This window comes from Mandrillus leucophaeus, unplaced genomic scaffold (genome assembly GCF_000951045.1).
Source record: "Mandrillus leucophaeus isolate KB7577 unplaced genomic scaffold, Mleu.le_1.0 Scaffold233, whole genome shotgun sequence".
Taxonomy (NCBI): domain Eukaryota; kingdom Metazoa; phylum Chordata; class Mammalia; order Primates; family Cercopithecidae; genus Mandrillus; species Mandrillus leucophaeus.
The window spans coordinates 2,991,723-3,063,811 of NW_012102399.1; the positions used below are offsets into that span (position 1 = coordinate 2,991,723).

Consider the following 72,089-nt stretch of genomic DNA (forward strand, 5'->3'; position numbering starts at 1 on the left):
ATTAAACCACTCAACGTCCCAGAGATAATAGAGGTCAACTAGGATAGTACAGAACTGAAGAAGAATTTCAAGAAAAATCAAATGAAAACTGCCTTAAATTCAACAGAAACAATGAAGAAAGACAATAAAAGTTCTACTTATTTTCAGTGAAATCACACGATTCTTTCAAGGCACAGTTGCATTTGAGGAAGAGTCGACATCACTCAGGTGTTGGCTCAAATTTTACCTCTTCAGCGAGGCCGTTCTTGACCAGCTTAGGTACTCATGGGCCCGTCATCTTCTCTGTCCTCCCGTTTCATTTTTCCTCCTAGCAATGATCTCCACTGGACATTTTATTATACACTTAGTGATTTCTATATTTCTGCCACCTACCACAACATAAGTTTCTGGCAGGTATACACATGCCTGATTTTTATTTTAAACAGTACCTAACATGTGAAACATGCTAAAAAATGTTTGTAGAATGAATGAATTGCAAGAGGCCAGGGATTAAGCAGGCAATTGGGATAACCTGAAGAATGAGAGAAAATATTTTTGAACTACCCATTCGACAAGGGATCAATAACTAGAATATATAAGGAGCTCAAACAACTCTATAGGAAAAATCTAATAATCGGATCAAAAAATGAAGTCAATGACTATGTGAGGCACATTCATGAGTCTGAGTGGTCAGGGACCAAACAGTGGATAAGACAGTGGCTGTTTTGTGTATGCTCTTCTGGGCTTGGAAGAAGAGTAAAACTACCAGAGAAAGAAAAGATGATTGACAGAGCAAGATCCTAATGAAGGTGACCTCTCTGCCTCTTTACAGTCTATTTTAAGCATGGTGAAAATAGTGATCCTTCTGAAATGTGTCAAATCATGGCACTTTTCTGCTTAAAACTCTCAATGACTTTCTGTTTCACTCAGAGTAAAAGTCAAAGTCCTTACAATAATCTAGTCCACACAGTATTTTGTGACCTCCCTGTCCTCATTTTCTTCTTTTTTTTTTTAATTGACACATAAGTGTACGTTTTATGGGGCACACAGTGAGGTTTTTTGATACATGTAATATATTGTGATCAGATCAGGGTAATCTCAAACATCAGTTTTTGTGTTGGTAATATTCGATATCTTCCTTGTAGTTATTTGAAACTCTATGTTATTGTTAACCATGGTAATCCTACGGTGATACAGAACATAAAACTTATTCCTATTACCTAGCCATAATTCTACATCCTTTAAGAAATCTCTGGCCCCTTTTCTTTTTTCTCCTTTTTTAATTTTTTAATTTTTTATTTTTTACGTTTTTGTTTGTTTTTGTTTTTGAGACGGAGTTTGACTCTGTCGCCCGGGCTGGCGTGCAATGGCACAATCTTGGCTCACTGCAACCTCTGCCTCCAGAGTTCAAGCAATTCTCCTGCCTTAGTCTCCCAAGTAGCCGAGATTACAGGCACCCGCCACCACATCTGGCTAATTTCTTGTATTTTTAGTAGAGACAGGTTTCACCATGTTGACCAGAGTGGTCTCGAACTCTCGACCTCAGGTGATCCAACCAACTTGGCCTCCCAAAGTGCTGGAATTACAGGTGTGAGTCACTGCACCTGGCTCCCCTTTTTAATACTATTTTATTCTCCCCTTCTGCTGCATACCTGCGGACCAGATAGGCAAGGTCCTGCCACAAGGCCTTTGCCCTCCACCTTCCACTGCCTGGAAACTTCTTCCCCAGAAATCCACATGGTAGATGCCCAGGTGTAATTGCCACATGGCTATCTATCTCCAGCAAATCTTTCATATCTTTGCTGAAGTGTTACTTTCCTTAGGGCTTTCCTTAGGTAAAATTAAGCATCCTCCTTCCCTGTTCTTCCTCTGCTTCATCCTGCCTTATTTTTTCTCCATAGTGTTGATTACCCTCTGACATATTCCATGTCTTACTTTGTGTCTCTTGTCAACCTCTCCCTGTCTAGAATAGATGTTTGACTAACACTATTACAAATAGTTACAAATCATGCTATAATGATTCACATTGCACACATACCATTTCATATTTTGCCAGTGTATCTCTGGAATGGATGTGTAGAAGAGGAATTGCTGAGTTAAAGCATAAATGCATACACAATTTTTCAGGATACTGATGGGTTCTAGAGTCGTAGAATTCTCACATACCTTTTCGCTTTTAGAATAAAGTATAGTTATACCATTTTCATGTGCATATTGTCAGTAAAAAATCATTTTTGAAATAATTAACTACATTGTTCAATGTGTTATGTAGAAAGTCACAGAATCAATTTCTGTCCGCCCTTAAGTTTGGTAAAGTCCATGTGTTCCTTCATAAGCTGGCATGTTCCCTTCAATTATTAGGCTATCAATGAAGGAAACATGCCAGGACTTCACTTGTCCTTCATCAAAGGAGAAAGTTGGGGTCACACATATTCAACTGAGGATGTGTGCCACCTCTCTATTTTGCTAAGACAGGATCAGGTGGGACCAATCACTCCTGCAAAAGGTAAGCACGGCCCAGGAGAGAGTCAGTGCTCCGTGGGACCACAGTGCCAAGGTTGCTGTCTCAGAAGGACCTAGGGCAGAGTCAAATGACAGCAGGAATAGGTGTTACTCATAAGAGCACAGTAATGGTGTATCTGGGAAAGCCAGTGTCTGCCTCGTCAGGGGGCATTGCCTCTCATGAGAACGTAGGCTAATTAGTGATCACCAGTGGGTAAGACTGAATGCGGTCATCACCCCCCGCCCCATTTCTTCACCTTCAGAGATGTCCAAGAATAGAAGGATGAGATTTTGTTAGCATCAGTCAGGCCTCTGCGGGGCTAGAAATTGCAGCACACACACCTCACACACCTGCACATGCATGCATGCACATACACACGCACCGATCAGTGAATGGAACCCCACCTCCTCTGGAGATGACAGAACTTCGCAAAATTGTGAGTGGAAAACCAGAGGCTTCAAATAGGAGGAAGTGAAGTGAGCAAGGACAACTAGCAAGAGAAAGAGAAGCTGAGAGAGAGCTGCAGGGTTGGGGGGAGATGCTCTTTGAAAAGGCTTCAGTTTGTGAGACTCTCTCAATGGTAAGGAAAAATTTAAATGAAGTCCTAGATTCTGGTCTTTCTCAGCTGGCCTGTGAGATCAACCATCTCATTAGAGATGAAGGAGTTACCCCTCTACAAGAAAGAGCCACCCTGAGAGTCTCCAGCCTTGGGCAGATTGGTGGCCTGAGATGGTGCCTCTCCCTTAGAAAGGCTTAGACGCCCTCTCTAGGAAGGAACAAAAAAATATTCATGGTTAACTGCTGCAGTTTTCCTGAGTCAGGACTTCCTGATGTTCTTTTCTTCTCCCTCCATGGAAATATCTTTTATAATGATACCTCAAAATATTTTGGGGGATTTAGTGGCAAAAGAAAGAAAGAAGGAGGGAAGAAAATAGGAAAGGGAAGGAAGAAAGAAAAGTAGAAAAGTTGGTGTTCAGTGATGCATTAAAGATACAATCATTGTTGCTTTAGAAAAGTGAATTATCTCTCATCAAAACTGGTAGATGGTCCATCCAACAGGCCAGTTCATCTAGTGTCTAATTTACTTTAAAATTATGAAAATAAAGAAAACAATTAGATATACTTCAAAAACAACACAATTAATTATACTCTTTTATTGAAAGAAAAGTAATACGATGGAGTTTAAAAAGCTACATTTGTTATGGTTCATAAGGACAGAGGTTTACACAGGTTTTATATATGTACACACTCACAACACTATATCACAACATCAGAAGCACCGTTTTTGCCACAGCATTAGGTAATGAATACAACTCCAAATTAATCTGTTTAAAAAAATATCTAAAATGATACAGTATATTTGAGGATTATATAAATATATGAGACATATTTAGATATTTTTAAAAAATAGTGTTTATATATATGCATCACAATCATCTCTAATTCTCAAAATATTGTGGTACCAAAATTCTGTTTGTCAAATAAAACATCAGATGCTGCAGTATGTATCCAAGCACCAGTTTAGCACAGTATTTAATTCTCCTCCAAACTAAAAGACTGCTAACACGTACAAACTGAACTGAGTATTTCAAACAACCGTTGGAATCATTTAGGCCCTCAAATTTTTTTTTTTTCATTAGCTGATTGTTCTTAGAGAAAAAAGAGGGAGCTAAACCATTTAGATTAATGTTGCTCTGTGTAGTAGAATCAATCCTGGGGCTCAGAGAAGAATATTCCTAGGCACTGGAGAAGGTGCGGGGAACAAGTAAGTCCATTTTATGTATGCTACAAATTGGAGTTTTGCATGGGATTTAGTTCATAGAAAAGGTTCTACTGCTTTAAAATAAGTTTGGAAATATCAATTTGGAAAGTGTTTCAAGGTAAATCTTACTTGATCATGCTAACATAATTTCAGAAATCTGTCAAAACAGATTACAAAAGAGATTACACCCAGATCACAAAAGATATACACCCAATTATATACCTAAACTGAAGGTTTACAGGAGAGTATTATCTATATTAGTTACAGATGATATAATCCTAAACTTTTACATACATTTTTCAATCTAGAAGGACTTTGAATGGAATAATACATTAGTTCAATAATATGACCAAATAACATTGTCAAATTATAGGCCAATAATTAAAAGTGGGGAAATAATCCTTTTATATATGAAATTGATTATTTTTCTATATGTTTTTTATCTTATGAACTGTGCTAAATAAAAATAAATGATCACTTCTGAAAGTGAGACAGTTATAATTCTGTTACTTAAATGTAATTCTAATTGTATTTATAAAGCTAACTAAATTTATAAATATATTTTAGCAATACCTAATTCAGAAAAAAAAAAAAAAAAAGGAGCATTTTAATAAGTGCTTCAGACCTGGAAAATCATGGAAAGCATTATTAGGAAAGTGGGTGCCAGAATATATTAACTCTCCTTTCCTCTTAGATCATGTTAATATTATCAAACATTTTTAGGTGTTGTCAGATTTAGGAAATATATGAGAATTCTAATATCGCGCAACAAATTTTTATGGAACAGAAATGGCTTTTGCTGTAAGTCAAGCAGCCATTAAGAATTTGTCCTCATAACCACCAGAGGGCGCCAGTGCCTGCAACATTATTAGTTGTAGACAATCTAACCAGTTTAGGTGATATGTGACTTTGGACATTGCCAAGCTATAAAAAAATTTTAAAAAGAAAATCAATAACTCCCAAAGAAATATATTTACATTCTGTAACACCTAAATAATTTTCGACTGTTGAATTAAAACAAGAGTTAATTTGCCTATTTTTGGTAAAGATTAATTTAACACAGGATTTTATTAATATTTCTGAATCAGGAATTGAATGGATAACACTTTTAACAATGCATAAAAGGAGCATTACTAAAGCCATCAACACTAACAATTCATTTAGCACCATATATTTAGCACCAGAACAGATACTGACAGTTCACACTGAATAAAAAACTTTAATTGCTAAGAAACTTCAAAACTGATAGCAAGGATATGTGGTAATTGTAATGTTTTCAGCACCATTAATCAATGAAGTGTTAAACCTTCTAAGTTTTTTACTGATCTCCCATAAGTCAAATTTAAACAATAACATCATTTTAAAAATTGTTTTGCATGTGTTCAAATGATTGGACATGATTATATGTTTCACCAACACAAATAATGACAAATTTTTATGAAACATAAAAGCAAAGATAATATTAGACATTAAGACAAATGTAACTTTATTCTCCCTAATCACTTTGGTAGGTAAGGGCTTCCATCTATGTCATGATTGGCATCCTTTGATACTGCAGAGCCTGGGTATATGGCTACACAGGAAGAACCTACACCAAAGTCTAAGCATTATTTTTCCTTCATAGTCCCATTCAAATTATGTGTTTAGTTTGTGCATATATTTCACAAGCACGGCATCAACACAGAACAAGTAAACTGGCTTAAATATGTATTCGATTTCATTATGTAGATCAGTTGGTTTCACACAAGTGCACATTATGAGAAAAATATCTATTGTTTCAATTCAAATATTCTGTGTAAACTGAACTTGCCCTAGTGTTTGGTCAACTCTGTGCTAAAGCTGCATGGAACTTTCAAATGAACGTTTCCATGAACTTTTCAAATGAATGTTATAGCGCTGCCAAATGAAATTTGTAGGGCAACTCTGTTGGGTGATGGGCCACAGAAGGGATGATGCTTAGACAACTGAACAGAAGCAAAAACAATAAGAACAATAATGACTTCATCCACATTTTTTGAGCAAACTTATCTATCATAACCAGAAACATTAAGACTGTGCCTACACAACTCACAGATAATTCTATAATGAAATCCATCAGTTTAATTCTAAAATTATAATTTTTCAGCCTCTTGATGATATGGAAGCCCCAAAACCTGTATTGTGAGAATATTAAAATTTTTCTACTGGTCATATAAAAAAATCAACACCATAGAGAGGACTGATGCTATGAAATACGTATGCCAATTACTTTTTTTTTTTTTTAGTGATACCTTTCCACATGAAAACCTTAATACTGACAATTTAAAGCTGCTCTTATGAAATAGCTTATACCCAGACCCTTTCTGCCTTTGGCAATTACAGTGAGAAATAGTTATCTTAGCACCATTGTTGCATGCTGTGAAAAATATGGCAGGCTGTGTTGATACTAGCAAACTTTCATTTGCTTTAGCCTGGAAAATAAAATATTTTACATGGCCACTTTATATTATTAACTTTAAAAAACAGAGTTAGAATAACAAATATACCCGTTATATTTTCAGCTGAGTTGTTAAATTATAAATAAACTTGTAGTTCTTGTCATGGTTTAGAAAGGACTGTTGCCTAAGTGTGTAGACCCTAGTCTTAATCTGATATATTTGATGATTTATCTGGATTTTTGATACAATCAAAACTTTGTATTTAAGATATTTTTGTCTTAAGCATGGAAAGATGGGATTTCTGTAAATTGTTGCCATTCTTGGCTTTATAGTTAATTCTAAAAATCCATTCATATAAGCATTTATTAAACATTTATTATGTTACACCATTTAAGAAGCTGGGATAAATACAAAGAATTAAACAGAGTTCCTGCCAAAGAGGGGCTCGTGAAAAATTTAATTTAATCTCAAATAAATGTTTCATAATATTAATGAAAATTTTAATATTCATGAATTTTTATTAATCTTGTAAATTTACCTTCATAAGAACTCCTGTGAAATATGTAGCAAATATTATTCTTCCTTAGAACTGAAAAGTGAACTCACAGAAGCAATTCAGCAACAAAACTGGAACTTAGTGTAGCCATCTTCTGTTTAATAGTACTTATTGCTGTTTCTGTAGAATGAATATAGCGAAATCGAAGAAGGAAAAACTTTCTAGATAAAATCAAGCAAATATCCAATGAATGAGCTTGCCCTACAATTGTCTAGATATATTAGAAAAAAGTTGGATTAAGACCTAAATAATGTAATTACTTCTATTCTCCATTTTAATCTCAAAATTATTTATCTTTAGTAGCATCTGCATATGTGCCCACAGAGGCAGAGTGGTATGATATCAAAGCATTTGGTCACCATATTCAATTTATAAGACTAATTGGGCCAGTCATTCGTCAAGAAGTAGACTCAATCTCCAGATGGTGTATTTCTTCACCACTGAATGGATTTAACGATCTGTCATCTTTCAAAGTATCCAACCTAAGAAACTGCAAATGTGTATGGAATTTTAAACAAGTAGCTTCCTTCTGTTATTTGCACTCTGGAACTAACCATATTTAATTGTTCTGTAATTCTATGGAAGCATTACACAACCTGAATAAAACACACACACACGTACTTGAAGTGCAATATGTTAAATGTCTGGACCAATATGTTGTATTCTCCTCCCTGAAAGAGATTTCATGATAGGAAAATGTTGCATTTCCAAATTACATGAGGAAAATTTTCATAGTGACTTTGAATGGATTTCCATGATCAGACTCAACGAAGAACTGAAAACGTTTCTTCTACAGAAACACAAAAGTAAAGTTGGTAACTAGCCCTTAGAAAAGCATCTGAAAAAGGCTACTTTAACAAAATCATGACTGCGTGTGGTGTGCACGAAGGATCTTTCGTACAATACTCAAAGACCCAAGAAGATACATAGATTGAGTCAATGACAGACTAAACAACAAAGAGATAGAGGTGGCCTCAGCACCTCCACATCTCTTCCTGAAATCCTTCGCCTCCTGCTGACAGGCCTCAAGATGTACTAGACCCTAAGCATAGCCCATTCTGAAGCTCTCCATCTGGTAGTTAGGTGCAATTACACTTTTCATACCTGTTCCCTGAATTTTATTTCTCTTGAACTTCATTAGTTTTCTGACGGTCTTACTTTCTCTTTTCCAAAGTCACAGCTCTACGATCTGCTCCAGAAATCTTGGCACTTGTTAATTCTTCCCTTCCCCTTCTCATTCCAAGCACCGTAACTAAATTTCCATGAGAAGCAGAAGCCTTATGTATGTATTGCACTGCATGGCTTATTACTTGCTCCACGTACAGGTAAATACTGCTGTGTCTGCTTCCTTCAAAAATAATTTTATAGCAAAATCACCAGTCAGCATTATTTCCTGAATATTTTGTGAGCTTCTTGAGGGCAGGAACCATGTCTAATTATCTCTGCATTATCAGAACATAACTAGCAGAGTGCCTTGCATGTAGTAAGCGTTCAACTCATGATGACTGATTCAATAAAATGAGACTAAGCGGAAGGCATGATTTGAGAATTTACATAAGATATACGTTGGCATTATCCTTTGGCAGACTCAAATAAGAAAAAATATCTCCAGAATGAAATTTACGGTTACTTAATTAAATTATTGTTTCCAGATATCACTAAGTGCTATTTTACAAATTAACATTTTGTGGGTATCATAGAAATGGGTGCTAAAGAAGTCCCATCACCTCATGTATATCTGAAAATAGTTTTTTAAAAATTTCCCTCAAGTTGACTACTGAATCATATTGCTATCTACGTGTAACATCACATATTACATGTTTGTGTGCATATATAAATCCATATACATATATATGTATATGTATACATACACACACTTACAGGTCAAATATATACTTATTCCTTAGGAACATAATGATATAATTCCTTTGGAATGTAAATTTTAGGATTGGATGCATCAACTATGTCATCATTACATATACAATATCTTAATTTAGGCTTAGAGGTCAGAAAACAGAAATTGATGTTTCAAATATCTCAAAGGATTAAACAAACATGCTAGACAAATACTAATTTATACAAAGGAATACTAAAAGGAAAACAAGATTAGCACAAAATATGTATAATATGTGCAAAATTCAATATATATATATATATACACACACATGCCCATGTTCCCAGAAATCATTATATTTCCTGGAGGAAAAGGTAAGCTTATTTAAACCAGTACAGGTAGTTTGACGTAACTCCTGGAAAACACAGATTGTCAGTACAAGATCCCCCATAACTGGGAGGACAAGATGAACATGGTACCCCTACTTTATACGGTGCTTCTCCAATCCAGTTGCCTCTAGAAGGGGGGGAAAAGAAAAAAGATAGCCTTAATGCAACCCATCCATTTTTTACAAGTAGATTGTCCTTAAGCCATATATTCATATGTATTAACATGTGATGATCTGTTTGAGAAGTTGCTTTAGAAAGTCACCGAAAGTTATAATCATTTCTTATTTCAGTAGTAACTTATTCTGTATATCTTGCTTTTAAAATATAATCTGAGTATTGTTGATGCTATGTTAATTTACAGATAAGAAGTTTCTCCCTGCAACACCTGATGACACAGAGTCCTGGGACACCAGGCTCATTCCACTCAAATAGCTCTCCTTCTACAGCAGATTTCTGGAGCACATACTCAGGCCATATTCCCTTAAACTTACTCCTTTTAAACTAATACTAATGCTCATCTAAGGATGATTATAAAAACAAGCTAATATTTTCTGGGAGACTTAAAAGTAATGGAATGAGTAACAAGTTATCATATACACAAAATATATATTATCATCAATAAAAGAAGATTTGCTTCTAAAGCTGTAAAGTATTTTAGATTCCCAATCTTCATAAAATGAGACGTGAAAAACTTCATACATGGTGTAATGGTATAAACCAATATACCATTATTCTCATATTAAGAGCATAATGTCTCTCAGGAACAATTAAAGGTGATTTCAAAAGTTTTATTTCATATGCAAATTCATAGCTACTAATTGTTTTAAATTAGTGCTATTAGATTTTTGATAATACTGAGCCTATCTAGTTGAATTACTTTGTGTTACCAATATTTTTCCTTCACTGTGTTGATAACCATTATCATAACAATAAACCAAAATCTCCACTTTACAGTGTTAAACAGCCATAATGTCATACTGTTATTTTGCTCTTTTAATTATAAAGGAAAAGTTAATAAATGTGTTTTCAGTAGCGTGGTGATAAGTAACTAGAATACTAAGAAATAGCAGTATAGACAGCAATGTGAAGACAATTCAATGGTCGGGAGAAAATTTGTTTATCGGTGGTAAAAAGTCAGGGTTGAAGATAAGACAACAATAGGTAAGAGGCTAAAACGTAAAACAAGTGGTCCTCATCTTCCTGAAGACCCAACTAAGACCCAGCAGTGACTCATAAAGAGTCATATAAGTAAGACATGAAAATATCTTGATCAAAAAAAAAAAAAAATTCAGACTTTTATCTATAAAAAATCTATACAGGAAAATCTATCTTTAAAATGAAAAACTTTTATTCATATTACAAAACGAGATGGGATTTTAAGACTGCCCACCTCTATTAAATTTATTCTACACTATGCTCTAAGGATAAGCTTCCTCATGCATACTTTTGATGCCGTCACAGGCTTGCTCAAAAAGGTTCCAGGGGAACCCATTATCTTACGAGTGTAGCTCGCTCTCTTATTCTAATCCTGTACCATTCATAATCTTATTTCCCTCTATTTTTTGTTTGTTTGTTTGTTTTGTTTTGTTTTTTGAGACAGAGTTTTGCTCTTGTTGCCCAGGTTGGAGTGCAATGGTGCAATCACAGTTCACTGCAACCTCCACCACCCAGGCTCAAGCAATTCTCCTGCCTCAGCCTCCTGAGTAACTGGGATTACAGATACACACCACCACACCAAGCTAATTTTGTATTTTTAGTAGAGAAAGGGTTTCACCATGTTGGTCAGACTGGTCTCGAACTCCTGACCTCAGGTGATCACCCGCCTTGGCCTCCCAAAGTGCTGGGATTTTAAGAGTGAGCCATTGCACCCGGCCCTCCCTCTATGCATTTACCAAAAGCTATAAAAGCATATGGGCCAAGCCAATGCTATCTTAATTTCATCTTTTTTGTCGATTTGTTTTTCACACATTTTTGGAGCACATATTTTTAGAAACAGAAACTTGGAAATAAAATTGTATTATAAGTAAAATTATTACATATTTTATACTATAAACTTTTACGTAAATGTCCGATTTTATTGAATAGAGGATAATTATATTCAAAACAGTGAATCAGCCAATTTATACACTTATACTATTCATTCTTTCATTTTATGCTATTCTAACTAAATTCTTTCTCTTTCTCTCTCTCTTTCACTTATCTCTTTGCCTCCTTCAATTCCTTCTTCTCTATCTCTCTCTCTCTTTCTCTCTCTCCCTCTCTCTTTTTCCCACTGAATAACAGTTAGACTTGACATAATTTCATATTAGGTTTGGAAGAATTATTCAGCTACCAATCAGGACTTGAAAACCTTCTTCATTACTTAGTTTTCAGAAAAATTGTTCTTTATTACAACTGAAATGTAGCATGTTAATGTAATATCTTAATCTCTTGGACCTATAAAGCAATAATATATCTCACCGATAACATTAGAAAATTATAACTATGGGCCAACAATGAATAGTTACATAAATGAAACAAAAATCTCTTAGACTATTTGGGTACCAACTGGTCTATTTATGTCAGGGAGAAAGGGTAAAGATTTCATAGGAAAATACAACGTGTAAAACTAAAACTTTCATATAAATGTACAATTTTAATGCTTTTTTAAATAATGTAGACACAGTCTACTTTCTGAATCTTCCTATTCTGATAATTATGAAGAGGGGAACACAGGGAGAATCACTATTTTTCTGACTTTGTAAAAACACTGCCACTGGCATACTACCATATAAATGAGTAATGCAGTTATTTGTGAAACATTTTCTCATTCCCTCCCCATGTTGGAATAGCTGGAGAAAATCTTTGTTTGAGACTTACTTTGGAAGACACTAGCAATGTCATAAATCCTTTGCACATTTTGGTATTTATTCCAAATGGGAACAGAATTGTGTCTAAATATTGGAACATTTTATCATCTGAAGAGTTATTGTAATCAAGAGGCATTTTACCAAATGCTGATAAATGTTTAGCCTCATAAAGAATGTTCACGAATATGGCTATATCTTATAATGTTTGATAAATTTCCATAATCCATTTTATGTATGCCCTAGGATTAAATTATGATTTTTTAAATATAAAAAATAAGAGAAGGAAGAAGGAATTGACTTCCAATGCTTTGCTAAAAAGGTAAGCCAACATTTTTGTACTGATAGATGAGAATATCACGGAAGATTCTTCATTTATTTTATATAGTTATTAAAAGCTTGTGTGGTACAGTGTTTATTTTACAATTGCCATAATTAAAACCTATGGTAAGGAGAATTTAGCGAGCCCTAGCATTTCAAATTGCTTTGCCTACAATTTTAGACTAGAATCCCCGTCTTTGTGAAAAGTAATCTTTCAGCTAATCCTTTTTTCAGAAATATTGGATGTGGATTTGAAGATTAGAGGCCATTATAGCTAAGTCCTACTCACTTACCTGTCACAGATACCTGTCAGCCTAGGGATATTTACCATCTTTAAAGGATCCAGGAAACAGAATCCAAACTGGTACTTACTTTGGGGCATAGTTGCATACCAAGTAAACTGCACGTCGCCAGACAGATCCCCAAACATTCATGTTTTGGCAAGTATGAATTGCACATCCTATCCGATTGGAAGTGGCCCAAACCATCTGTGAAAATAAACCAATATACTATTACAGACGTCAGAGCTAAGACAATGCATGTCCACCAAAATAGTATTAGCATATTTTAAAAGTATGAATCAAAAATGAACAAGGTCATTGAAATAACCTGCGTATAATGTGTGCACATGGGACCAAAACATCTCATAGGACATCTGGGGTTGCAATCCTGGGGATATGGAAAAGCATAATCTTTCACTTCATCATACCATGGCTTGACCAACTGGAGAATAGAGCGATATCTGCATATCAAGAAAATAAAGAAATCAGAGTGCAGCAGTGGTAATATATAAGGGACTCATGTTACACTGTAAATTGATTATTCTTTTTACAGATTATTCATGAAGATCCAAGAGCACGTCCACCCCTCACAATCACCATCACCACCTAGTCAGGTCCTCTATTCCTCCAAGTGGGGCCAAGCAAGGAAATGGCCAGGGCTGGAGTAAGTGATTCTGTATTTGTCTAAACATGTGTCTGGTCATTCCACAAAGAAAATGCAAATAATCTCAGGAATCATCAATGTCTTATTTAATCCATGTCGAAAACTTCCTCCATCAGAATTTTATAAGCAATTCAGAATTAGATGTATAAAAGTAGTCACAATAGTAGAACCCAGTGCATTTTTTTCACTTCAGTTTGATTTCCCTTAGTTTTAATAATAGCACAGTTGATTTTCCTCCCTTATTTGGGGGAGATGGGTCTTTGAAATGTTGGATAATGACATTGCACAGTGGCAGAAAAATTATCCTAGCAAATTGGAATAGCTTTTCCCATAGCTGCCTATACCTGCATGTATATGTGTGTGTATAAATATATGTAAATGCATACATTTTTATTGTATACATTTAGGTATATGCAGGTATATGCAACTATGGGAAAGTTTCATGCATGTACATATGCACACACATACACACACACAGCCTCTGCGCAGTCATGGAGCTTTTTCCTGAGATGGAGGGGGCAAGATACAGCACAGGCTTAACCCTTTCTAAGATTCTGTGAGCTCAAAGAAAAGTCCAGGCTAAGGGAAGGTGTTCCAAGGGTGAAAAGGGGAACTGGCACTTTAACCCAATTAAATAATTCTGGAAGACATCTAAAATATTCATAGACCAAGCATTAGTACCTGACACATAGTGAGCATTCAATAGGTATTTGTTGATATTATTTGAAACTGATGTAATTCCCTCCTAGAGTCCATAATTCATAAAGCCATATGGATGAACTGCATCAGTGAAACTACTTCCTACCTTCCAGTGCGTACAGATAGATTTTGGCCCAAAAATCTCAGTAAGTAAGAAGGTCCATGGTCCCAAATGCAAGTAGCGGCCCAAGCCTCTGCCGATTTCGCAAGATTTTCATCCCAAACCTGTAGAGGCAAAAAGTCTTCAGCATTACGGGATTTGCTAATAATAAACAAAAAGTAAGATGGAATAAATGTTGTTACTATTTCCTAGAGTATTTCTTCTTTTCTTTTCTTTTTTTCTTTTCTTTTCTTTTCTTTTCTTTTCTTTTCTTTTCTTTTCTTTTTTTTCCTGGGCTGGAGTGGAGTGCAATGGTGCAAACTTGGCTCACTGAAACCTCCACCTTCCGGGCTCAAGCAATTCTCCTGTCTCAGTCTCCTGAGTAGCTAGGATTACAGGCGCACACCACCACACCCAGCTAATTTTTGTATTTTTCCTAGTGATGGGATTTCACCATGTTGGCCAGGCCAGTCTTGAACTCCTAACCTCAAGTGATCCACCCACCTCCGCCTCCCAAATTGCTGGGATTACAGGTGCGCGCTACCACACCTGGCTAATTTTTGTGATTTTTTTAGTAGAGACAGGGCTTCACCAAGTTGGTCAGGCTGGTCTGGAACTCCTGACCTCAAGTGATCAGCCTGCCTCAGTCTCCCAAAGTGTGGGGATTACAGGCATGAGCCACCACTCCAGGCCTCCTAGAGTTCTTTTAATTCTGATTCCTGAGACTGCTATAGCTAAAAGAAAGCAAATTCAGGCCACTGTTATTCAAAGTTCTGTAATGCAATATGGTTATACTACAAAAAATTACTGCCTTTTCAGTGTCATCTAGATCCAACATTCATACATCAGTTTTAGTAAAGAAAAGGTTAACAAAAATACCATAACTAGTTGTAACTTGGGGACAGCTCATCTTGACTACTGAAGTTTGAATCCAACAAAGTCCATTGGTTTTCCTAGAGATAATTTTCACAGCCATCAGGAGCCATTATATTAATATATTTTAAGAAACAAAGATGATCCAATTTATTCAAACTGATTTTACCAAAATTAACAATGTCTAAGTTTATATTGCAACATTTAAGGTCATACTCTATTATGATATAACAAATCCCATAGAGTCTACATACATAATATGATTTGAATCATTAGTGGTAATAACAATAATACTATGAGAATTTACATTTTTGTTGGCGTAAACTAGAAACAAACTAATACAAGTAACACTGCTACATAGTGTTATAAAAACATAGTACTTCATGGTTCAATGAAATAAATTAAGAAAAATAGCAACTGTTGCTTTCCTTTACAGAGGAAGCTAAGTTAATAAGGATGTTAGTGATGTATGGTAAATTTTCTTTAATTGAAAACTATTGTACGACAAAATTTGAATGAGCCATGGATTTAACATACATTCATATTAGTTACCATATGGATTGGCATACTCATGTCCATAGCCACAAGACGAAACCAAGTCGAGCATTTGTGGACCTGCCAGTAATAAATCAGCTCTGAAATGGTAATCTATTTTCCAGCAAGTCATAAGGTACAAAAATACAGAATAGAGGATATTTATAATTCTTATACATATTATAGAAAAAGAAGTTTGAAAATTTTCTCTTTTAACATAATTTAGTGATGTATTTACCTGTTGAGAATAATTATTTTAAAATTGGTTTCATAGTTCAATGTCATGGCATTATTTCCTAAACTATTTATAATATTTATATATTATTCTACCTGGAAAAATAGTGTTCACGTTGTGACTAGACAGTGGTTAGCAGTGTATTTTAGAAATTGAGACCTTGTGTGAAGAAGGAAGCAACAGTTTTATAACCACTTATATTTACATGGAGCTTATATGAGGAGGTATGTAAATGTCCTATTGATCTTTTTGTCCTACTTTTCTTCCATCAGATTGTGTTCAGCTAAGCAAGGATTAGTAGCTATGCGTTCACTGTAAGTTACAAGCTTTCAAGCAAACTCATGGGAATGCTCGACCATATCACTGAAAAGGCTTCATTTCCCTCAAGGATAATGGATTGCATAGATTTATGTAATATAATAACATATTTAATTGAAAGAAACTAATTTAGTGATTTTAAACAAAATAAGAAAAAAAAAGATGAACTCTTCAAGAGACCCTGTTACCTCAGGAGGCCTACTTTCAAAAGAGATTTGTTAGTTACTCAGAAATAGTTTTAAATTAGGAAAAACAAAGTCATCTTACACATATTGACCTAGGATGGCATAAAGTAAACTCACTCACAGAGTTCATATAAAAATTATAGCACTCTGGGGCTGAAATGAACTTTAAAAAACATTTCATTTGGTTGAAAATTGATTTATCAAATATTTTTTCTTCTGACCAAATATTAACAAAGTATGGATTCATAAAATATTGATTGCAGTTCACCACAATACAAAACACTACAATTAATTTATAAAGGCATTTCAGATGGAGTAGCTTCAACAAATTATGTCCCCTAAAAGGTCATTAACAAATTGTAGTTACTTGGGAAAAAGTACATGTATCCATTCTGTACATAATTGGACTAGAGTGCACACTCAGATCTATAACTGCTAAAATCACTTCTTTATAATCCTATGCTGAAATATTAGCACACCATGCACACATAGTGCTGACCTGGACCAGTGACTAATCAAGGATCCTGTGCTCTAACCCTAATTCCACTGCTAAGGTCATCTGCGACTGAGGCCATGTCAATTATGATCTCCCAGTTAACTCATCTGTAAAATGAGATTGAATGAGGTCATCCTCAGGGTCCCTTTCATCTTTAACTTTTTGTGATTTCGATACACTTGAGTAGCCCTAGCATCAGAGCCAGGAAGATCTATGTTCTATTGGCCTGGGATTTCCTCAGTTCTGGTGTTTTCCATATCATGGAGAAAGCAAATCTAGATTACTTTCAAAATAATTAAAAATATTCAAGACATTTCTTTTTCCTTATCTCACTCTCTATATGTATATTGAAACATCACATTGTGCACCTTAAATATGTACAATAAAAAATAAGTAATAAAAAAGGCATTTAACAATTTTAAAAGTAATTTACCATATGTAATCCTATCTTTATACTCATTCATATATTTAAAAGCTAAATATTGAGTATGTCAAAAAGATAAACTAAAAAGTTCATGCCTGAAAAATATCTTACAAGACCATCCTTTGTTAACTATTATAGGGAATTTTGATATGAAGAAAATGTGTTCACTGACGTCCATGCTTTTAGATATTTCTATGTACAAATATCATATATTGGAGAAGGTAGTTACAGGGAAGGAGGGATAATTGCTTTCTCTCACTGTGTTTGCTTTTAGGAAACTGAGAGGGTTTCTACCTGTCTCCATGTCCCTAAAGGAAGATTCTGGAAAGTCTGGCAGGTACTGTCAGACTCCCACATGGAGACAGGACTGATCTACCCTCTGATGCTCACTGCGGGGGACGTCAGAGGGCCCCATTCTCTTTCTTTGCCTCTCTGTCTCCAGGCAGAACTCACATCTACTCGAGAGAGAGGGAAGGTCTGGCTTAAGCAGTGAGCTCTAAAATTTGGGAATTACATCGTATCCTCTGGTAAAACTGAGACCTACATTTACTTTCTCTGTCTTTCTCCACTGGTTACAATTCCCAGGGAAAGATCGGTAAGTGATTTATCCCCTTAGTCTCCAGTTATTTAAATTTATTAATATGAGTTTTATTATTAATATTAATTATTAATATTAATTAAGTTTGACAAGCAATGATAACTTTATTTAATAACTATCAGAACCACATGAAGAGAAGTTGATTAATGGGTACAAATATAGAGTTTGATAGAAAAAATAAGACCCAGTGCTTGATAGATAAGTAGACTATAGTTTGCAATAATCTAGTGTATATTTCAAAGTAAATAGAAGAGAGTTATTCAAATGTTTCTAGCATAAAGACACAAATTTAAAGTGATGGTTTTCCCAATTACACTGATTTGATCTTTACACATTATATGAATGTATTAAATTATCATATGTACCCTAAAGTATTTCTATTATGTATCAATAAAAAATTTAAAAAATTAAGAAACAAAAAATATAGAAATTTTCAACAAAAAAGTGGGGTCCGTAAGAACCTATGATTAATTCTTTCCTATCTGGAAGCTTCAAGTTGTAATGAATGCTGCCATTGTAATTATGGGAAACATTTAACAAGTTATGAAAGTTCAGAAAATGAAGATGTAAATTATTTAAACATTTCACTTAATTTATTAATTTCCAGATGCTTAATAGGCAGCCTATCTGACAAATTTCTCTGAGTGTCTGTAGCATTTATTTAAAATGATTTTAATGTACTCTACAGATGTATCAGTGGAAGAAAGAAGGGCACAGGTGTGTACTTATTTCTATGAAATGCCTAGTAAATATGCAACATATTGTTATCTATTCTTGAAAAAATTAAACACCTAATATATACGGAGCTCTTATTAAACCAGATTTAACATTCTGACATCTTAGCTCTTATCCCTCTCAAAAGATGAGGTATTTTCACAGATAATTTGCTTGTAAACACTTAAAATATTTCAATTTAAAAATGAGGCAAAATTAAGAATATTATGCGTAAATATGCAAAAATATTTACAAGACCCATTAGAAGTTATATATTATGATTAAATTAGATAAATCAGATAAATTTTAATTCATAAAATTAAAATGATTCATAATGGTGTCAGAATATGCATATGCTTGTAGGATGCTTTATTGCTTCCAAGCAGTTTTCTTCCATTCTTTTTTAATTAAGAGACATTCAGTTGGTCAGCTCATACATTGGTTGATTTAGCTTTGGACTAAAATATTCACCATAAGCTATTGTGCTTATAAATAAAATTAGAGAGTTTGAGGTAGACACAGTACCTTGTCTGAGAAGCACAAGAAGTTGAAACCACATAGTCAAACTAAGACATGACACATATCCAGAATTCACACTGAAGTCATTTAAATATCTAAAAGAGTAGTGATGCCAAGAGATAGAAGGAATATGAAAAGAATGCAGGATTCTCATCAAGTTCAGAGATCTTTATAACTTGAGTTGAATACAAAATTGAGTTAAAAATGTTGCTGCATGGGCAAAGGTTGCTGACTTCCATTAGTAGACAGAAAAATTTGATAATACTGATCCAAACCAGATATGAGGCTGTCTTATCAATTGTTTTTCTAAGTTTTGGGATCCTCAACACAGTGGCAGCCAGGACCATGAAGCCCACTGACATCTGAAGATGTTGTCCTAAATCCCAGCCACTATCTCTGGCTAATAAGAAATGCAATAAGAAATGGAAGGCAACCGCCAAAATTACTTGGGACTCTATTCCTAAACCTGATTGAGATGACTTATTTTCCTTTTTAATTGGGTAAGATCCTCTAACTCCAAATATAAAAATTAAATGTAGAGATGTTTAAAATGATAAAATTTAAGGTAAAAATCCAAATAATGCCCATTCTCACTTATAAGTGGGAGCTAAACATTGAGTACACATAGACACAAAGATGCGAAAAATAGACACTGGGGACTACTTGAGAGGGGTGGGAGGAAGGTGGGAACAGTAGAAAAACTGTTGGGTCTTATGCTCACTACCTGTGTGATGGGATCAATTTACTCCAAACCTCAGCATCATGAAATATACCCAGGTAACAAACCTACCCATATACCCCCTAAAATACGAAAGTTGAAATTACGTTTTAAAAAACATTAAAAAGAATGAGTTTTTAGGGTTAGGACTCTGATCTTATTTGATATTACTAATATATGTAATGGTAACAAAAATGCCCTATTACAGTAACATGTTAGTCTTATATTTTCAATTTAAATATATATGGATATAAATACTTGAATTTATGATTTTACATTGAAAATGATAAGAAAATCTGTTAATTTTTTCTACAGTTTTGCAAAATTTAGGTGAATTGAATCACTACATTTCTTAGAATTATATAACTTATTTAACTATATGGAAAGTATTACTATCAATAAATATATTGAAATACTAAAAAAGAAAATCAAATCTATTAAACCCGTACATGCAGTTTAAGGAATTTAATTTGCAAGTGGTAACAAACATTAAATAAATGTGATTGTCAAAACTTACTATACTTATGAAAAGAACAAAAATTTATAAAGTTAAAATGTTAAGGAAAAAACACGAATATTAATTTTGAAAATTAAAGTGACCTTTGAGAAGTCTATTCTACACATGGAAACCATTTTCAAATACACACAATGCTGAAAATAAAAATATCAGACTTTGAATTTTGGGGGACAGATATACAGTTATTTTCTAGATGCCGTATCAATGGCATTGGAGATAGTATGGCATGCCCTATAGACATTTATTTTTTCTTGGATGTTTATGTGTCATTTCACATATATAATATAAAAAGCAAAAACATCTTACATAGATGAGTTTTTATTTTTAAAATAATTTAGCTAGGGCTATTTGATCTTTTTCTTAGATTGGGAAAAGAGTGCTAACCTATAGAAGTGGGGAAAAAAAGGCATTAAAAATTAAGTGATGCCAAAATTATTTTCCTTTAGGGCAGCCAAAGGCTTAAAAACACTTCATAGGCATGATTACGGTTCTGTTTTAAAATTAGTGGATTTATCCTCATTAGATAGAAATGCTTGTGAAATGGCCAATAAGGGAAGCTGACAGCTGAATACACAAGCACTTGTGTTAAACCAGACAGGAGGGCAGTACTGAGCCTTGTTAGGCCAGGGAAGGGGAGGGTGGTGCAGAGGATGAGAAAGGGCTTTCATAGGAGAATTTGAGAGTGGTGATTAGATTAATTAGATGATATTAAAATAGTTCTTTGTAAGAGTAGAAGAGGATTAAAGAAACTTGATTTAAAAAGCATTCCCTTCAACCTCAAAAATAACTACAAAATATGACACTATATTATGTATATCAAAAAATATAAAGGTGAGATCCAGAGGATTTTTGTAATGTTTGAAGAAAGATAATGAATTCTTTCCTTAAATAAGATGAGTATTATCTTTCATGTAAATTTCTTTATCTATAAAGAGATGATGCAAGTTGCACTATTTTTAGGGGCTCTGAACTGAATCATTGCCAGCAACATAAATATCTTAAAAGCACATAGATAATTGTAAAAATCCTCTTTTGAACCCTTTTCCTATTCCAACTGCTATGCCATTCTTCTCCTTTCTTTTACAACAAAATTCCTCGAGAGAGTTGTCTTCACTGGGAATTTCCAGTTTTGCTTCCCCCATTTTCTCTTGAGTCCACCCAAGGCAGATTTTCCACCCTATCCCCACTCCACCCAAGCAGCTGTCTTCAAGGTCATCAAAGGTCATCTCCTGGTCATCACCTTCCTTGGTCTATCAGCAGCTTTTGGCATGCCTGACCACTTGCTCTTTCTGGACACACTTTCATCCCTTGGTTTCATGACTCTACACTTGTCTTTTTTCCTCTGGCTGCTTCTTCTCTATCCCTTTGCTGATTCCTCCTTATCTCCACAACCTCTGTGTGCTGGAAAGTTCCCAGGGCTCAGCCCAAGTCCCCATATCCACTTCTCCTTTTTTTCCATCCTTGTTTCATTTATATTCACTGCCCAGATAAACTCATCCAGTCTCATGGATTGAAGCACCAACTGTATGCTGCTGGTATTATTCCAAATTATATTTCTAGACTCTCAGTTGAATTTCAGACTAATTTATTCAACTACCTACTTTTCCAAAGTTGAACTCCAAATATTCATAACCTTACCCCCATCCCTCCAAACCAACTATTCCTGCTGTCTTCCTGGTATCCGTGAATGACAATGCCCTTTCTCTAGTCCAGGAATCAGCTAACTGTGGTGGACAGGTCACATCACCTCCACTGCCTGTGACATATTGTCTATGATGTTTTCCTGCTACAAAGGCAGAGCTGGGTAGTTGCAACATAAACCATAAGTCCTGCAAAGCTGAACATATTTATTATCAGGCCCTTTACAGAAAAAGTTTACTGGTTGCTGTTCTTTATTGCTCAGGCCAAAAATCTAGTCATCTACTCTATTTTTTTAGCCTACATCTGCTCAGTGAGCAAATCTTGTTGACCCTACCTTCAAAATACTGTATATCTAGACTATAACCACTGATCACCACCATCACTGAATATCTGGAGCTCAATTTTTGAAAAGTACGTAGGTGAATAAATTAGTCTGAAATTCAACTGAGAGGTTCTAAATACAATTTGAAATATCATCAGCATCTAAGTGGTATTTCAATCAGTAAGACTGGATGAGTTTACAGCAGCAGTGAATATAAATGAAACAAAGGTGAAAAACAATAAATGCCTTTCCATTATAACAACATCATCTGCATTTGAAACACACATTTATTTGACCTACAAGCAACTTAGTTCATGAGAATGTGAATCCTCAGGAGAATGTGCCCACTGACTCTGCCAAGTTAGCTCTAGGATACCTCCACAAAAGTAGAGCAATTGGAGAGTAATTTGTCACATAAATTCTAGACATCTCACTATCAGAAGAATACACACATGTTGTAACCCAACCAGAAAGTGCAACCCGTGATGGGAATTCCTTGCTCAGGGCTGCACGGCTTCCAGGTCCCAAGATGATCTCACTGTCACTATTCATTCGTGCATATGTAGAGTAAGAGGCAGGTGGGGAGTGCCTTGACTTTCCATTTCCTTGATTATAAACTTCTTACCTTTTCCAGGATCTTCAGAAATCCACTGTCTCTGTGTAGCCTCCCCTGACAGCTTATATTGGCAACATCTGAATGGAAAGGATTGTGTGTGTAGGTGTTTAATACAAAGGGTCTTGAGGCTAAGAAGGGGTTTGGTGACAGGATCCACTGAGTCAAGGATCTATGACATAGAGGTTCTCTTCCCTCTTAATATCCATTCTGTGACTGTATGCTCTGGCCTGTGAGTTTTTCTGGCCTGTGAGATTTCCAAGGGTATATATAGTACAAAGAGAAATATTTGATTCCACAAGAAGAAATTCTTCCTAATATTCAGCAATGCCCTCAGATGAAATGCCTGTAGGGAAATTCTCTATCCAAAGGCCTCAGAAACAGGAGAGATGAACATGGGAAGAGGAACAGGTACTTTATATTGCTATTTAAAGCAGTGCTCCCCAATGTTTTTGGCACAAGGGACCAGTTTTGTGGAAGAAAATTCTTCCAGGGAGGAATGCGGGGAAGGATGATTTTGGGAAGAAACTGCTCCATCTCAGCAGGCTTTAGAGCATTAGATTCTGATAAGGAGTGCACAACCCGGATCCTTCTCATGCACAGTTCACAATAGGGTTGGCACTCCTGTGAAAATCTAATCCTGCTACTGATCTGACAGGAGGTGGAGCTCAGGCAGCAATGCTCGCTCATCTGCTGCTGTGCAGCCCAGTTCTTAACAGGCCACAGATGGGCACTGGTCTGTAGCCTGGGAATTGGGGAGACCCCTGATTTAAAGCATGCGCTTGTCAGATAGAATTGTGTTCTTAACATTTTTATTTACTTGCTCTATGACCTTGGGAAGTTACTTATGCTCTCCAAACTTAAGATTCTCTATCTCCAAAGGAGGAAAATTTTCTCATCTCGCAAGACTTGAGACGGTTAGGTGAGATAGTGACTGAAGCGTATTTAGCACAGCTCTAGCAGGGCAAAGGTGTATTTAATGGTAGCTATTATTATTGTTGGAGATTTGGGAATGGTGGTAGAGTCGGTCACTTAAAATGAAAAGCAGTGAGGTGCACTTTTGATCACATTATCTGACAGTCTGAGAGATATCAAGAATTAATCTCAACTGAGCAGGCAATCAGCTAAAGTGAAAATGGATAAACCCTGAAGCAACTAAATAACCAGAAATAAAATTGTAAGGAGATTCTAAGGAGCTTGCTTACAGGTAAAAGAAGCTGAAAATTAGAGAACATTTTAGACGTTTTAAAACACATTAATTCACCTCCTTAGATCCTTCTTTAATATATGTTTTATCTTTAAATTTTAAAACCACTTGTTGATAGAGTCTAACAATCATCCCACTCTCCAGGGAAATATAATACCCACCAGCTATCATTTAATATTAAAATTATAAGACAGGAAGAGATTTATACATGTGTTTAATTGTTTTCATCAACTCAATATTATATTTTAATAACTAATTTCTAGATTGTTGAACTCTCCTGTGATACTCTTGTAAACCTCATATCTTGCCATTGTCCACTTGCTCAGAAGGATTCAAATGCCTTTCCGCCTACCTACGGCCTGCTGAAAACATGATCTCTCTGGAATGCAGAGAGACAGATTTGATAGAATGTTCATATTTAACCAAATGATGAAAAGTGAATTCGATGCACTTTTTACTAGAAAACAATATTGTGTCCTTAAGTAACATTTTTGGACTACTTCAGTTTGGAGTATGAGGTGTGAAATTTTAAGAGATTTTATGAAAAGTTTAGTCTAAAAACACAACTTGTTGGACATTCTTCCATATGTGTGTCAAGAAAAATGACTGGCACCTGATTTCAGATGCTATGTATAACATAGACTGGAAGAATTCAAATCCCATCCCTCCAAGCCTCAGTCTAGATTGCATTTTATGCCAAACATCTTTCTTGACCATTTTAAACTGTTAGTTTATATCTTCTGTGCCCACTTCATAGTATTTTTCAGAAATTCTTATAGATAAGCAAATACCTCAAGTTCATAGCTATTTAAGGGTAAATGGTTTTCATAAATGCTGAATTCATGACACCATTTAAAAAACAGAGGGGGGTATTTTCTTGCATATTTGTTGAGTAGATTCCCAGGTATAAAATAATGCATCTATGCTGTCTCCAGGACACTACCCAACTTCTAGTATGCAAAGTGATTCATTTTGACCACCAAAGGATATATCCATCCAAAATTCTTTAGTAGAAGAATACTCCTTCCTCCACACTAGCTACTTTTTTCAACCTCCAAAGGTACGTGTATCCTGCGTGATAAACCTGCAGCCACTAATGACTTCCAGAATTCTGCTCTTTATTTCATGTTGTCTAACTCAGAGGAACTTAATTGTCTTTGTCAAAAATGGAGGCGTCTTCCTTGGCTGCCTCATCATATAAATCCTCATTCTATTTCATCATGCAAACCACTTACTCCTATGGACTTGTACCTTACATATTTCACAGCTCTAATTTATGTTATTTTTTAAATATCCTTATTGCCTTAAACATAGCTGAGGCTACCTAGACTATCCTAACAGCTTCTTGCCTGCATCTTTTCTTCACTTCTTTGATTATATAACTTCCCTGCTTAAAAACTTCAATGATTACCCTAGATCTTAAAATGAAATTCAAACAAATTTCTGCGTGCCTTCCTCAACCTCATCAAACATCAGTCTCTCTACACTAATCCAAGCCTCACTGAATTTTTATCCATGTCTCCAGTGTACTACATACCCTCTTAGAACATCCTCCTATACCCACTACAGATCCCTCTTTCCTTAACTCACGCCTGTATAACTTTATTTATTTTGTATATTTCCTATTTAAAATCATTCCTTCTGGAAGCCTTCCCTACCTTCTTACTCCCACTCCACATCTGAACTAGGTCTTCCCATGGGATTCCAAAGCACCCTGTATCTATCCTAGTTCAGCATTTAGCATGCTGCCTTGCACCTGACTTGTCTGTTCACAGCACTTCCTCCCAAACAGAGTCCCTTTGCTCCCCACTGACTCCCTCAGCACACAGTGCCAGACACATGAGTAAAAATTATGGAGTGATTGAATGTTGTACAACTCTTGCCCTTCCAGAGCACCACAGTTACACTCTAACAAGAAAAAGTTAAAGGACCTCATTTAATTGTTCCACAAATAGCTACTGAGTAGTTACTGTATATTCTTTGTGGAGCCAACATGATGCTAGGCTCTATAAACATTCAGGAGAAACACAGTACAATTATTTTTCTACGCTGTTGCATTTGGTCAAATATCATTTTCCACCAAAAAACTGTGTCCAATATTGGGAAGGACAGTCACCACCCAGGTGATTCACAACTTTTCTGCCTGCCTCCTGATGCTGAGGTTTCAAATCACATCCTGTTGCTGCTTTTATATTTGCATGTTTTAGAGCCTATATTGAAAATGGTGACAAACAAAATGTTCTTACCTTCAGCGGCTGGCTCCCTATGGAGACAGCGGAACAAAAGGAAAGAACCTTTAAGGTTACTACCTTCTTCAGGCGTATCCAAGTGATACTAAGCAATGTGCACCTTGGAAGAAAATTCCTTCAAAACGTGCCCAGTCTCTTTCTGAAGCCAAGACATTGAAAAGGTTTTGCATCCAGGAGAGCAGGAATGCAGAGTTCTGAATGTGCTGGAGAAATGCCTCCTGCCAGCAATTGTTCTCAGTACATTGCCTGCTGGCAGAGGCTCTCAGGAGGCCTTCTAGTGGTCATGAAAGCATGCATTGGAGAGGTTTACATTATATGCATTAAAATTCTCATGTTTATAGCAAGAAAATTGAGTTATCCTTCCCAAAAGACAGGAAATGTGCCATGTGGGATGGTATATGGCTTTGTTAAAAAATAGATATATACGTGTATATATAAAGATAGATACTACAAGTGTTCAATCAACTACTGAAGAAAGAAAAACAAAAAGTAGTTTACCTTATCCACATTCTCTTCCACATGAAGCCAAAATAAACAAAATCAGCATTTTTCTTTATTCCCAAGTCATAAATTATCATCCTAGGCAAATAGTTCACGGACTCTTTTCAAGCATGGACTAATATGTTCTCCATTCATTCATTTAAGTCATGCTTTCTGTAACTTTACTACCTGCTCTGATTTGGTATCCAGTATTTTTCTTTTTTCCAAAACACTGTAGGAAACCTTATATCTATAGCTCTGCAAATAATATTTGCGGGCACCAAATAAATAAAACAGATACTGTATTATCAATATAGTTATTTTGGCTTCTTAAAATTACATTACACATTTTTTTTTTCAGTTTTAAAGTGATCAGTTCATTTCCATCATTATATTCACATTGCCCCTCATCTGCCTTTCCACCACTCCATACCATCTGTGAAGGCTGCCATCTCACCCATGACACTTTAGGGAGTTGTCCTGCCTGCCGCTTTATGTTGGTGCAGCTGTGTAGTTCTTCCTTACCTTTGGCTGAAGGATTGGCATTGCTTACTCAGAAGTCATCACCTCTCTGGTCACTTTCACTGCCAATATCAGCTCCATCAACTGCCAGGATCATCTTTCTAAAATGCATCCCTAATCCTTCTCTAAAACCTTCACAGTCTTCCTAATTGCCTTTGGAGTAAGGAATCCTCAACCTTTTCTCAAACTCCTCAAAAATACAGCTCAAGTGTCATGGTTTTTCTCTGCTGGAGATTTTGTTCATGCATTGCTTTGCCTGCTGTAACAGCCAACCCTGACCCTTCCTGGGCATCTATTTCACATGCCCCTCCTCCAAGGAGCCTTTCATGATCTGCCAACTAGAGATTATCGCTCCCTTCTTCAACTCCTCCATGGTATTTGTCTGTACCTCTTTTATTACATCAGTCTTATACAGCAGCATATTATACTGAATTATATCCTTAGTGGATTTTTTTTTCCATTTGTTTTGTTTTTATCGCATTGTTTAGACTCTAAAGACAAAAATTTTGGTTTTCTTTGGATCTCTTTCTCTCATGGAGGGACCTCAAAGTTTTTCAAATTAATTTATTCAATTGACTTGAATTCAGAGAACATCCTACAAATTTTACTCTATGTGTGGGTCTTGCAATTTTATTCTTTTGGAGATAATTCTTATTCTAAGAAACTAGTGTGGTTTGTGGTTTAGAGTCATGGTTTAAGCTACCCTCAGGAAGAATAAAAAACAGCTGGTGTCCAAGGAGCTCTGGAAATTAGTCAATAAACTAATTGTAAAACAGAAGCCAAGAGTAAAAAAGTTTTACTTGCAAATTTTAAGTTCTATGTATATGTTTTGTTTTTAGAATTTAAGAAAAAGTTTTTAATTCAGGTGTGGAATCAAATATTATTATAAATGATGAGAAAAACTCTATTAAAGCATTTATAATATCAAAATTGATGCTAATTATAAACATATAACAATTCACAAGGATTTCAACTAACTTCGACAGATAATGGTTGATCACTTTCTATACACAATAAATTGCCCAAGAAAACACAGATACAAAAATGAATAAATATAGGCACAGCACCCAGAAAGCTCAAAATTAAAGTTTGCAAGAAATGCACAAAGTAACGGTAAGTCACTTCATGAGAGCAAAACATGATGAAAGTAAACATGAAGGGCTACCCCAGCTCAAAACTAGGAGAAATCATCTGTGGTCATGGATATTAGAAGCATTCTGACATCAAAAGCTTGAAGTGTAGTATTATAAATAAAGGAATAAACTAAGGAAGAGACTTTAGAGGAAGAGAAAATGGAGTGGCAAAAGGCTCAAAGAGTTGTAGGTGAAAGGAATTACAAACCAGGCTGGTGCAATTCAAAGCCCTGAGCCAAAGACCATCTTTTATTAAGTTCTCTTGGGTGATATCACTCACTGAGGAGAATTTGCCAACACATGGCTGGTGATCAGAGCACATATATTTGTGAGATATCAAGTGAGGGGTGTCCTAAGTTTCTGAGGTATATAGAACAGGTTAGGAACTCTACTATCTTTCACGTGCTCACAATCCAAATCAATGTTGAACAAGTATAACTAAAGGAAATAGTGTCAAACTAAGATCTGCATTTTCTATCTAGCCTAGGGAATTCAAGTCACTTACAGTCCCTGCTTCAATCTCCAAGCTACCTACTATACTGTACTTCCCTCCAAGTTCCTCTGGGTCTTCATGGGGGATTTAGATGAACTCTTTCCAGTGATCAATTTACTCAAAGAGTCCTTCTAACTTATGATTTCACTCAATTGAGCACATTTTTCTAACTGAACTGATGGATGTTCTCCCACCTCCAGGCCTTTGTCCAAGACTCCTCAGTCTGTCTCTCTTCCCTCATCTTTGAGAGTGGCTCACTCCCTCGCCTGCCTCCAGGCCCTTTCAGTGAGCTCCTCCTTGACCACTTATTAAAAATCAAACCCTCACCACAAACCACTTTATTTTTCTTCATAACCTCATCATCTTACATCCTATGTAACTTATTTATTTACCTGGCTTATTGTCTGATTCCCCATTCCCCCCGGGAGCCAAACATGTCTATTTTACTCATGAATGTATCCCCAATTATGTAGCCTAACATATAGTCAATGCTCAACAAATATTAAATATTTAATAAATATTAAATTAACAAATACAGGTGTGAATGAAGTGTATGCACAGTATTTACATAAGTATTTGAAACAAACCCTATTTTAATTTCTAGCACTTACTGTTCTCATCACTCTTACCGAATTAAGGAGGATTTACAAAGCATCTACTATGTAACCAGCACTGGAACTAGTTCTTACAAAATAAATAATAAGAAGAATGGAATAATAAATAGAGTATGAATATTATAGGACTTCAGCTGGCATTTTAAAGAAGGAAAGAAAGATACCTTGACATCTTCAGGGGTGCCACCATGGGGCATTTCCTCAATGCAGCAAATGAGAAGATGCTCCCCAATAGAAGCATGGGCTTTGAAAGTACACAGACCTAAATTCTAATTCCGGCAATGCCATTCATTATCCTTACCACCTTGGCCTAGTCGTTAGCATCTCTGGGTCTTAGTGATTTCATTTGTAAAATGAAGATCACAATGTTAACCTCACACGGAGAATGTGAGCTATCAGATGAGATCATCTATGGAAACAATTAGTCAAGTCATTGGCATACGGAAGCAATTAAATAAATGCATGTGGAATGAATTAATTCTTGATAAGTGAGGGAAAATTGAGCTAGAAAAAAATGTGATTTTTTTCAACCTACTTATACTGTGTTTACCTAACTATGCCTTTCCTCATGGTGAACCCTCTGACCTCAATATGATAAAAATAGTGAATTGCATTCTTTGGTTATTACATGTACTGTCATTTTCATTTTACAGATAAATAAATTGGGTCTTAGACACATTAAATAACTTGTGCAAGGCCACAAAGTAAGCAGCAGAGTTAGGATTTGAACCCAGATGAACTTGCCTTCAAAGCTGGCTGGGCAGTCTTGGTTCTCACTTTAGAGTCATGTGATTGCTACAAATTCTCTAAACTCATAGTTGGGATATTACACCTTTCTGAGCTTGCATGGTATCTTAGGCATATTTATTTCGTCATTTTAGTGACTTTAAAAATGTATTTGTTCCTCTGCTTTTTACATATTTACATCACCTTCTAAAAACATCTCTTCTGTATGGGTAACTTTTTGTCTTTAGATCTTGAATGAGTTTTCACTGGGCACCTTTTACAAGAAGTTCAAAGAAACCATCAAAACTAATGTTTGTTGAACATCGAGTTAGTGACAGGCTCTGGTCTGATTACTCCCCAACTCATACACTTATCACAAGAACACTATGTGGGAGATACCACCTTTATCTTCATATTAGAGATGATGAAAATGAAACAGTGTGGTAATGAGTTCATTCAGCATATACTTCAGGACTAGGATTCAAACCCAAGCATTTAGATTACATAGCCCATATTCTTAATCATGAGACTATACTCCTCCTCACACACCAGGACTGATTACATCTTCTCTTTCTTTATTAATTCTAGGAAAATGCATTTTCATGGAGTCTAAATTGTACTTCTATGAACTATGACTCTCTTACATCATTTAGCAAGTCGTTAGTTTTCCTGTGACATTGGCATCTGCAACTAGCCAAACTTTTTAATATAAAACGTATTTATATAAAACAAGTAAATCTAGAATATGATAAAAATCCCAAATTTTAATTCAGCACATATAAAACCGTTAGTGGTACTCCCTCCCCTCATCCCAATTTGGAAATACCATATTCATGGTCTTCATTGCCTTAAACAGGCTCCAAGTTGTACTCTTGTAAGACGCTGGACTTTAAATCATAACCTTGCATAAATTCAAAACCAAATACAAACTTTAACAAGACTTTTTCCTTTCAATACTAACTTTTTTTTTTTCCTTTTTAAGTAAAATGATTTAAACATTGTCTCTTTTTAAGAGAGAGCAAAGAATATGTTCACGGCAAGTTGGAACAGTGTGGAAGTGAACTGGCTTCACTGTTATCTGGACGGCAAAGCATTAAATCACAAGGAGAGAAAAGTCAGCATGTTCTCTTAGAATACAAATAGATTAGCGTCAGTAAGAGCTTTGTCCAAGAAAGGGAAAAGACACCTACCCAGAGAATACATCATGAATATGAAACCTATAATTTAAAGAAGTATTTTCAAGAAATGTTATAGCTGATAATATGATTGTGAGATAAAGAAAGCACAGAAAAAGTTCATGTGACTTTTCTTTTAAGTGGACCTTCCAAATTTGATCAGTCAACATACTCTACTTTTTAATCTATGATTCTTACATAAGATACAATTCACCAGTAGCTATGGAACTCACAGAAGTCTATGTAGACTCTCTCTCTCTCTCTCTCTGTCTCTGTCTCTGTCTCTGTCTCTCTGGACCTCTCTGTCTCTCTGATTCTATGATGCAACAATACTCAACATTATTAGGCACATAAGAACCTTAGGTTAAAATATGTAAAAAGTCCATATACCCGGACATAGAAACACTCATGGTCGTTTGAGATTCTGCTAATGTACAATATAAAACTTTCTCCCTCAGAACTTAAAAGAGAAAAAAAAAGAATTCTTCTTACCATATATTCCATATTTGCTGCCGGTGGGAACACTTTGCCCCGAACTTGATTATGATAATCAAGAATGGCGATCATGTCATTCTGCGAAATGTAGCGCTTCCGCCTGGCTTTGGGAATATCCGCCGAATCTAGTTGTGCTTTCAGAGCTGCTTCAATATCAGTGAAATTATTGGTTGGCGGGGATGAGTCAGTGGAATTGAGTAGGACGACGGTACTTGCTTCACAGAGAAGGGAGAACAGGAGTGCACTGCTGACGGTAGAGATTGCTATCATTTTGAGGGGTGGAGAAGAAGAGGCCACGGAGTTTACTTTGCTTTAAAGCAGAAAGGTAGAGTTAGGGTCTATGAAAAAAAAATAGGGCCAGAGGGTATGAATTTACAAAGTCATCATTTGGGAGCATTGCTTGATTTGACTTTCTCCAAAAATCCAAACAAATGTTGAACTCAAGCTTAGGAGATAACCTACAGTAGAATCTCTATTCATTTTGTGTAGTGTCATGAGGCAGACCCCTAAGAGGAACTTTGCACAGCAGAGAAAAATAAACATCATGACCATTAACCCTAAAATGAATGTGAACCATTTGTCTCAAATGTCTGAACCACAAAATGCATTACTGCATATTTATTTTCAGTGGGAAATTTTCAGAAATTGAAATTCACCTTGAGAGTGAAGAATAAATGAATCACAGGTAACAACAGAGAATGTGCTGAAAATGTCTGCCAGACATACAGACACATCAAGTGATAGAACACATACAAAAAAGTCATAGTACTCCAATCTCATTTCTTTAAAAATAATGTGAGCTACTTTAAAATCAATGCATGCAGTATAAACTTGTTGAGCTAAATAGCTTACCTCTGCACAATGCCAAAATGAATATATGGTTCTTCCAAAAATTTAAGGTTCTTTGCTATGTTGTAGCATGAACTCCTGTAAGAGGAGTGTGTCTTATTACAAACTCTCTGAGAGCAAAGCTCTGCAAGGTTTGAATGCTGCTGGCTACAGGAGCAGCTAACAGCTTTTATATGTCACAGTTTGCAACGTCCAGAAAGGGCAGTCTTTCTAAGGGTCTCTCTTAGCCAAAATCAAAGGGGAGGGGTTTGGGGTAGAAAAAAAACAGTGATTGGGTGGCAACCTTTTTATGTGGGTGGTGAGGAAATTGAGTCACACCCACAGCTTACAAAGTACAAGCCATAAAAGACAAATCCCTTTTTCTCTGGGCTTCCACCTTTTCTGTGAGTAATTTCTCTCATTTTGTGCTTTCTAGTTCCTGGTTCCCATACAAAAAAGAAGAAACAAAGGAAAAAAAAAAGGCTGTGGGTTCATGAAAACACAGACGGTTGAGTAACAAGCAGTACATTTTTTTAAGACAGTAAATGACATGGGAGCTAAAAAGAACAAGCTGATATTAAATCAAGAGATCAGCTAACATAGTTAATCTGGGTGGCCACAAATATGATTTGAGAGGGATGCCAGGCAAATCAGTAGTAACCAAACTATAGCATATGATATTAGGATAATAGATGCTCAAGTGGCTGTGTTCTCTGCTTCCATGCGGCTGCATTCCTGTACTCTATAGATTTCTTCTTCTCTCTCTCATTTTACCTTCTCTCTCTTCTTTTCTTTCTCTACAGAATGAAGTCAGAAATTACTTGCCTTGTATAAAATGTATAATTTTTTACCTGCCTTGTATAAAATTTGAATAGAGAAGCTCATGGCAAATGACAGCAGCCAAGATAACATCTGTTTCAGGTTTAGAAGCATATAGCTGAAATTTTAAGCAGAGAATAGCTCAGCCTCTCAGGAAACATATTAGAGGGCACAACACAGAGGCCATGAAGAATTTTAACAGCAGCAGCAGCTGCCAACAATTAGAAGTGCCTTGTTAGGAGGATGTCATAGGGGCAAAATCTGTGTCCAACAAAGCAAAAAGAAGAATGTGAACATTGGTGCTCTGTAATGAAAGGACCCTCCCCCAAATGCTTCATGATCTCATTAACAAAATGTGGACCATTTACAGTCAGTAGCAATAGGAATCCTGGAAAATACACACTCTTCAGTTTAGAAACTTATTTAACTTACACTGATTTTTTCCAGCTTGCTAATGTGATTGTCTCCCACATGTTTCAGCAGAAGAAATACTATGTGAATTTACAGTCATCAGAAATGATGGTCATGTGGCACACTGGACAGGGAGCCAAGTTTCCTAGGATATATTCCCAGTTGGATCACGAGTAGTATGTGTGGCCAAATGCATACTGTTTAACTCTTCACTGGTGCACCTAAAAATGGGAGAGAAAAGATTCATGTTCTGTGGTGAGACAGACACCATCAAGTTCTTTAAGAGCGTAGTGAGGTATACCAGAAGTGTCACTAAAATTCAAACTACAGTGAGATACAGAGTTTACAATAATATGTACCAAAGTTCAAGTTTTGACACATTTTGATGACTATTCAACTCCTAACTAAAGTGAAATCATTTTAGGAGAACCGTAGGTGAAATATTGAGAGCTTTAAACAAGGAATTAACACTAAAATTGAAAAGGCATACACAGATAATATAAACTCAGGAAGTGAGCAAGGATATTATGAAACATTGGAGCAACTAGAGGAAATTCACGTGGTTGTTCACAGCTGCAGATCTTAACAAGTGGAGCTGTCCAACTAGGGTCACACCACTTCAGAAAGTATTCATGGCACCTTAAATGAATCTCAAATATGCTTTATTAAGGACTCCTGAATCAAATCAGAGGTTGGATGAGAAACTCTCTGTAGGCCATCCAGCTCTAAGATCTGTGGGCTTTTTGAGAAATTAGTGGCAGCACACATTAGCCTTTACTCTCTACATATCTCATACAGCTTCCCAGCTATCTGAGGAACTAAAGGACTTTTAATACCAGAACAGCAGTCATGAGCCTTTCATTCTCCAGGGTGACTGAGTTCTTGCTTAGAACCTCATAAGAATCAAAAGTTATATTTAAGACTACACCCTTTGTCATACACACAAAGAGGTATTGTCTACCTCGTGGGGTTTGACTTGAAAGATTTCCACAGGGATAAAAATGTGATGCTTGAGAAACTTGTCTAAACCAAAAATGGATTTCCTGTAAGTGCAGGAAGTGGTGGGATGGAGGAGGAGGAGAAGGAATTTCTGAGATACATCTAAACAGGAGATCACCTCTGAGTCCAATTACAGAAGGGCAGAGCTGATAGTTGCTTAATCCGGAGACCCTGAGGCATGTCAATGATTTCAGATGTCTTTCAGCACACATGGATTATATTGTGGAATTTCGGACTATTAAGGAAACCCACAAGGCTATGGAATCATAAAAGAAAAGACCTGTGGGAGGAGAGTTAAGAATTCTGCTTCCAAGCAGACATTATTGCCAGAAGAAGTATTTGAAATGCTTTGGAAGTAGTTTTAATTTTAAAATACTCGCAAAATTAAGAGGCATACATCCAAGTTGTCAGTAAGAGGACTATTAACGAACAACTAACAATGAGGTGGTTTTTTATGAGGAATCTTCTTGAAAAAGACCATTGACATGTTTTGAAACCTTTAGGTCCTGCTTGCCAACAGAGACAGAAATGGAATTTAGTTATATTACTGAGAAGAAATGCATATGCATTTGGCAGCATCTTGAAACCTGTGAGAAAGTAGTTGAGTGGTTGTTATTTTAAAATGGAAATCACATGTAAGCATTCCAGAATGGTACACCTGCTTAAGCAAAGCTACTTTGATGTGTGTGTTTGTGTGTGTGTGTATGTGCCACATATGCATTTGACTTTAGTCTAATTCTTTTCTAATTGAAATATGTTCTGTGGACTAGTACCCTTGAGATCACCTGGAAACTTGCTAGAAATGCAGAATTTCAGATCCAGCCAAGACATACTAAATCAGAATCTTCATTTTATCAGGAACCTCAGATGATTTATATGCACATTAAGGTTTGAGAAGTACTATCTAAATTACTTTGCTTTCAGAGACACAGAGACACAATCTACTACACACATGCCCATTGCATCAGCTATTGGAAAAGTCGATCTATCTAGCAACATAGAGAGAACTAAAGACAATAGAAGTATGCCCAAGTGTCTTTGAAGTGGAGAACACAAGTCAACCTTTATTTTATATGAAAAAAATGGATTGGGCACGGTGGCTCATTCCTGTAATCCCAATACTTTGGGAGGCTGACGTGGGAGGATCACCTGAGGTCAGGAGTTCAAGACCAGCCTGACCAACGTGGTGAAACCCGGTCTCTACTAAAAATACAAAAATTAGCCAGGTATGGTGGCAGAGCCCGTAGTCCCAGCTACTTGGGAGGCCGAGGAAGGAGAATTGCTTGAACCTGGAAGGCAGAGGTTGCGATAAGCCAAGATGGCGCCACTGCACTCCAGCCTGGGTGACAGAGGGAGACTCAGTCTCAAAAAAAAAAGAGACCGGGAAAAGAACACACAGCATCTTACAAAGAAGTTATTTAGCAGTGGTGAGAATCTTTGCAAGATTACTATGTAAGCTATATTTTTAATTTAATACATATTAATTCATCACAAGATTGCTGAAACAATAAAATTCAGTATATGTGAAAGGACTCATAAACTGTGATGTGGCACATAAATAAAAAAACTATTATTTTATTCGGTCTCCCTAAGACAAAGGCCCAAATCATCCTTTGTTCCTCACTCTCTCACCTTGTTTCATACAATCAATAACTCTGGAAAACATGTGTATTTTTATCTCTGACCTGTTTTGCCAATCTACTATTTTTATCATCATCATTATTATTGTGACTGCTTAAAGTTAATGCCATTATCTTTTTCTAGAATTAGAATAATCACCTTCTAGCTGATATTTCTCACTCTAGTGACTCTCTTATCCATTATCCACACTGCTTTCAGCTACCTTCCTATAAAACAAGCTGAATCATTTAACTCATCTACATATAACCCTCTACTGGCTCTCCATTGTCCACAGGGCCAAGTTCAACTGCCTTGACCTGCCTTACAAGAGCCTTGACTATTAACACAAAAGCATATTTTTAAATTTTGAGTGCTCTGTGTAATTCACATTATATATTTTAGGGTATAAATATATTATATATCATTACATATTTACATATTATATATATTACACATTTATATAATAGATATATAATTATAAAATGCCAAAATACTGTATTACCAAAATATTTGAGAAATTTTATAAAATATATATGTATTACAACCTATTACTATGCATGCAGCATAAATGGGGCTGGAGGATTAACTTCCAGGATGGCTCATCCACACAATTGGCAACTGAGTGCTTCTGGCAGGAAAGCAGCATACATGGACCCAGCCGCATCGACCTCTCCATTGAGCTGTTTGATCATCCTCACCACATTGAAGCTGGCTTCCTCCAGGGTGAAGCGGGAGCAAGGTAGAAGATACAGTGTGTTGTATGGCCTGTAGAAGTCACACACCAGCATTTTCACAACATCTTATTGTTAACATGGGTCACTCGAACCTATTCAATGTGAAAGAGTACTACGCAAAGCCATGAACCAGTAATTGAGAACTCTTGAGGGTCATCTTGAAGGCTGGCTACAACAGGGAAATTTTGGAAAACAGCTGAAACAGAACTACAGTTAAACCCAGCAATCCCATTACTGGATATATACCCAAAGGAAAACAAAAATCTACAGAAAACACACATGCACTCATATGTTCATTGCAGCACTATTACAATAGCAAAGATATGCAATCAACCTAGATGCCCAACAATGGTGGACTGGATAAAGAAAATGTGGTCCATATACTCCATGAAATACTACCGAGGCATACTCCATGAAATACTACCCAGGCATAAGAAGAATGAAATCATGTCCTTTACAGCAACATGGATGCAGCTGCAGGTCATTATCCTAAGCCAGTTAATACAGTAACAGAACACCAAATACCACATGTTCTCTCTTATAAGTGGGAGCTAAACCCGGAGTTCACATGAACATGAAGACAGGAATAATAGACACTGGAGTCTACGGAGGAAGAAAGGGAGCCATGGGCTGAAAAATTACCAATTGGGTACGTGCTCACTACCTTGGTGATGAGATCATCCATACCCCAACCTCAACATCACTTAATAGAACCAAGTAAAAAACCCTTGCATGTACCCCCAAATCTAAACAAAATTTGAAAATATTTTTTAATGAAAATAGCTATATAAAAAAATAAAGAAATATCTATATTACTTGGAAATATGGAGTTAACTACCAATAAGAAAATTTTTAAAGAGGTGAAAGTGGTCGCTTTCTGAAAGCAGAAATATAGATGGGATTGAGCAACATGGGATTATCGTAATTTTTATTTTAACTTTACAGAACTATTTGACTTTGAAAAATATATGTATTTGCAACTTTAATGTAAAAGGTAATTACTAATTAATAGAAATTAATTTGGTAAACAGTGCAGATTAAAGTATGTTTAATGAACTAATAAACACACAACTGAACTGGAGATGTAGATAAAACTGAAACCACATTTGAGTTTGCCTGGTATCTCTCTCACTGGGTTTGGTTATGTTACAGAAATTTCTAACTGGCTGGAGCTTTAATCTTAATTCAGTCGCCTTACTCTGAGAATAACCCTTCAATGTTTTAAATGATCCTTGTCTAACTTCCTTGTTCTACTGAGCTTGAGACTATCCTTTTATCTTCCAGTTCAATGGAGGAAATGAGGCCCTGAATTAGTATGTACATGGCTGTTCCTCAGTACAGTAGCATGGCCCCAGATAAAGAGGGGGTAACCTTCACTCTTCAGTTTTCTAATCAATACTTAAAATGCACACATCTTTTTCTCTCTGTTTACTAGACATCCTTCAGAAAGCCTGGGCAATAAACCAAAGGCTCTTAAAAACAGCAAAGTATCTGGTGAGTCAAGCAGAATCTCAAAGCTGAACTAAATTTGATGAATCTGGATTTTGCCAGCCCTGAAGAAGAATAAGCATCAAGGAACTCTTCAAGTAGCTAGTGCATTTGTGTTGCTGTCAGCAAAACAGCCAGTTGGAGAGCTATGCTGTTCTCCACTAAAATGATTGTGGAACCATTGGGCTTTAATAGGTTTGAAAGACTGTATAATTGAATTTTTAATCATCTGACTTAGAAAATATGCAAAATCGCATTCATAGTGAGTAGATGAGTTATGGTATCAGTGGACAATTCTGATAGGAAATATTGATTATATCTGGTGAAACCCACGATAAACCAAAGGCACTTTAAGGGCAGATGGTTGGAGTTGAGGTGTGATTATTGGTCATATGGTGGAGGGGAAAAGACTAGGATGTTAGGATCATGCAGAAATTATGTGGTTACCCTACAGAAATGATAAGCCGTAAAGTTCTACTCTGGCCTGTGCTTAAGATAACGTCGATGCTAGAAAAGAAAAGCAATAGTGACACAAGGATAGGGTATTTGTTTTCCACAGGCCAAGAATATGTCAAAATAAAGCCCAATAGGATGTCTATTCAGTGGTCAAGTAGACTGAGAGATGTTAACGCACTTATTCATGGCATCATATCAGATTTTGCCTATAGTAGGCATTCAGAAGATGTTTGTTAAATTTTATAAATAAACAAAAGCTATATCAGCATGGCCTTTTTCTAATCCAAGCCCTGGGCACACAGCCAGGATAAACTTAGGCTCTCCAAAAGCCATGTGCGTTCTCGCCAGAATCATCAATTCTCTCCAGTCATTTCACTATGAAGAAGGACTGGATGTACTTAATGGGAAAGTCCCATAAGCTGCCACTCTAGTATTGCATATCTACATATCCTTCAGATTTTATGTCCCCCAGTCTATTTGCGTTCTTACTAGTCCTGATTTTAAATTATTGCTTTTTCTTTTAATATTGTTCTGATTTATTTTTATAGGTTACTCAATATTCTTTAATGACAGCAAATAATGATACAAATAATAGCTGCCATGGCATGTTGAGGCTTCCTATGACAGAAACTCTTCTAAGATAAAATTTCATCCTCATGACAACTCATAACCTTTGAGAAAGTTTCTATACATTTCTACTTTTACTAATAAAAATACTGTGGTTTAGTGAGATTATGCAATTTACTCAAATTCACAAAGCTAGAAAATACTTGAGCTGGGATGCAAACCTGTATCTAAGAGAAAAACCTGATTTCCTTATTGCTATATATACCATTAATTTGGAGCAAAGCAAAATCACTTAAAAATCCTTTTAAGTGATGATTAAATAAATAATTATTAAACAATAATAGATGCTTAATTATTTTAATTCATTTAGCACTAAATATAACAATAATAGTAGCAATAATAATAATGATAACCCATCCACCTGTGTTCTTAAGTGTCTTATATATTAGTTGTGGAAATAAGACATATATGGTGAACTGTTAAAAACCATAGAAGAGAATTTATACCTAAATATGTTGTTCATGTATTAAGTCATACAAGAAAGTCATTTGAAAATTTTAAAGTGAAATCTGCAAATATTAAGTCAACTGGGCATTTCTTCTCAGGAAATGAAAATTAAGCTGAATCTGAATCTGAAGGATCCTAAGAATAAAATTGAAGGAGGTGAAGACAGAGACTTCCACATAAAGGAAATAGTTAGAAATTAAGCACAGAGACGAAAGTAAAATACAGTGTTTTTGAGGGGGAGAGTGATTGGGCATATCCAAGAAACAGGATTTATTAAGTAGATTGATAAGAAGGTTTAAATGCATCAAAAGTTCTAAGCCTAGATGCTTGGAAACAAAATTTGACCAAGAATTTGGGTAATAAATTTGAAGAATAAAATGAGAAGCTTAATTTGCATGTGTTCAGTTTAAAATGATACCCGGTTGGAAATACCAAGTTGCAGAGCTGGAGACATTATACAGGGAATTGAGTAATGGTCAGGATTTATTACACTGGGACAGATGAGACCAACACATAGAATACACTGAAGGTCAGGTTCTGTCTAGAAACCAGTCAACACCAGAGCATTAATGAATATGTGAATAAGTAAGTATATCTTCTTAGCTCAGGCAAGGAAACAGATTTAAAATGTAAGAAGTCTGTATGGGTGGGAGAAAGAAGTGGAAATCAATCTAAAGGAAAAAAAGCAAAATCAGAATGTACAATCTCTCATCTGAGGCCCTAGTCATATGTTGCTAGCTATAGAGGAATGATTAAATAAAAGTGTGTACATTTGGAAGCAAAGACTGCATCCTATGAGATTTCAGAAGCTATGATTATTACAAAGAGCATTAGACTCTCAAAAATACTCTTAAAAGACTATACATAAAAATAGCTAATATTTAAGGGCTCATAAAATTCTTGAACAGGTACTAGCCATTTAAGAAGTGATGGTAGAAAGAGAAATGTATAGGTCAGAGAACAGTCCTTGGAAAATGAAAGGAGTTAGGAAGTAAAAAGAAAATCAAGGGAAATAAATGAAGGAATGACAGAGAAGAAGGGACGATGTTGGCATTTTTGTAACTATGATCGTACTCATTATGTTTCACTTTACCTAATCTGCATTTAAAGATATATAAAAATAAATAAATGTAGTATAATAAGCTATTTAATATAATATCCTAGAAATAATGGCCTTGAATATTGTGAAGATGTCATTGTGTTAGGCTGGTGATCCATGGGTATATAGCGACTAATTGTAATGTGTTTTGAAGAAATTTCAAGATTCTACTTACTACCTAATCTCCGCACTATTCACCCCCTCCCTCCCTGCCCTTTCACCAATGACAATGCCCAAATTTAGAGTCCCTCATGACATAGTCAAGAAATGCAATGCAAATGTGTATAAAAGGCCAATATTACAATGCATTTATGATACTTTCCACCTTTTTTTCCCATCCATACACTGATACCATAAGTAAATTCTTCCTACATACACCTTGAAAGCCATACATGATTTGCCCCCCCGAGGACCTCTCAATCCCCACTCCACCAGCACCTTGTAATTAGCCTTACCTTTTCAATTCTCTTAGAGCAGAGGCTATCAAACTTGAGCATTTATCAGCATTACCTGGAGGGCTTAACACACCATTAACTGGTTTAGAGTTTCTGATTTAGTAGGACTGGAGTGGGCTCAAGAATTTGCTCTTCTAACTTATTCTCAGTTGTTGGTGACACTGCTGGTCTGGGGACCACAAGAATAACTGGCTTAGAAGAATATTGTTGTTGTTTATAGTGAGAGTCACCAGTTAATTTCACATTTACCTCCTTCACCAGATAATATGATAAGGAGAAGACTGTCCCATTTATCTCTGGACTCCCCCTGGGCTGACACATACCTAGCACAATAATAAGCATGGGCTGAATTAATGAATAAACGAACAAATTTACTCTCATTCCTGTCTCACAACATGGTTTGTGTGTGTGTGTGCCTATATCGAATTTAGTATCCCTCATCCCCATTCTTAGAGAAATACATCTTCTTTTCTCTTAAAATTAAATCTTCAAACTTGCAACCTTGATTTCCTGCATTTCTGGAAGAAATAAATGTGGAAGGGAGGCATCTCATTCACAATGAGTCATATCACATCTACAGGTATTCCTTCCCTTTCCAGCCTTTTCAGTATATTTTCTCTACAAGTTTTACTTTTCCCTGACTGAAATTTTTCACAAGTTCTACTTATTTCAGAACAGTTTTTGAATAAGTTTAATTTGTCCCTCCTCACTTTCACCTTGTAACTTTTGGTATGCCTTAAATCAGGGTTCCCCCACTGGTTCCAGTCCATGGCCCATTAGGAACAGGGCCTCACAGCAGGAGGTGAACAGCAGGCGAGCTGGCAAAGCTTCATGTGTATTTACAATGGCTCCCCATCTCTTATATTACTGCATGAGCCCTGCCTCCTGTCAGATCAACAGCAGCATTAGATTCTCATAGGAGCGTGAACCCTATTGTTAACTGTGCATGGGAAGGATCTAGGTTGTACACTCCTTATGAGAATCCAATGCCTGATGATCTGTTAGTGTTTCCCATCAACCCCAGATGGGACCATCTAGCTGCAGGAAAACAGGCTCAGGGCTCCCACTGATCCTACATCATGGTAAATTGTATACTTATTTCATTATATATTACAATGCAATAATAATAGAAATAAAGTGTACAATATGTCCTTAAATCAACCCCTTCCCTGGTCCATGGAAAAATTATCTTGCACGAAACCAGTCTCTGGTGCCAAAAAGGTTGGGGACCACTGCCTTAAATCTCAGGCCTTGGGTCCCTTATCTCTCAACAGTACTTCTCTAAGAAAGTCATCTAAAGGTCTTTATCTTTAGACTAAACTTTTCACTCAAATCCCAACCTCATACTCCACACTACCTTCTAAGAGATAACTTCAAACTTAATAATACCAGAATAGACTACAGGCATACTACTGAGATATTGTAGATTCAGTTTCAGATCACCACATTAAAGTGGATATCACAATAAATCAAGTCACATGAATTTTTTGTTTTCCCAGTGCATGTAAAAAGTTATGTTTGCACTATACCATATTATGTCAAATGTTCAATAGCATCGTGCCTAAAAATGTGCATATCTTAATTTAAAAATACTTCATTGCTAAAAAAATGCTTCCTACCATGTAAGCCTTTAGTGACATGGAAAAATTTTGGTGGAGGGTCTTATCTCAATGTTGACAGTTGCTGATTGATCAGAGTGGTGGTTGCTGAAGTCTGGGGTTACTGTGGCAATTTCTTAAAATAGGACAACAATGAAGTTTGTCCCCTCAATTGACTCTTCCTTTCACAAAAGATTTCTCTGTAGCATGCAATACTGTTTGATAGCATTTTACTCATGGTAGAACTTCTTTTATAATTGATGTCAATTCTCTCAAATCCTGATGCTGCTTTATAAACTAAGTTTATGAAATATTGTAAATTATTTGTTTTCATTTCAACAATATTCACGTCTTTCCCATGAGTGGATTTCATCTTAAGAAATCAGTTTCTTTGCTCATCCATAAGAAGCAACTCATCTGTTCAAGTCTGATCATGAGATTGAAGAAATTCAGTTATATTTTCTGGCTTAACTTCCAGTTCCAGTTCTCTTGCTTTTTCTCCCACGTCTGCAGCTACTTCCTCTACTGAAATCTTGATTCCTTCAAAGCCACCCATAAGGGTTAGAATCAACTCATTCCAATTCCTGTTAATGTGACTGTTTCGACCTCATCCCATGAATCATAAGTGCTCTTAATGGCATCTGGAATGATAAATGCTTTCCAGACGGTTTTTAATTTACTTTGCACAGATCCATCTGAGGATTCACTATCTACAGTAGCTATAGCCTTACAAAATGTATTTCTTGAATAATAAGATGTGAAAGTCAAAATTACTTCTTGACCTATGGGCTGCAGAATGGATGTTGTGTTAGCGGGCACGAAAGCAACACGAATTCCCTTGTGTGTCTCCATCAGAGCTCTTGGGTAACTAGGTGCATTGTCAATAAGCAGTAATATTTTGAAGGAAATCTTTTTTTCTGAGCAGTAGGTCCCAAACGTGGGCTTAAAATATTCAGTCAGCCGTGTTGTACACAGATGTGCTGTCATCCAGCCTTCACAGTATGTCTCCCCAGTGGTGTAAACTCATTCTGTCTTCACTTCTGCAGATCTTTTCTACAAGCTATCTAAACACTTCCACAAGTTGTCTCAAGTCCTTTGTTTCAAAACCTTTTTAGGGACAACATGAAGTAGTGCAAACCAATGTTTATCTCACTTCTCTGAATTATCCTATAAATGACACCACTCTATTTTGTATTTGACTAAATACTTTATTATTCCTTGTCTGTTTTATGTGGATCAATCTGCAAACTACCACACAACCACAATTTTTTTTTTTTTTTCTTGGTGGACAAAGACTATACTCATCTCCACCCCCATAGTGTCTAGAAAAGTAATCGGTACATAATATAGACTCAATAAATACTTTTTGGTTATTCAGTTATTTACACATCTAAACATTAAAGATAATAATGACCATAGTACGGGTGAAAGGAAATGATTTTTGCACAAGTGCAAAAATCCTTGCATTGTGGTTAGACTAAACTCTTAAAAACTCAAATGAAAGGTACCTTTTGTGTGTGCCCCTTTAACATCTCAAGTCAAATTGTCCTTTACAAACCACAATGTGTAATATCTCTGATTAACAGTAGCTAAACCAAAGAGTACAATTTCCCAACATTGTGGTGGAAAAGTCATCCCATATTACCCACTTTTCTTGTAATTTTCAGTCATTTATTAAACAGAGGTTTTTTTTTTTTTTTAAGTATACATACTCCCACTACAATGTAACGTCAGCAGTGTAATCTCTTAACTTCCCCAAATTTGTGTACTTGGCCAAAGACCGCATCTTCAAGCCAACTTTTCAAGGATCTGAAAAGTAACAAGTGGTACACAAAGCTGAAAAAAACCTGTAACATAGAAAAATACATTTTTTTTTTCCAGGAGATGGTGGCAATTAAGCCATAATAATTCTTTCTTCTTTTTCCCTAGCTCTAGGATATCTCCAGCTTGTTCAAGTTTCAGCCTCACATTTACCACAACCTTTTCCTATATTTGGGGAGGGAAGTGAAAGGCAGCCCAGCAGGGCAGTTGAAAGCACGTCCTCTGGAAACACACAGCCACCTCCAGCATATGTCCAGCCCCACTGCTTCCCAGCTGTAGTCTTGTCAGCAAGTCACCTAACCTTCTAAAACCTGATTTTTTTCCTCTTTAAAAGAGGGATAATAATCTACCTCCCTGGGTTGTTGTGAGAATTAAAAAGAAGTAACCTACAAAAAGCACTTAGCACACAATTATACACACGTGTACATATGACATAGCACATCTAGGGCATTTCTGCTGGTGTCCAAGAACCCTGATGGGAGGGGGAAATTGTGAGAGTGAGGAGGTGGGAGGGCAAGGGATGAAAGGGAGGAGAATGTCCAGATTTTTGAAGGAAGAGGAAAAGAAACATGTTCTGACAATTTTCAAACTTTAAAAATTGTACCTGGTTGGGAAGGTCCTCATAAAGGGAGTAATAGAATTACATTTTTGAGAAATGTGAACTTAGTATAGAGAAAGAGAGAATAAAAATGAGTTGAAAGGAAACGACTGTCTATAACTAAGGGTCACAGTCTCCCACACTGTCCATATGCTATTGTCAGCCGCAGTGTGAGTTGGTCAGACCAGCTGCCAGAGGAGCCTATGCCAATTCCTGAAAAAGGTGGATACTTGGAATAGTGGAGGAAGAAACTGATAAAGAGAAGGGAAGAAGGCTTGTGTAGGGTAAATAGGCAGTAAAGAGATTCGGTGGGAACATCTGTGAAATCCCAGATGTCTAGACACATCAATGAGGTCTTGGTGTCACACTGTCCCAGCACATTGAGTAACATTTAGAACTGGACAAACACAAGTGTCCTTTGGTCTTTATCCTTGCTTCTTTTTCCCACCAATAGTGATTGCCTCTGTGCTCACAGAATATCTGTGCATCATCTGAGCTACATTAGTCCATCGAATGATGCACTTGTTCAGAAAGAGGTCCATGTGATTGTCCAAATGTTCGGGCCAACTTCAGAGAACGCCAAGCAAGATCCACTTCAACAGATCATAATTTATACTGGCAGCTGGACAAACAAAAGCAGAGTGACGCATGAACCAGCTTAAGAAAATTGCCAATCCTCCACCAACTGCTTGTTATATTACTCTTAAATGTTTCTAAATAGGTCAGTTAGAATAACAGCATGTGGGCCATAGTAAGTCAGAAGAAAATAAATGTCACTTTTAGCAAGTTGAATTCTTCTAAATACCTTTACTTTGGTCCTTTTATTTAACTATCATCCAGCTGAGGGTAAAAAACAAAATTGTCATGGTTTTGTAGTGCTCAGCAGTTTCAATGATTCGCATTTCAATGTGGCCCTGTGACAGCTATGGGTCTTTTCCAGGTGGTTTTTGGCTCTACCTACACCGCTGGTCACACAATGTATTTTGCCTTGGAGACTGGAATAATAATAACAATGACCCCATCTCTCAGAGAACCACAACTTTACTCTGGCAGAGGTTCTGAGCCAAAAGCTCTGAGATCCCGAGCTCTAGGATGGAAAGGAGGTCCAGAGTTTTGGGTCACCCAGCCTCTCCTTCCTCGATATTCAAATGACAAGATAATCCCTGGAAGTGTCCCAAATCAGTTCTTTGGCTGAGATTGGACCTCATGTCAAAAGTGATCTCTAATGAGATTTTAGCCAAATGGAGTTGTGTTAATGGCCTTGCACATTTGGAAACACAACCAAAAGAAATTTGTCAGCACTGAAAACTGTAAAGGGCAGCTGCCTTTTTTTTTTTTTTTTTTTTTTTGGCTTGTATATACTGTTCTATCTGTGATGCTACCAAAGGGAAGAAATTAGTAGGATCCGGTTTTGAGGTAAGAAAATAGCAAAACTATAAAGGGGGAAAGAGGAGCTGAAGTTGCATATTTTTCTCTTGATGTTTTGATAGTGTATGATAATCATGCCTTCTTTCCATATAGAAAACAGTGGTCTCTAACCACTCCCAAACATCACTAATATTTGCACAAAGACGAAATATGAACCCATGGAACTAGTCCAAAACCCACATCATGGGCCTGCTCTTGTCTTATCTACAGTAAAGAGGGCACTACGTGTTGGTCGGTTTGTTAGTGGTGGCAGGTATCTGAGTCACCGGCCGTTAATCTGTATGGGTCTGCCGCAACCTCAATTCTTGCCTCTTCAGAAAAAAGAATACAACTGAGGGGCACAAGGTAGGAGAAGAGACCAAGGCAAGTTTTAGAGCAAGTGGAAGTTTATTAAAAAGCTTTAGAGCAGGAATGAAAAGAAAGTAAAGTATACTTTAAAGAGGGCTAAGTGGGCATCTTGGAGGACATGTTCAGGATTTGACCTTTTGACTTGGATTTTATATGGTGGCATACTTCTGGGGTCTTGCATCCCTTCTCCCCTGATCTTCCCTTGGTGGGGTTGTCTGCATGTGCCATGGCCTTCTAGCCCTTGGGAAGGGAGCATGTACAGTGTGTTTATTGGAGTTCTATGCATGCTCACTTGAGGTGTTCTTCCATTTACCAGTGGAATGTCCCCAGAAGGTCACATACCAGTTAAACCTCACCATTTTGCCTCTTAGTGAACAAGCTTCAGCCTACTGGCCCAACTCCTGAGATCTTACTGGGAAGCTGCTGATCACCAGTTACAGATGTTTCTATCTATTATGAAACTGCCTTTCCCTGGAGCTGGCTGCAACCAATTATTATTTTAGACGGCCAGTGTGAAAACTGTCTGACTATCACCTGATGGTTACCGCACATTCCTAGTGGGGTGGGGGGCAGCCCTCTCCTGCCCTCCTCATGCCAACTAGCTACCTACTCTAACATGTTCTTCACACATCCTTTTAGGTAAAATGATCATCAGTGCAGCTGTTTTTCAATAGATAGCTATCCTTTAATATATTTCTAGCCAAATATATTTTATATGTATTTCAGAATATAATACCTTTGAAAAGTATTTAAATAGCAGTATAAAACCTCTGGCAAACATTTATTGAGACCCTTCTATGAATTTTAAATAAATGCTGGCCACCAAAGATTCACACGTGGATAGACCCAGTCCCTTCCTTCAAGCAACTCATGCTTGAGTCAGGCAAAAGATATACACAGTAGTCATAGCTCAAGAAAGGGTTAATCAGTAAAATTTTAAAAGTAAAAACATAGCATTATCAAGTATGGGAGTGATCATTTCTAACTAGCACAATAGGAAAAACTTCATAGAAAAAAAGCATTTTATCAGAATCATGAGAGAAAAATAGAATTTCAACAGAGAGGGGTGTGGATCTGAAACCCCCCCACCAAGGGGTTCTTCTTGCCCACCGTATAAAGAAAAACCACAGCATTGTGGTAGAGAAAAAGTAATTTGTAACCACCCAAGGAGTTCTCCTTGCCTGATGCATAAAGACAGACCACGGTATTGCCGTAGAGAAAGAGTTTAATGGACATGAGGCTGACCATGCCATATGGGAAATGGAGTTTGTACTCAAATCATCTCCTCCAAAGCTGTTAGATTAGGGATTTTTCCGAAGGCAATTTGGGCGAAGGGGTTGGAGTGGCCAGGTAACAGGTACTTGCTGCTGATTGGTTGGGACAGAGATGAAATCATGGGGAGTGGAAGCTGTCCTCCTGTGGGCTGAATCGCTTCTGAATGGGGCCACAGGAATGAGGCTGGTGGGTCCAGTTAGAGCCATGGGTGTCAGGCATGCAAAAAACCTGAGAAGCAATCTCAAAAGGCCAATCTACAATAGTGGTATGATTTTCAGGAGTAACTGGGGAAGTTGCATGTCTTATAACCTCTGCAGTAAGGGCTGACAATCATTTATGTCTGCACCCCAGCAGCACTCAGGCTTCTCTCCTCTCCCCAGCCTGATGGCCTCCCATTAGCTTTACAAAAGCAGTTGAGTTTTAGGCAAGGCCTATTATCATTGAAACTACAGCCTAAATGTCTTCCAAAGTTAGCTTGGCCCAATAGCCCAGGAATAATTAGGGGAAAGGCAAGATGCCTGGTGGGTGGGTTAGCTCAGATCTCTTTCACTGTCATTATTTTCTCATTGACATAATTTTTGCAAAGGTAGTTTTTTTCAGATTGTTAGAGGAAGAGGGTCAGGATTCAGACCCCCAGAGAGGATTCTTGGATTTTACACAAGAAAGAATTCAGGGCTAGTCTGTAAAGTGAAAGCAAGTTTATTAGGAAAGTAAAGGAACAAAAGAATGGCTACTCCATAGACAGAGCAGCTCTGAGGGCTGCTGGTTACCCATTTTTACGGTTATTTCTTGATGATATGCTAAAAATGGGGGGATTATTCATGACTCCCCTTTTTAAACCATGTAGGGTAACTTCCTGACATTGCTATAGCATTTGTAAACTGTCATGGCACTGGTGGGAGTGTAGCAATGAAGACTACCAGAGGTCACTCTCATCACCATCTTGATTTTGGTGGGTTTTAGCCAGCTCCTTTGCTGCAGCCTGTTTTCTCAGCAAAGTCTTTATGACCTGTATCTTGTGCCAACTTCCAATTTCATCCTGTGACTTAGAATGCCTTAACCATCTGGGAATGCAGCCCAGTGGCTCTCAGCATCATTTTACCTAGCTGCCCCTATTCAAGATGGAGTTGTTCTGGTTCATATGCCTCTGACAAGCTCAACAGCAGAAATAAAGGCAAGGGGCTTTACAGAAGCTGAAGTGTTCATGGCACAGAAAGTAGAATAATAAGATTAGAAGCTGAACTTTATGGAGGAGGAGAGGATGGGGAGTTGAGGCTGGAAAATAATATCAGGTCCAAATTACAGAAAGTCCTTAATATTATGCTATGAAATTTGAATTTTATTTTATTCTATGTGAGGAGTCATTGAAGGTTTTGATCAGTAAATGGCATGAAAATAATTGTGTTCAAGGAAGATGCCTTGTGACTGTCAGGCATCTGAGCGCAAGCCAAGCCATTGCATCCCCTGTGACTTGCACATATATGCCCAAATGGCCTGAAGTAACTGAAGAATCACGAAAGAGATGAAAATGCCCTGCCCCGCCTTTACTGATGACATTCCACCACAAAAGACTTGAAAATGGCTGGTCCTTGCCTTAAGTGTTGACATGACCTTGTGAAAGTCCTTTTCCTGCATCATCTTGGCTCAAAAAGCTCCCCCACTGAGCACCTTGTGACCCCCACTCCTGCTCACCAGAGAACAACCCCCCTTTGACTGTAATTTTCCTTTACCTACCCAAATCCTATAAAACGGTCCCACCCTTATCTCCCTTGGCTGACTCTCTTTTCAGACTCAGCCCGCTGGCACCCAGGTGATTAAAAAACTGTATTGCTCACACAAAGCCTGTTTGGTGGTCCCTTCACATGGACACACATGACAGTGACAACATAAATGATGGACCTAGAGAGAAGGAAACAAGCAAGAAGGCATTTTGAAGAATTATTATAATAGTACAGGTGACAGACCATGAATGACTGAACTAAAACAGTAAGAGAATGGTGTTCAGAAAGACAAACTCTAAAAATCTTGGCTTAAGGTAATTGATTTAATAAAAAGTATCTGAATAAAGGAAATAAAGACAAGGGAAGATTTCAAGCAACAGCGGAGTGAAAAGACTTCTTAGATGAAATGCAGGAGGCAAAGCTGATTGGGGAAGGGGTGTTACAATTTAGTTTTGATCATATTGGGTCCAGTTTGAAAAAGGGACAATTGTACCTAGAAATAGCAAATTCTTTTATGGTGTTTTGGAAATAGCATCAACGAATTATTGGGACAAAAACTAGATTTCGGTGAGTTCACTCAGGGGATGAAGAGAAGATCACAAAGGTGGTAGATGTAGGCTTCTTTTGAGATAGGTACAGCTAACTGGGTTGGTAATACATGTATTAGACCTGTCTGTCAAATATATATTTTTTATATTAAAGAGGATTTGGAGTATGACTGTTAATGTCCAAAAAGTATTAGAAGAAGTTATGGCATTACACAAAAAGAAGGTAACACACAAAATTAGTATAGACGATGAGTTTAGGCAGACAGTGATAGCAGAATGATAACTGATTAGCTAAAATTATTGAGTTTGTTTACATGCTATTAAAGATGGAAAATTATTGTACTTTTAGAGAAAGACAGGAGACCTCTTTTGCGTTCACCTGAAACAATTATATGTGGCAGGTGGAAATTTTCTTAGGAATTGCTTCATCTCATTTTACTTGAGAACATGAAGGCAAGCAAACATCTCTACTCAATTCAATTTAAATTTCTCTTCATATTATAAAAACTACATACAATGCAGGCTTAATAATGTTAGTAAATGGAAAAAGTAAACAACATAAAAGTTTATGAAGGTTTCTTCCATTTTTATCTGTAGGTAGGACATGAATGATAAGAAGGCAATCAGATATATGTGAATGATAAGAAGGCAATCAGATACATGCATATGATAAGAGACTAGGAGAAAAATCTAAGATACAATCTCAAGCCATGCACTCCAAAGAAACAATAACTTCAAAGAAAACAATGAATAAAATGGCAAATCAAGGCACTGAGAGACTAATGTGGGCAACCAGAACTTGTTTGATATCATATGATGTTGAAGTTTAATCTAGAAATATTTCACAAAGGGTGTTAACTTACACAGAGTTGGGATTAATTAATTAGGGAAGATTTAGTGATAGGTTAAAGGGACACTCCACATAGAAAAGATAAAATGTTTATAACCCAGATGGGTGGAAAACAAATGAAAAATAGTGAGCAATAAGTTACTAATCTTTGTTCTAGTTTAGAGTGTGGAACAGGATAAGATCAGATGAGAAAAGATTACTTCTATATAGTGTCAATAAACAGAAAGTTACAAAGCAGATTACTGGGTTAAAATTAGATTTGAAAGTTACCCCTAAATTTTCAGCAGAACCAAACTATTTAATATAAAATCCAATTGATGGGGCAACTCTACTAAGTTAGAAGATGTCAAGGGAAATCATCACAGTTAAAAAGCAAATGGTCTAGAGAAAGAGCCCAAAACAGAAAAGCAGACCAGTCTCAAAGGATTCCCAATAAACACTTTGAATAAAAAAAGTTATTTAAAACTATTAACAAAAGAGTATTGGATTTCAAAACCAAGGAGCATTTGGCTTCTCCCTTCTTCATTATTGTCAGGTTCTGACCTTTTCACAACTCACCCTTAGTCTTTCTTTCCATTCAGATTTCTGGCACCATAATAGGAGAGTCTTTCATCTTCATAGAAAACTCATTCTAATAATTTGGTATATTTATTCCTTGATCTTAACAGCTTTAACTTTTATTTCACATTCTACAACTTCCCATTTGCAGTGTCACATTTTGGGTCTTGCCAATGAAAGGACATCCTTAAAGTGCTTTAAAGAAACCATATCAATCCAAAATTCTGTATCTATTAAAATCACTCCTCAAAAACAAGGTGGAAATAAGGACATTTTCAGAAAAAAAAAACTTGAGAAAAATCTACTCCTGGCAGACCTGCTCTGTAAGAAATAATGAAGGAAGTTCTTCAAGATAAGAGGAAATGATACCTGATGGAACCTCAAATTCACAGGAAGGGATAAAAAGCACTGGAAATGTTTAATTTGGTTCTAGAAGTTAAGACTTTGTGACACGCAATTGTTAAAAAAGAAATTTTTAAGGTAATTTTTCTCAGAGTTAATGGAGTTGTGAAGAGCTCTCTCATGAATAAATATGTAATTAATACAATTGATACATGCTGGTGTTCTACCAGTAAGTACAAATTTTTAAAACAAAAATTGAAAAGTGACGAGCATTTTTTTTCCAGGCACATTGGGACAAAGCTGAGCAAATTAATTCGGAAGTCCAAGAACCTGTGTTACAGAGGATCTGAATGCAGCCTTCTTAATTTTACTGTGGATGATACCCAAAGCTTCCAGAATTCAAGCAACCACAGGAAAGAATTCATACATTATGCAGATCTTGAAAACCTAAGACATTTTCTTTTGTGATTTTGGGTAGAAAGATTAACTTAAGTGATTGTCAAGAGTCTATGGGAAATGCCCGGGCCTGGTGCAAGGACAACAGAAACTATACCTACTTTGAAATAATTGCAAAAAATGTCAGGAATGTTACAAAGGCCTCTAAGCAAGCAACTTGGAGAGTTCTTGATACAGAGAATAGACTAGCCACTTATTCCTGGCAGACTGTGAATTCCACTAAAGCCTAAATCTAGCTCCTCCTGTTGTTGACTGTTAGGGAGTGCCAATCTGTTCTAACTCACACACACAGCATCAATACAAAGATGGATTGTATAATATGTATTTGTGGAAATGTGCCATCTACGAATGCAATTAAACTAATCAAGATTGTCACTTCATTAGTGTACAGGAAAAGAAAAATCTTCTCACTGAATTATCTATTTCCTGAATCATAGAAGCTTATTCTTATATATTTTAAAGGATGTTTAATAACAATATATCTTCTGTTTAATTATTTAACTAGATAATAATAGTAGAGGTAACTAAAACTTTAATTATAATTAAAACATGAACATCCTAAAAAAACGAAAAACATAAAACCATGGCACATACACATTTAACACAGAAAGGAAGGTTATGTTTGAATTTTGCTAAATGGTATAGTAGGTTATTGCTGGGGTGTAAAGGCTCAGTTTGGTTTTCAGCAAGCCTATCTGGAAAGGTGGTTTCCATGATGTGATAATTATCTGAGCAACGCATAGCTCACTTGTTAATGATCTCCTTCAATTTAAGTGGGAATTCCTCTGCCTCGGCCCACAAGCCTAATCAGTAGTGGTGTTTCATGATCATTTTTTTCTGGGTTGCTTACATTTTTAATTCTTCTCATTAACTGTTCATTCAGAAAATTTTTAGAATATAAAGCACACTATAACCACTTTAGATGTGACCCTCTGGTTAGTAATATGTACATCACATACCATTTAATTTCATCCAGATAATCTGGAGAAAAAACAGTATATAAAGGTATTTTTCCCACCTTCATTCTCTCTTTCATTTACTAACTAAATCTCGGATGTTGGTATTTAGTCTTGTTCTCCCTCCATTGGGAAATTACCTCATACCTTCCTGATTCATGAGCTATATACACAGATACTATAGGTCATTTCCTGCTCAAGTATTGTATCTTGGGAACAGAATACTAAGAGGTTAAAAATAACACAAGTACCACAGTCCAAATATATGAAATTATCTTTGGAAAAGTTCTATGATATTTTGCTTTGAGAAAGTAAAAGCACGTTTACCAGTTAATCAACACTTTTATTAAATATTTACAGGTACTATGAAGTATAATACATAGACATTGTATTCAGGAGGAGCAAAGAAAACAAATACGAAATATTAATGTAGTAATACATAAAAATATATGATGAAGTGCTAAGGGAGACAGGTTATAAATGCTATAAAAATTCACAGATGACCGAGAATCTAAATAGTCAAAGAAAGTTTTCATTGAGGCAGAGAGGTTGACTTAATTAATGTTTGGCCTTAAAAAGTGGATTCAATTTGGTCTATGATTAAGGAGTAAGGGCATTGCTAAAGAGCATCATGAGCAGTGATAAGGAAGGAAAGTCTATATGCAGAGGTAGAAAGAGGAATTAAGAACAATTGTGAAGAACATGTCAAAGGCTTAAGTTAGTAAGGCTGGAGAGAAGAATAGATCAATAACTGTATTAGTCTGTTCTCACACTGCTAATAAAGACATACTCAAGACTGAGTAATTTATAAAGGAAAGAGGTTTAATTGACTCATAATTCCACATGACTAAGGAGACCTGACAATCATGGCAGAAGACAAAGGAGGAGCAAAGTCACACCTTACCTGGTGGCAGGCGAGAGAGTTCAGGGGAACTCCCCTTTATAAAACCATCAGATCTCATAAGACTTATTCACTATCACAAGAACAACAGAGGAAAGACCTGCCCCCATGATTCAATTACCTCCCACTGGGTCCCTTTCATGACACATGGGAATTATGGGAGCTACAATTCAAGATGAGATTTGGGTGGGGACACAGCGAAACCATATCAATAACTAAGGTCAGATTTTTGAAAAACTAAAAAATTTCATGAAGACAGCAGGCATCATAGGTTTGGCCATAGTAAGCCCTGAGCATTTCCTGGGGCTAAAGGATCACAAGAAAGAAATTGTGCTGTAGGAAGTTTGGTCTGATATTTACACAGATTACCAATGAAATTAATGACACAAGGTTGGATCTGGATGTTGTTGTAATAATCCAGATACAGAATTATAAAATTGTGACCTCACATGGCGGGAGTAGGAATAAGTGAGTAAATCTGAGATACTTAAAAGTAAAACTTAATACAATCTGGTAGTAGTTATGATCATGGGAACACGAATGCAAAAACTGCCAGAGGAGTTTATAAAGCCAGGAAAGAAAAAGATTAATATTGCCACTAATCAAGATATTGACAGAGATAAGAAGGTAATTACAACATTATTTTTATTTAAACATAAGGAATTTTGAGTGAATAAAGAATATCCACATAGAGGTGTTTTATGGGAAGTAAAGAATACAAGACTGGAATAGAGATGAGAAGTCAGGGCTGCTGAAGTTGATTTGAGCATCATTTATTCAGAGCTACTAAATGGATTACACTCGCTAGGTCACTGGTGGCTCACGGTTAACTTATATATCAGCTCAACTGGGCCACAGGATGCCTAGACATTTAGTTAAACATTCTGGGTGTATCTGTGATGGTATTTCTTAATTAGATTAATATTTAGATCAGTAGACTGATTAAAGTAATTCATCTTCCCTACTATAGATGGGCCTCATCCACCCAGCTGAAGACCCAAATAGAATAAAATGTCTAAGTAAGAGGGTCTTCCTCCTGCCTGACTGCTTGAGCTGCGACTTTGGTCTTTATTCTGCCTTTGGACTCAAACTGAAACATCTACCCTTCCTTGGTCTTGAGCCTACCAGTTTGCAAACTGGAACTACACAACAATCTCTCCTGGGTCTCCAACTTGCCAATTACAGATCTTGGGACTTGTCAGCTTCTATAATTACATGAACCAGTTACTGATAACTTTATCTATCTATCTATCTCTCTCTCTCTCTCTCTCTCTCTCTCTCTCTCTCTCTCCTATGGATTCTGTTTCTCTGTAGAATCCTGATTTATATACATGGTTCCTTGGGTGATCTACTTTATTTTTTCTATCAGACTGCAAATACATAGATAACATAAATCATGAATTCTTAATCTTGTCTGTGACATTGCCTAGCAGCAACAGAAAATGAGCAATTCAGTTTCGGAAAATAAGTCAAAAAATGTAGACCCGAAGTTGAATATGTCCTAAGGAATAGATATAAATGGAAGTAAAGAAAATATGAAAAAAAAAAAAGCAGATGCTGTGAAAGTCAGTACAATATAGAAAGTTCTATGTGTTTGTTACTGAAAATTGAAGAAAATAGGAAATTAGTAAAAAGACTAGGGCAGAGAAGAATGGAGTTGGGTGATGTTTGGGGGTTGATTGTTGGTTTCTCTGCACTTATTTTTCTTTATTATGGAGGGGTGCTAGTGAAATTTCTGAAACAAAGAATGAAGAGGAGAGAAAATGTGAAAAGAAAAATTCAAATATTTACATAGACATTAAGTCAGTAACATTCTCTAATTTATTTCATATTCAGGCTTGGCTGTAAGGCCTTCTTTTAAAATGAGAGTAGTTTCTTTCCATCATAGTAAATAGAATTGCCCTAATGCTCTCTGGTGTTAACAATATGACAAATCATGATTCTCATTTTATAATATCATATCATTATCTTAATGATACTGGTCCATTTTTTGTACTGACAATATAGATGCAAGAAACAAAAATTACTTAAAAGCTTCTAAAATTCTGGAAATGGTAATGGAAAGGTTGAAAACAATAGTAGTAATTATCTATCTAAAACCCATGGATTTAGATATAGATAAAACAAATGTCCACTATTCTTAATACTTAAAACCAAATATAAATAATTTTAACTTTGGAAACAAATATGTTTATGTCTATGAAATTTAATATTTCAGATGACTCAAAGTAAATAATAATAATACACAAAAAATAAGATTGACTATTTTCAATTGCATTTGATATTTTTATTGTATCAACTTGACATTAGACTAAGATTGAAGTACCATATACTGAACATCTAATATGTGCTTAGACCATCCTGAAAATCACCCTTTAAGGTAAGTTGTTATTCTAAATTTACACTCTAGTGTACTAAAGTTTCAAAAGGTAAATTACCTTGTCAAATATTAAATAAGCTAATAAATTTGAAGCTGGGATTCTAGCCAAATTCTTTTGACTCCAGGTCCAGTCATTTTTCAGATTATATTTTGCTGAACTGGGTATAACTGAAAACTTTTTGGATGGCTAGGTCTCTTTTGAGACCAGAATGAGAAATTGTTTGATATGTTTTGGATAACTATGAGAACCTTGCTTGCTAATTAATTCCAAACCATCTATCGACCTCTGCACATTGCTAATCCTAAATCTCCACTATTGGGAAGCTATGTTTTCCAACTGGGTTTTTTGCCTGTGGTCACAGACATAGGCAATAGCCAAGCAATAGTATATTGGCTAACCCCAGAAAAACTAAAGGTTGAAGGACAATTATTTATTTGATAAGTAATTGTCTCTAACTTTCAAAAAATATAAATAAAAATATAAATAAAGTACTGGGAGCATTTACAATTATTCTAGACCTAAAATTTCTCACAGGATTATTTGGGCTAGGGATAACAAATAAAATATTAAGGAAAAACACTTAAAATAAAATTTGCAGGGAAAAATGCACTAACTTTATAATGCAGTTTATGTAAAACTTAGAAATTTTCTCCTCAGGTCTTTTCAGGAATTGGTCATTCTGTTTGACAGAAACAAAAAGAGTAATAAGATGAGTATCTAAAAAGCAAACACAATGGCCAGGCCACCAAATGTACCTCAAAAAAGTTAACTAGCAAGACATTAACATAATCAAGCTTACTGCAGTCACTTAGATATGTCAATTAATTTGTGAGTTGTTTTTATGTAGATTCTATTAAGAAAATAACATTGACTTTTAAACAAATGCAATCAGTAACTACAGGAATAACTGACTTAGGAAAATAAATGATTGACCAATAAATGTTTTCATTCTTTAAAAACTACTTTTGGCTGGGCACTGTGACTCCTGCCTGTAATCCCAGAACTTTGGGAGACCAAGGCAGGTGGATCACCTGAGTTTGGGAGTTCGAGACCAGCCTGACCAACATGGTGAAACCCTATCTCTATTAAAAATACAAAATTAGCCAGGCATGGGAGAACATGCCTGTAATCCCAGCTAACCAGGAGGCTGAGGCAGGAGAATCTCTTGAACCCAGGAGGCAGAGTTTGCGGTGAGCTGAGATGGCACCATTGCACTGCAGCCTGGGCAACAGTAGTGAAACTCCGTCTCAAAAAAAAAAAAAAAAAAAAAAAAAAACACTTTCACACCTGAATGACTAAATAATAGGAAATAATCAGGGTGTGGGTGGGGGAGAATAAAGCTACTGAAATATGGAAAGAAGGCTAAAAGACTAACACTACTTTTAAACTGATGTTCTATTAATGTAGACCCATACATCATATCACCATTACATTGTTTAAGCATTGAAGTCTGCACTGTAAGTAGCTCTTTAAACCCTTCCCTCCGTTTCTTTTCTCTCTTTTTTTTCTTCAATTGATGTGATTTTTTTTTTTAAATACTGACTCTAGACACTGCATTCTGAAAGTGCTTGGAGGAAGGGCATAATTCTTCCTATTCCAAAGTCAATTAAGCAACATGAGGAATTTGTATCCGTCTAAGAAATATTTTCCTCAATATTTCCTCAGAATTTAAGATGAATGTCATTTTTTCCAATAGGAAGAAACTTACATTTCATTAATTTGATGATAAAACAGAGATATAATACAATATATTTAATTCTGAAATATTTGCATAATAGAAGTAAGATGTAGTATCACTAATCCAAATAGTGACTAAAACAAAAATAATTTACATTCCGCTTGGCATTTGTTTCTGTATTTTTTCATGTAAAAGGCTTATTTTCTTATTTCTTGTTTATGCAAGTAATTAAAATTAATGTTTTCTTCCTGAATTGGATCAGACCAAATAAAGAATTCAGATTTTTTCCCCCACACACAAAACATCCATCCAGCAAGTACCTTCTTGTATATAAGTTGAATGTGAAAATTTAATGGAATGGTGGTTGCAGAAGCTCTCAAAGAGCAAGTCCTGACATTAAGAAAAACATTGTGAGAAAACCAAAGAGAAGCTATAACATGTAAAGCATAGGTAACAAGAGTTCAGAATTTCAGGAGACTAGATGAAATCTCAAGAAACAAGAAAAATAGGGGACTCATGAGAAGTGCTATGAATTGCTTAATATTTTTAAAACCTAGCTTTCTCAATTTCTTCGGAGCATTACTGAAAATGCACAAAAGACTTATGAAGAGAGATACATGATTCATTCTTTCAACTCATCTACTTATCACCAGTGGATTTGCAATATACATGGGAAAATACAGATCTCAAGAGTTAGAACTAGAATTTATCAACCCACAGATATCTGATGACATGATGGGAAATCTCTCTTGGATTTGGAAAAGCTGTGTGAGCTTTTCAATGCTGTTCAGAACCAGGAAATTACATTAGGTTTCTTTTTGTTACTAAAATTTGGCTTTTAGTCAGAGTTAAGGCCGATGTTAGGTGTAAATCATAAGAGAATTTGGTCCAACTAAAATATTATTTTTGAACTGGGTCTTAGACTAGACCCTCACATATATCAGCTGTTCCCAGGCAGAGTAGCAAAAAAAAAATCTGTTAAAAAAAACACTGTTTACTTAATCCTATCTCCTAATATTGTGCTTAAAAATGATTATGACAATACTGGGAAAAAGATCGGGCTTTCTGTTTTGCATTCATAGAATTGAACTTTAATTTAAATAATAAAGCAAAAGGATATAGGATCAAAAACATTTTTTTCATTGCTTAGTTTCTACAAGTTGTGACCTTTTTTAGTTTTAGGTAAGGGGAAACCTCTGTTAACACTTTCTGTTATCTAAAAGCTTCCTAGGACTCTGTCTCCTTTTCTCTCCTTTTCCTCACTGCCTGTCCCTACCTTGTTTCCTTTACTTTTGCACAGCCACGCTCTGTCAGTAGGATCTTTTCATTTCTCTCTATGGGCCCAGATGCATTCCAGACTGGGACATTGAGTACATCAGAAGTCCTATATCCTGTATCTAGTGAGTATTGAAGTTAGATCCTGTGGCCCATATCAACTCTATTCTTCAGCCTGAGGATTCTGGATGATTTCTCTCCAATCCTCTCATGACCTAGGGCACAGTTCCTACCTCATGCTCCTGCTTGGCAAGCTCATTCTCCTTAAGGGATTGTCATAGGTGTTTGAACCAGAGTGACTCCATCTTGAATAGGGGCTGGGTAAAATAAGGCTGAGACCTACTGGGCTGCATTACAAGGAGGTTAGGCACTCTTAGTCACAGGATGAGATAGGAGGTTGGCACAAGATGCAGGTCACAAAGACCTTGCTGATAAAACAGATTGCAGTAAAGAAGGTGGCCAAAACCAAGATGGTGACAAAAGTGACCTCTGGTTGTCCTCACTGGTCATTATACGCTAATTGTTATGCATTTAGTGTGCTAAAAGACATGCCCACCAGGGCCATGACAGTTTACAAATTCCAGGGCAATGTCCAGAAGTTACTCTATATGGTCTAAAAATGGGAGGAGCCCTCATTTCTGGGAATGGCCCAGCCCTTTCGAAGAAAACTCATGAATAATTCACCCTTTGTTTAGCGTATAATCAAGAAATAACTGTAAGTATAATCAGTTGAGCAGCCCATGCCACTGTTCTGCCTGTGAGGTAGCCACTCTTTTATTCCTTTACTTTTTTCTTAATAAACTTGCTTTCACTTTACTCTATGGACTCGCCCCAGATTCTTTCTTGTGCAAGGTCCAAGAACCGTCTCTTGGGGTCTGGATCGGGACCCCTGTCTGGTAACAGAATGAATCTTTGCCTTGAGCCCAGACTATTTCTCGTTCTTTCAGCCTCCTTCCCCAGCAGGCTGGATTCTGTACCCTGCTTCTCTTCCTGTGAATCACGGGTATTACCTTGAGTACGGCATGCTGCCTCCATGAGTCTGCCCTGTAAAAATGTATCTCCCACCACTGCTGATTATTTCCTATATTCATGGACGCTTGAACTAGGTCTGCAATTTCATACTCAGCGTGTTTTGTAGAATCGTTCATTCTGCTGTTCTTATTAGGGCCAGCCTCTTAGCTAGGTTTTCCCAGTTCCCATGGGCCTGGCTTCTTTGTTCCTTCCTGCTCACTCCTCTCTACATAATCTACACACCTAGACCCTTAGTGACACTATCAATTTTTATAACCATATTTAGGAAATATGTAGAGCCCTCTGCTTTCCATTACAGCTCTGTTCTTCTTGCCTCAAACTCAAACAGCACAGCATATCTTGTGTCCAAAGCCCATCAAAGGTAATGAAGAAAAATAATTATCTCCTGCTCATTTATTGTGCTCAGTTTCCCCATCACCCTCTCCAACAATGCACAATATAACCACCCTCCCACCAAAAATCACAGGTTGGTGAACAGAGTCTAATAAATGAAAAGGTGTCAAAGAAGGCCAGAGTGACTGCAGCCGAGAGAAACGTGGAGTAAGAACTGAGCTTAGGGAGGCATACTGAAGCCAAAAAGCCTAAGCCTTGTAGTCCATAGAAATGGAGTGATGTATAACTTGTTATCCAAATGGACACTATTCTGGAGTAAAAAGGAACACTGTCAATAATTTCACCAAGACAGTGATGTAAAATGTTACTATATAGGACTAATTGGAAAGTGTAGTCAACTTATGAATAAAGGAATTTTGTTTCTGGTCTAACAGCAATAAGGAATCCATTAGTGTGTTTTAGACTTGTTGTACATGATTTGATCTGCATTTCAAGAATGCATCTGCGGAGGAAGGATCAGTTCACAACATGGCCACAACCCCTCTCTCCAAACGGTCCCCTTTCAATGGAGGGTCTCTTGGTCATTACCACTGCCACCAACATGCCTGCTCCACGGCTATGCTTCCACCTGGTAATATTCTAAGACCACAAGACAATATGATTTCACACTTTATAGAAAAACTGAGTTAAACAGGAAGCATTTAAAGATGGTGTGGCTAACAATGGTGGTAGGCCTTAACAATGCAGACAGCCCTTTTTGTATTTGTGGGTTCCATATCCATGGATTCAACCAACTTCACATCAAAAACACTTTTTAAACCCCAATAAAAATAGCAATACAACAATAGAAAATAACACAAATAAAATAAAGAATGACAACTATTTACATAGCATTTCCATTGTATTACATATAGGTAATCTAGAGATGATTTAAAGCATATGGGAGGATTGTATAGGTTATATGCAAATACTGTGTCATTTTACATTAGGAACCTGAGCTTCTGCAGATTTTGGTATCCACAGGAGGCTCCTGGATTCAATGACCTTTGGGTATTGAAGGACAGGGATGAAGTATTCAATTTCAAGTGACAGCTTATGCCTTGTAAAAAAATAATTATTATGTTACTTTTTCATAGTTTTAAATACAGACATCTTGAAAAAGAAGTTAAAATACAGATCATTACAAAAAAGAAACTAAATGTTGCTATGATTATAGCAATCAAAAGTGTAATGATGAATATTTTAGGTGCACTTTCTTTAGCTATTCTCTTTCTCTCCTTTCTCTGTCTCTCCAATAATACTAAGTATAATTTTATTTCTAGTTTTTTTCACACTGTATTACATTATTTTTATTTTCCTATGTCATTACTACATCTTGGTAAATATTATTTTACTTTCTGTGTAATATGCCATCATATGGAGATATTATCTCTTAATAATTTCTCTATTGTTGAAAATGTTGATAAAAACTTTGGCAAAAATATGTATCTATACTTCAGAACATTTGTTTATAATGGTTTCTTAGAAGTGGAATTACTCTTAAATAAATAAAACCATAATCAAACTTCTTGATAGATATTGCCAAACTGCTTTCCAGAAAGTTTCATGTGATTTACAACCATATCAGCATTGTGGGAGAAAATCCAAGTCACTCTCTCAAGTTCCCAGTGTTGCCACTTGCTAATCTCTGAAAGTGGCCTGTACCATTACAGCTTTGTAGAGTTTATTGTGATTTTCTTTGTAATCTTTTTGTAAATGTCCCATGGACAACAGAAGTGTTTTGTTCTTTTAATTTTGAAGTTTGCTGAGAAAAGTTTTATACCCATTAATTAATCTACTTTACCAAATAAAATTTTCATCTTCTATGTTATCATGGATCTTATTTTTCTGCAATATACTCAAGGACGATCTATTTTGGGTTCGTCGATCAGTAGTAGATTAAAAATATATTTTAAAATTTTTCATTAGAATTAGTTTCTCCTCATATTTCAGACACTTTTGATTTGTCCATGTTTATGCTCTTCTAGATACATGAATATTGAGTCTCATGATTGTTGAGTCTTCCTTAGGAATTTTACCCTTTAGAAATAAAAAGTATTTTATGTCTATTTTCGTTAACATTAGTTTTTCTTTATTATTTTGTATATCCTTGCTCGCTTATTCTTTTTATACCTTAAAGTTTTAATTTTATTTATTTCAAGTTTATTTAACTAGTTCAAGTAGCAAGCATAACACTGAAATTAACTTAATAACACAATTTTTTTTTTTTTTTTTTTTTGAGACGGAGTCTCACTCTGTCGCTCAGGCTGGAGTGCAGTGGTGCGGTCTTGGCTCATTGCCAGCTCCGCCTTCTAGGTTCAGCCGTTCTCCTGTCTCAGTCTCCTGAGTAGCTGGGGCTACAGGCACCGGCCATTGCGCCCGGCTAATTTTTTGTATTTGTAGTAGAGACGGGGTTTCACCGTGTTAGCCAGGATCTCCTGACCTCGTGATCCACCCGCCTTGGCCTCCCAGCGTTCTGGGATTAACACTTTTACTTTTAAAATTTTGATCCTTTCATCTATTATATTTTTATATTCATTCTTGCATCTGTCATTTTGTATTATGGTCTTTTTTTCAATGTTTTCTTTCTCTTTTGTCGTTTTTTTGAGTTCAGCGTATGTGTGTGTGCTATTAAACATCCAATTCTAGCAGCATAATTTTCTCAAAGACATTTTTAAAAATCTGTGTTTAACTAAATGCCAAGGCCAATAATATATAAATAATTTTAAATTAAAGGTGTAGTTTCAATATTATGTTTTACCCTTCTCCTTTTCCAGATTTTACAAATTCAATTAAAGTTGTAAATACATCCAAATTTCTTTTTAAAAAAATATTTATCTTCTTTTTTTAAAATGGGTCATTCTGTTAGTTACCTCTATGTGCTTTTTTCAATGCTCAAATTATTCTAACCATGACTATCTCATTCCTGAGTTCCTTACTTCGATTTGTCTTTCATCTGCTACCACCAGAAACATACCAACATCTCTAGGCCTCAGGGCTTAGCTTTGGGTACTAGAAGAGGTATACCTCTCATCCCATCTAAAATCCACATCTCTCCTATAATCTCCTACCCCAGGTTGACACTGGGAATATGCACACGTTTTAGAAGACATCTCACTTGTCACCCTGCCCCTTCCGTGGGTGTGACAGAGCCTCATGGCAGGTTTCAGTGTCATTTTCTCTCCCTTAGGGCTGGAAACATGGTGTAATTTGCATTTAGGATCTAAGTTGGTGCACTTTCTTATTAGGGAAAGATTCTGCTATTCCCGAGCTCGTTGTTTTTGTTTCATTGTTTCTATTCTTTCATCCATTCGTTGGGTCTTTGAGTTCTCTATACTTACCACTTTAACACTATTATCTTATTTTGTTTGTGTGCTTTTTTTCCAGAAAAGGAAATTTACCAGTATTATTTTCCATGACATCTAGCCTGACTCCTTGTTGTTTCACATCCTTTGACAACTGTATTTTTCATATTTCTTGTCCAGGCTCCTAACTTTTCCTTTTATCTAACTCTATTGATATTCTTGTTGAAAGTCCTATTATTTTGTTGTTGTTTTGTTTGTTTTCTAAAACTATTTCTAACAGGTGATCCACTTTCCGTGTTCTAAAATGAGAAATCAAATCCTTTGGACACTCCACAAGCATCGCAGTGCCAAAGCTCTGTGGTACAGTTCTCACCCGTACTCTCCCTCCTTCCCCACTGCTGCTGTATCGCCAGTGCTGTATCGCCAAGGAGGAGCTCGTCACAGATTATTTATTCTTTAGGCCTGAACCTGGAAGTACCTTCTTGAACATTTTTGACTAGAATCTTCAGCAGTCCTTAACATGACTCAGCATATTTCCTGTGAAACTTTACAGGCTGAAGAATCACAGATGAACTTCCTTTTCCAAGTATGACTAAATAAAACATAATCATCAATATATGCTTCTCATACAAATAGGATTGCTTCAAACTGGCCTCAGTGATCAGTCTCTGCTCAGTGTTGGCACTATTGCCAATCGCACACTGTACGCCGTTTATACATTGCTGAGTGGCATGAGCTCTGCGAGTCAATGCTGGCCAGATGGAGAATGTGCAGTGACTCTCCTGCCTAACTCTCAGGACACTCTTATCTCTAACATTTAGCCCCCTAACCTAGACTGAATCCCCAGCACATTGCTCAGTTCAACTCCCATTCTTTTGCAGATGTGCCAGGGTCATGTATCAGTCTTCCAGGCAAATGGTTTCCATTAATCTAATACTATTTGTGATGGTTAATTGCATGGGTCAACATGGGAAGGCTCTGGTGCTTGAACAAACACCAGTCTAGATGCTGCTGTGTTTGTACTTTTTAAGATATGATTAATATTTACAATCAGTTGACTTTAAGTAAAGCAAATTACCTTCCATAAAGTAGGAGAAGCTCATTCAATCAGTTTGCAGACCTAATGAGCAAAGACTGAGGTCCCCAAAGATGAAGGCATTCTGCCTCACAACTGCAACATAGAAATTGTGCCTGAGTTTCCAGCCTGCTGGCATGCCCTGAATAGTTTGGACTCAAGAGTGCAACATCAACTTTTAGCTGAATTTCTAAACTGCCAGAATGCACTACAAATTTTGGACTTGACAGCCCCTACAATTGCATGAGCCAATTCTTTAAAATAAATCGATCTTTTCCTCTCTTATTTTCTGATGGTTAATTTTATGTGTCAACTTGAATGGGCTAAGGAATTACAAGATAGCTGGCAAAATACTATTTTTGAGTGTGTCTGTGACTGTGTTTCTGGAAAAGATTAGCATTCAAATCAGTAAAGAAGATCTTCCCTCCCCAAATATGGGTGGGCATTATCCAGAATGGAACAAAAAGGCAGAGGAAGGGTGAATTCTATATCTTCTTGAGCTGAGACATCCATCTTCTGCTTCTGGACATCAAAACTCCTGGTTCTTGGGTCTTCAGACTCTGACTTATACGGATTGAATTTCCCTAATCTGAAATTTCAAATCCAATTGCTCTAAAATGTGAAATATTTTGAGTGCTATGCTAACATGACCCTCAAAGGAAATGCTTAGTGGAGCATTTTCGTTTTGGGATTTTCAGATTTGGGATGACGAATTGGTGAGTATAATGCAAATATCCCAAATTCTGAAAATATTTGAAATCCAAAATATTTCTGGTCCCAAGCATTTTGGATAAAGAATACTCGGTCTGTACCATAGCATCCCACCCCTTACTTGGTTCTCAAGCCTTCAGACTCAGTCTATATTACAGCACTGGCATTTTTGTTTCTCTCATTTGCAGATGGCAGATAGTGGGACTTTTTGGTCTCTACAATTGATCATGCAAATCAATTTCCATGATCTCATTCTCTCTCTCTTGCTCTCTCTCTCTCTATATATATACACACACACATATATACACACATATATAATATATATGCCATATATATACACACACCTACACACATATATATGTATATGTGTATATACACACACACAAAAGCATATACATACACATATACATGCATATATGCATGTGTATATATGTACTCATCTATAGATGTACCTACACATATGCATATATATATGTATGTATATATGTATAAATATCCTATTGGTTCTGTTCATCTAGGGACCCCTAACGAACACAAAACAGTTGAAGAATAATAGGTATATTCTAGTACCACAGCAATATTTTCAATTTCTTACAGGTAACAGCATGCTGCCCTAATTTCTAGTGCTGGCGCTGATGTAGATTTCCCTCTAATTCTATATCATATTGCATATCTCAGTAGGAATATGGGAGAGAAGAAATAATTACTGCGCCATGCTGGTTTATTACGTCAAAGTATCAATTCAGCTATATTTTTCTTTAGTTTGTTTTAAATACTCTCCATTGGATAATTCAGCCATTCTCTTATAATACAGTTATTTACCTATTTGAAAAAGATTCTCAAATGTATATCTCAAGTGTCAAAAAAATTTCCAACTACTTAACTAAAGTTCCATCAGAACTTGAAATTTTTTCCTCAAATAATATTCAGTTTCTGCTCTCTGCAGAATACTAACTTTGACCAAATGGGACATGTAAAATGATTATGAACTGAACACTGTTCTTAGAAAGTATATGTTTGAGATGATGGATATGCTAACTACCATAATCTGATAACTTTACATTGTATGAATCAAAAAATCACTATGTACCCCATAAATATGCACAAATATTATTTGTTGATTAAAATATAAACAAAAATGTAAACAAATAAATAAAAGCAATATTGATTTTAAAGAAAGAAAGGAGCTATTGGAAGTTTATACTTGAGAATAGGGGAAAAAAGCTATGGTAGGATTTTTTTTCTTGTAAGTATATTTCAAAATACACTGAGACTGAAGGACAGGCTACCTATCTTAATGTATCATAGGAGATTTTATAGACAACACAGTGGGGACCAGACAAGGCTCTGGGTCCATCATGACTCAAACAGGCAGTTTCTCACTGAGATTTCACACACTTCAATGATCCGTCAGTTCTTTCTTCTTCAAACCTCTCTCAACATCACAGCAATTTATACAACTGCAAGACAGTCAGAAAAGTTGTCAGAGCTCATCTTGCTCATGTTTTCTGAATTTTAAATCAGTTGGAACAGATTTCTATTAGAAGACAAGGATTAGGCGCAGTGGCTTATGCCTGTAATCCCAGCACTTTGGGAGGCCAAGGCAGGCAGATCACGAGGTCAGGAGATCAAGGTCATCCTGGCCAACATGATGAAACCCAGTCTCTACTAAAAATGCAAAAATTAGCTGGGCACGGTGGCACGCACTTGTAATCCCAGCTACTTGGGAGGCTGAGGCAGGAGAGTCGCTTGAAAGCTGTAGGTGGAGGTTGCAGTGAGCTGAGATTGCACCACTGCACTCCAGTCTGGCGACAGAGTGAGACACCATCTCAAAAAAAAAAAAAAAAAAAAAAAAGGGAAATACCAGATGTGTTGTACAAAATTTAACTGAGTCAAGGAAAGGAAAACAGCATAATTGGAAAATGTTTAAGGAAGAATCTGTCCATTCATAAATATTATGCCATAATATTAGATCTGAGGCAGATAATTAGGGAAAAGGCATTTTGCTTGTGCTATAGGATTATGAAATACTCTATGTTGTAGCAGTTAAAGAATCATTATTAAAGATATGGAAAGTAGCTGTGTATCAACATGACATGTCCAATTCAAGGGTATGCATTCTTCTTAGATGGTAGATCTATAATATTATTTAAAAACCTAATTACTAGTCTTTCCTGGGATCTCAATTAAAATAATATATTATCTTGAAGCCATTTTTGACATCTCTTTATCATATATAATGAAATAGTTGATATTATTAAATAGACTTAATATTTTTGAATATAATTACTGGCTTGCATATCCAGCGTAATATACTGAGCACTCCCTTAGAATAATGACAATGTCTTATTTGCTTTTCCGTATACACAACTTAACATAGCGATTAGAATATGATAAGTGCTCAATAAAAGTTATAAAATAAAAAAGCATTAAGTTTACTGGAGGAAAAGACAAATAGTTGAATAAATAAACATAACACAAAATTGTAAATGTTACATACCACAGAGTAAAATGCATAGATATAGCAAAGAAATTTTAGAGAAAGGAAAGAAGAGAATACATGAAATTCTTTATAAAGCTTGTATCTGAGCTGGACCTTGCAGAATGGCCTGGTTTTTAAATATATGAAAATGAAAGTAAAGAATAATATGGAAAAAGGCAATAGTTTAAGTTAAAATAGATTATGGATAATATATAAGTATCAGTGAGTAACATACTTGGTAGAAGTGTAAGTGGTTTAGAGAAAAATAATGGGGAATTTATTTGGAAATGTAAATGGAAGCTAGATTATGCAATGCAAAGGCAATAAAATTTTCTGAACAGGAAGAAAAACGGAGAAAGCTACAGAACCAGTATGCATTGAGTGTATACTATGTACTTGGCACTTCCATGTTATTTCATTGAATTCTCTTCTTTGATGGCCATTTGTTCACCAAATATTTATTTTAACCTCTTTCTCTATGAAAAGAGAAAAGTTCGAGGCAGTAGGGATAAGATAAATCAAGAGAATACAGTAGTCTCATTTTATAGCCAGAGACATCAGTCTCACTGACTTTAAGCAGCAGACCTAAGGTAGTAGCCTGCTGGTAAGAGTCAATGCAGAGACAGAAGCTGTATCCATCTGACAATAAAACTAAATGATCATTTGTTTATTGTTTTCACTATAACATGCTAGTTTAAATCATGCCCATATTTGAATTTCAGGAAAGTTCATCTCACAGTACAAGATTGATTTTCCATTCCTAGACCCCCATCTTGTCTCCTGCTTTTATTATTATTTTCTCTACCTACTCACATCTTACTTGTCTCTGAGTGCCCAGCGCATCACTCCCTTTTGAACAGTTCCTGATCCTCCCCCGCACCCCATTTCCAACTAGCAACTACCTCTGAACTGTAATAACACAGACTGGCCACACTATTGACAAGGCTCAATAGTTCATAACTCGTTGCATGCTTATGAGCACAAACGTTTAACTCTATGACATGACGGTAAGTCCCTGGAATCTGAGGCTTATAAACCATTGAACATACCTGGAGTTACAGGAAAGTGAAATGGGCCCTCCGTTGACTGGAGAGAGGCCTTATCTGATGGAAGAGTCATATGTGTGCACAGATAGTGACAATATGATGTGATAATTCTATATAATTCTCCTCAGAAAGGAGTGAGTATACCTTCAAAAGTGCTTCACACATTAGCATGTAATTAGTAACTATTTTTTGAACAAAGAAGTTAAAATATTCATGTGCTTACTCATAATGTGCTTACAATATAATTTCTGATAAGTTCCTCTGGAGGTATTCATTTGAAAAATACAAAATGTGACAAGAAACATTACCTTTGATTTTCCTTATTGGAAAGCAGGAACATTCTTCCTACTGTACTCGACTGTGCTTATACCTTCCTTCTTCAGAGGTCTGGGTTTAAGATTCCCATGACGTTGGCTTTCATTCTGTTTGCTTTTTCTATGCCATTAGAAACAGCATTTTCCTGGTATTTGTATTGAAAATACTCTTGACTCACAGTATTTGGCTCTCTGGCCACAGGGTGCAAGCATGGGGAGGGGGTGCAGGAGGGGGAGAAAAGGGACTGTTCTACAGGCTGGCAACAGAATCCTAGAAGAGAATGCATTGAAACAAACCACACGCTGGATTTTCCCAAGCCCCCAAGTGTCTGGATTTCATCTCAACTGAGAATAGGGAAATAAAGACGAGCATTAGGACTGCTTGCTTTCAGAAAACAGAGTCTCTCTGTGGTCCCAGTGTAAAGAATTTATTTCTCATGTTTTAGAAAGCATCATTGTAAATAAACACATTCATGGACCCTCCTTGCATGCAATTCATGACTGTAGCCATTTATTTTCAAGTAGGCCTTTTGAGTTTCATTGACTGGTTTCCAAGATACTGGTGCCTTCAAAAAATTGGAAGTCAAAGGGAAGAAAGATGGAGCAAAAAAGATCTTTTGTCATCAAACTCCATTTTGTTAATACTAAACAACGCAGAGCAAAGCAGAAGAACATACTTACTTATCCTTTTTCTCACTATTCAAAAGATTCTGCTGAGACTGGAGAAGTATGCACAACCTCCTCAACCTCTTTTCTCAGCTTTTGGAATGTGTTCTCTCTCGTGGGGTGTGTTTCCCCTTGACTTTGCTGTGTCCTAGGATTTGACGGCTAATCTAAGCCAATAATCTCAAGTAGTTTTAAATATTATTTGGTGACAAGTGGT

At 36.3% G+C, this 72,089-nt stretch overlaps 1 protein-coding gene across 1 annotated transcript; it reads right to left on the reverse strand.

Moving 5' to 3' along the window:
• Positions 1 to 3,605: 3,605 nt before the first annotated feature.
• PI15 (peptidase inhibitor 15) lies at positions 3,606 to 33,137 on the reverse strand. The gene is made up of 6 exons (XM_011981977.1): positions 33,005 to 33,137; positions 32,150 to 32,462; positions 14,358 to 14,476; positions 13,217 to 13,349; positions 12,980 to 13,095; positions 3,606 to 9,567 (listed from the first exon to the last, which is right to left on the reverse strand). Exons 2-6 carry the CDS (start codon positions 32,420 to 32,422, stop codon positions 9,432 to 9,434), a joined length of 777 nt encoding a protein of 258 aa, XP_011837367.1. The 5' UTR covers positions 32,423 to 32,462; positions 33,005 to 33,137; the 3' UTR covers positions 3,606 to 9,431.
• Positions 33,138 to 72,089: the final 38,952 nt, after the last annotated feature.

What these genes read in the sequence shown, in the direction of transcription:
- PI15 (XM_011981977.1), bottom strand. Translation starts at nt 32,422, where the DNA reads ATGATAGCAATCTCTACCGTCAGCAGTGCACTCCTGTTCTCCCTTCTC. An exon ending in TGTGCACACATTATACGCAG is followed by an intron (nt 13,096 to 13,216) that starts GTTATTTCAATG and finishes TTATTTTCACAG; the next exon opens with ATGGTTTGGGCCACTTCCAA. An exon ending in GTATGCAACTATGCCCCAAA is followed by an intron (nt 9,568 to 12,979) that starts GTAAGTACCAGT and finishes CCCCCCTTCTAG; the next exon opens with AGGCAACTGGATTGGAGAAG.